We start from the raw sequence: 72,089 nt of genomic DNA on the forward strand, positions 1-72,089 counted from the left end.
ATAATTTGTTAATCAAAAAGGTAATTTATGATGGCAATTTTAAATAATAAAAAACTATGAGATACATATATAGTTGATCCATAATACTCAGTTTTCACTAGCCATTTTGGGAAAAGGGTGAGTTTTCTACTGTCTTCATCCAGCAAGAACTCATATTTACAAGAGCCAACAAAATTGCCTCTGAGCGGTCCAGATGTTATATTAAGGAGAAAAGTTGAAAATTTGGTAAGACTCAATAAGATATGGCATAGCAAATAAATAAATTCCCCTAGAGCACAATTGTAAAGGACATCTTCTCAGCTCATTCCCAAGCTACACAGATAATAAATCTGACAGCAGAGAATGTATTTGGTGTATCTCCTCTGCTTTGACTAAAATACGGTGTTCTTGTCTTCTTTCTCTATCACTCACCTTCAGTCACAACTAAAAAACTTATCTCAATTATTCTATTTTTTGTTCGTTCTCAGGATCCATTCCTTTTGCTCCTTTTTATTATAACTCATAATGCGAATAATCAAAGTATTTCCATGCACAATGTACAGTACCTCTCAGATCCATCATTTTATTTTTGTTCTCGTCAATGTCAGATCAATTTGAGCAATTTTCAATAAAATTTTGATTGAGGAAAAAATGACATCATGGTGAATGCCACAGCTACTGGTACGAAGTACTGTTTTTATTGCTGTATCAAATTTTTGCTTTTCTAAAATTTGATTGTATGGTATTTTCATTTCAAAAATACCTAATTCCACACATTGTTTTATTATTCTTTCCTAAATCTTACAAAAGATTACTATTTTGTTTTAATTAACTACTAAAATGCCAAATACATATCAATCAAGCAATGAATTCTTACTAAGTAATGTTTTCAAGAAACTACATTGCAGCCCTATTGTGTGTAAACGTCTGCACTGTCCATTAGAATACTAATAGTTCAGAGAAACAAGCACTGAGGAAATATGTCATATGTACTTAGTGACTGAATATGTGATGAACACTTAAATAAAACTTATTATGTAATAGTTTCATAGCCTAGAACAATGGGGAAAGTGTGTATGAAGTCAGGGAGAGTATTTTAATTAATGAGGATTAAGGATAATAAAGCTTCCACTGTAGTGAATTTTTTTATTTAATCCATCATCATTCTTTTTCATTACTGATCATTAAGTATTTATGGCAATTTCAGTGAAATAGTAACATTACAGTGTGTTCCCCCTGTGAATTCTGGCTCTTCCCCAAGGTAAAATGACCATGAAAAATAAATGGTTTTGTATCCATATTTAGGATATACTCCTAAGTGAAATAAAGAAGTCACACATGTGTAAATACCGAATAGTCTCTCTAGTGTCAAAAACTATAATAGTACATACGATCCTAATGAGATAATAGACAATGTGAAATAGGAAGAAAAGGGCTAAAGGTGTAGGGAAAGTGGGAAGGGTAGGGGAAAGGTAATAAGGGAAAAGAAAAAAATATGAGAAAATGAAAAAATGGAAAAAAGGTGTTTGTAAATGGGTAGGGGAGGAGGAGGTGAAGGGAGGGCAGAGACAAGGGGAAAAAATGAGAATCAAGACCTGTCATGTAAAAAGGTACAAGATCCCAATAATGAATGTAACTCTACTGTATATCTAAAATGTACCCATAAACTCAATTTAAAAATAAATAAAAATTAAAAATTAAATAAAAATGAGAACTAAAAATAAGCTTTTATTGTGTAAAATAGGAATATAGCTTAAGAAAATGTTTATGCTTCTAAATATTATATAGGAACTCAATCCCTAACTTTTGAGAATGTATAATCAATAATGTTTTGTAAATATATAGGTCCTTTTATTAAAAAAATAAAAATAAATGGTTTTGAGCAATTCAGGACATCAGAGCAACCACAATAGTGCAATTAAAAACACACTCATGGAAGAGGATTTCCAGAACTTCTACAGAAAAAGGCCAGAATGATGGGTTGCTGTTCCTGTGTAGCATATTTTATTTTTGTTTAGTAAAATAAAGAAAAGGGCTTTTCCATAAGAAAGAAAAAATTAATGGAAACAAAATCTTTCTAGAAAGGGAGGGAAGGAAGGTTGAAGGGAGGGGGGTGGGGATAAATAAGAAAGAAGATGGATTATGTAAAGGTACAAATTTCCAACAATGAATGCCATTATCTTAAATGTACCAATAAAATTAATTTTTAAAAATGGTAGGATGTGTTCAAAATGAGGAAGAATATTTTGAAGGGGAATCATGGCATTGTGGTTTATAGTAATAAAGTTTTAAAAATATTTATATTTATTCATCTTGAAGTTTAACTCTTCGTTTTCCATGTACTTTTTTTCCTACAGCATTCATTAACATTGGGAAAGAAAGCCTAGAAGATCCTTTATTTTAGTCAGTGATTTTCAACAAAAAGAATTTTTGCTCCAGAGAGGATACATGACAGTGTCAAAAAAAGTTTTCTTTTCTAATTTCATTGAGTTTATTGGTACATTTATGTATACAGTACAGTTACATTCATCATCAGGACCTTGCACCTTTACATTACATATCTTGGTTCTCATTTTTCCCCATTTCCTGCCCTCCCTTCACTCCATTCTACCTTCCTCTATTTACAAAAGACTTTGTTCCCAGTTTTTCCTTTTCTCATATTTTTCTTTCCCTTCTTTCTTTTCCCCCTACCCTTCCCACTTCTGCTACTCCTTTAGCCCATTTCTTCCTGTTTCACATTAGTAATTATACAATTGGAATCTTATTTACATTTTTAGTTTTTCACACCAGAGAAACTTTTAAGAGTATGGCCTCAATATGCATCCATTTATAGCTAGTTTCTCATTCTTTATGGCTGAGTAGTACTCCATTTTATTTAAAAAAATATGTCCTTTATCCAGTCTCCAGTTTATGGGCAATTGGGCTGTTTTCAAGTTTTATATTATGAACTGTGCCGCTGTAAACATGGGTACACATATATCACTGTGGTATGATTCTTTTAATTCTTTTGGAAAGATACCCAGCAGAGGGATGGCTGGATCAAATGGAACCTCTAATCCTAGTTTGTTTGTTTTTTTCTTTTTTTGAGGTATGTCCATATTGATTTCCACAGTGTTAGGTCAAATGGAACCTCTAAATCTAGTTCTTTGAGGTATCTCCATATTGATTTCCGCAATGGTTGCACCAGTCTGCAGTTCCACCAACAATGGAGAAGGGTTCCTTTCTCCCCCACCACCCCGCTAGCCTTTGTTATTGGTTAATTTCTTGGTGGCAGCCATTCTTTGTGGGGTAGGAGGTGGAATCTCAGTGTTGTTTTCATCTGCATCTCTCGAATGAACAGTGATGTGGAGCATTTTTTCATATATTTATTTGCTGCTTTTGCTTCTTTGTCTGAGAAATGTCTGTTTATTTCAGACATCCATTTTTTAATTGGGTCTTTATATTTGGTGGGTCTGATTTTTTTGAGTTCTTTATATGTTATAGATAATAGTCCTTTGTCTGAGGAATAACTGGTAAAATCTTTTTAATTAACTTTTTTTTGGGGGGGTACCAGGCATTGTACTTGGGTCCTTGTGTTTGTGAGGCAGGTGGCAGAGCCACTGAGCTAAATCCCTAGCCCAAGAACATTTTCATAACCGGAGAAATGTTCCTGGCAACCACTATGTAGGTGTTTCGGTTGCATGCAAACGTCCTATAATATGACAGAAAGCCACACACAATAAAGGCTCAGCTACTCCAATGTCGATAGTGCCACAACTGAAGAACACTAATTCAAGGAGAAAACTACTGCAAATATCAAAACCCTCTTTTCGGCAGTGTGAAGGCAAAGTGCAAGGACTTTAGACCCATGGCAGCAAAGCATCCTGCAGGTCCATACATCTTCATTTTTGAGTCCCAATTCTGGCTGCTATTAACTGTGAAATCAAAAAAATAGGTGGGCTTTTTTATCTTTGTCCAAAAGTAATTTCTTAATAATGTTGCCTGGGTAACAATCTTTTATTACTATTCGAGTAATGTATGTAAGACATTTAGACTTCATTAAGTACTCAGTAAAAGATCGTCAAAATTGACTCCTCTTTCCTCAATGCCAGTTGTTATTATTTACTATTATTACTCTCTCAAGCTGACAATTCCATGACTATTTGGTATCCTGGATTGAAACACCTCTCAAAGACCCTAACAGTTATTTTAAGTAAATATTCAGTAATAAAATCATAAGGGTAATTTCTATGGATCCATACTCATGAGCATCAGTTAGACTTTTGTCATAAATTTGATTCCCATGTGTATTTAATGAAGAAAACTTCTCTTGGCAAGTGTCTATCATGTTCAGGAAAATCAATTTTATGTTCTAATGTATTATGTTGACATTCTAAAATCCATATTAAATTGAATAGGTTAGGCTTTGGAGATTTTGGGTAATTTTGTATCTTATTCATCATAATAATATAGATTTGTGCCTGTAAAGGTAATGGAATCCAGAGAAAGAGGCAACCACTGAGAATTTTTCTATTGATATTTTGCAAACTCTGTTTACCACCTCATTCATCAGGACAGCTTAAATAATTATTCATTTTCTTCCCACAGATTGATCACTGTTTCCGTTCTGTTCCAAGACACCATTCCTTTGTCCAAAACCATATTCAATGCCATTAATTCCAAAAATTTTTACCATATAACTCTTCCAGAGAAAGAGGCAACCACTGAGAATTTTTCTATTGATATTTTGCAAACTCTGTTTACCACCACCTCATTCATCAGGACAGCTTAAATAATTATTCATTTTCTTCCCACAGATTGATCAGTTTCCGTTCTGTTCCAAGACACCATTCATTTGTCCAAAACCATATTCAATGCCATTAATTCCAAAAATGTTTACCATATAACTTCATAATCACATTAGTCTTTATTTTAAATAAAACTTTTATAGACCTGGGTGCCTGAGCAAATAAGGAAATATCCCATTTTCAATGATGTTTCCTGTTAAAGAAAACTATTTAAACAAAGAGTATATTTCTTTTATATTTTAATATCATCCAGAATTAAGATTGAGATATATTAAGCAAAAAGATATAAGAACAAACAGAAAAATACAACAGAAAAGAATTTGGCATGAAAATTGTATTCAAATTATTTAATATATGGTGGAGTATAGGGAGAGAAGAGACTAAGACAAATCAATATTTAAGACAGAGAAACCCAGAAATTTTTATCTCAAATTAGTGTATTGCAAATTATCAGGAATTTATGTCTTTCTTGAAAGCAAAAAGATATAAGAACAAACAGAAAAATACAACAGAAAAGAATTTGGCATGAAAATTGTATTCAAATTATTTAATATATGGTGGAGTATAGGGAGAGAAGAGACTAAGACAAATCAATATTTAAGACAGAGAAACCCAGAAATTTTTATCTCAAATTAGTGTATTGCAAATTATCAGGAATTTATGTCTTTCTTGATATTTCTGTTTAAAAATTATTAAGGGACAGAAACCCTAGCTCAAGATACTAGCCTTAAATGAGTCATCTGAAACATTTAAGTAAAGAATAACAGAAAATCTACACATGTATTTCCAAGGAACATAAAGACAGAGAAAGATCTTTTCTCAGAGTTTTCTTTGTGTCAAACGTAGTGTGTATTCCAATACTGGTATGACAGTATCACAGATTATAAGACTATTATGTTCCTATAAAATTGATTACAAAATGAAAACCAAAAAAGCAATATTAAAAAATCAATCTGCTGTTACACACATGCACAAGTGTTGTTATTCTTTTGAACTTAATTTGAACATCAAATTCATTTTTCATGGCAAAAATCACAGAAAGTAATATACTGTATTAACATAAAAGGAGACAATCAAAATTTATACTAGATCAGTAATTTACAATTTATAATCATTATCTAGACTTATAAGGAAATATTTAGCTAAATTCAATGTTAATAATCTATTAAGTTAGAGATAGAAAGTAATTTCCTCAATTTTAAAAAAATCTTCAATTTTAAAATTATAATAAGCATCAATCTTAGTTATGAAATATTAATCACTTTTCCCAAAGACAAAGAAAATTTGCTAAAGATGTGGTCGATATAACTGGGTGAGAAAAATACAAAGATTGGAAGGAAGGAAACAAAGCTTTATTATTATTCACAGATAATACCTGTGAACCACTAATAAATGTAAAATACTCTCAAGATAAGTTATGAGAACTAATAAGTTAACTCTTCAGGGTAAGTATACATTTTTATATCCAAAAAAGGAACAACAATAAATAGAGGCCATATCCTCAAGTGAAATAAACAGGACACACATGTGTAAATACTGAATAGTTTCTCTGGTGTGAAAAATTAAAAGTTTAAATAAGATCCAAATTGTATAAATAGAAACTTATTTTAAAGCATAAACTTATACAGGGATTAAAAAACAGAAAAAGAAACTAATAAAAGATGTGCAAGATTTCAGCACTTAAAATTTCAAAAATGGTTGAGAGAAATTTAAGAACATCCAGCTCAATCAAGCAATCCACTATGTGAATTGTTATTTATTATAATATGATTATTCACCCCCAATTATCTCATAAATAAAGCTTAAGATTTTGTAGACATTAAATACTTCATATAAATTGTAAGATAGAAATACAAGTGCCAAAAATAGTCATAGCTACTACAAGTAGAAATAGCTCTTGAAATGATGAGCAGACACTACCATATAATGAGTTTCCCTTAAAATTGTAGTAATTAAAGGCGACATTAGATTAAGGCAAGGGTATAAAAATATTGCCCAGTGGAACTGAACAGAAAGATCCCAGACAGCTCCACACATTTCATTTCATTGCATGACAGATACATTTGATTGCATGACAAAAACAGTAATAGTGTGCAGGGATGATGCTTTATCCAGTAAATGACGCTCAGTGAACCAAATAATCATATCAGAAATATGACTTGATCTTGTCTCATCATCCATAAAAATAACTTCTACATAGTTTCTATATCCAAAACATGAAAAGTGAGGTCGTCAAACCTGCAGAAATTTCACAGAAGAATATCTTTGATTACATTAGCAAATGTGGCATTTATGCATTTATTGTCCCCAGCTTTGAGGAGGATCTTCATCATCTCCTCTGTAATAATGCAACCAGACACAGTGGATTTTTTGTGTGTGTCAGCTTTGAGGAGGATCTTCATCATCTCCTCTGTAATAATGCAACCAGACACAGTGGATTTTTTTTTTTTTTCTTGTGAAAATAGCATGATTTTTATCTCGGCCAGTAGAGGATGCTGTAGGGACACTGAATCTTGCAGTTATTCCACCGGTTAACTTCCCAGCCATCGCCTATCTGTAACCTGAAGCAGTGTTTCAGATTTTTACTCCAAGCTGTACTTCAAAAAAATGTCAATTTCTTTCAGTCTCAACTATTTTCCTGCATATCAACTCCAGCAATCTACACCCTGGCAGACTAGTTCTTTCTTCCTAGCTCTGAAAGGGGATTTCAGTTGCCAAGATCAGTCCATCTTTTCCCCATGGTATGTTTCTTTCTTGTCCAAGGCAACTGAATGCACTGCTTTGATACCCAGTGGGCTGAAACAACACGTTTTCCCGGAAAGTCTCAACTTTTGGCTTGTGGAAGACCTTCCCATTCTTCCAAATTCATTTTTTCCTTTATTATTATCCCAAAACTCTGATGCACATTTAAAGTTGTCTTTACCCTTTCTTAAAATTAATTCCCTGACAAAGTTAATAAAGGTTTATACATGGATCAATGAACTCTATTCAAATCACTGCATGATATTTGATTTCTTAGTGGACCCTGAATAACACGGTAGGCAAGTATTTCTTTTAAAATTCTAAAAACAGAAACAAGAAATAGATTTACTTTAAAGTTTAAAACTTTTCTGATTAGCAAACATGCCTCTAGAAGAGTACATACAGAATAAAAATATCAAAACACACAAACCTAAAAATATTATCTTCAAAACAGTACTGTGATTTCCATTCCCCTAGCCTCATATATTAGTTTGACCTTCTGATTGAGACTTAGAAAGTTAAGCATCAAAGCCATTTCCTCTTGAATTCTTGTCCTGTTCCATCTGTCAGCAATAGGTTATCCTTAAGAATTTTATTTCACCCTTCCTCTATGTCACAGGTTTACTAGGACCTTCTCACTACAGAGGCGTCTGAGAAATACACTTAGAGGTAAATTTTAGCATACACTATATTTAAAATAGATAATCTATGGAATAAACATGTAGGAAGAAGAGTGGAATTTGGTAAGATTGGGCAGAATTTAAACTGCAAATCAATTCTGCTGGTAGTCTTATCCAACATCAGAGAGAATTCAGAAACAAATTTTCCAACCTAAGTTTTCTGCATTGGGCTGAAAGCATGAGGTTTTCATGGCCTTTTAAACCTTAGTCATTGGATGGATCATGGCTTTGGAAAAGGCGAATTTCTCCAGCTGTAAAAATCCTTGACAGAATAAACAGATGAATAGTCTCTACTGGAATAAACACTCCCAGCTGCTATGGCTACAATTCCGTCTCTGCAGTAGAATCTGGGGAGTGCATCTCCAGGCCCAACACTTCCCATGACGGGGTGCTTTCTGTTTCAGAAAAAGGTTCCAGTAGAAAAACTAAACAGAGGTTCCTTAAAACCTCCTCCCTAATCGGAACTTGCGGAGAATTCCTAGGCGAATCTGCTTAGTCCTGACACTATAGACAACCGGGTTAAGCACTGGGGGGAGAAGCAAGTAGATGTCAGCCATGAGGACATGGACTATGGGAGACAGATGTTTTCCAAAGCGATGGACCATCGACACCCCAATAACTGGCACAAAAAAAATGAGCACCACACAGATATGGGATACACATGTGTTGAGTGCTTTTAGCCGCTCTTCATGAGAGGCAATGCCAAGCACAGCATTCAGAATCAGAGCATAGGAAAGAAGTATGAAGATTGAATCCACACCTAGAGTGGCAATAACTACACACAGTCCATAAATGCTGTTGATCTTGGCATTTGAACAAGATAATTTCAGAACATCTTGGTGCAAGCAGAAGGCATGGGAGAGGGCATTGACGTGGCAGTAGTGGTAGCGCCTCAGGAGCAAGGGTGTGGGCAGTACCACTGCCATGCTTCGGAGTAAGCAGGCCAAGCCAATCTTCCCAATTATGCTGTTGGTGAGGATGGCAGAATAGTGCAGTGGACGACATATAGCAACAAAACGGTCAAAGGCCATGGCTAGCAGCACCGAGGACTCCAGAAATGTGAATGTGTGGAGGAAGAAGAGCTGAGCATAACAAGCACTTGCCTGGATTTCCCGAACATCAAACCACAGCACAGCGAGCATAGTGGGAATCGTGGACACGGACATGCCCAGGTCTGTAAGTGCCAAGATGGAAAGGAAGTAATACATGGGCTGATGGAGGGATGACTCTACCCAAATGACAGAGAGGATGGTAATATTACCAGTAACTGCTGCCACATATGCAAGACAGAGCGGGATGGAGAGCAAGAAATGAGCATACTCCAGCCCAGGAAAACCCTTTAAGATAAATGTGGGCTCCATAGTATCACTGCTATTCCAGATCACCATGGTGGTAACCCTTGGGGTACCTGGCAAATAGTGAAGAGTGTTCTTTGTGGTTCTTCCTTATTCTTCAAAGTTATCTCTTGTTGGTACAAGCAAGAGATATTTGCAACCAGTTCAAGGTACGTATTTCCCCTACCCTCACATAAGAAGAGAGGAAGAATCTCAGGAATCATATGTAAAAAATACTTTCTCAAATTAAACACCAAACCCGGGGAATAAATGTGTTTGTGACATAAATATGGTAATCTGTGATGGCAGAATTTTTGGATTTGCCTCAAGGACACTGGAAAAACAGTAAGGAATTTTTCAGTATACAATAAACATTATTATCTCTATTGTACATGTTGCAAATTAGATATCTATTCTTATTCATCCTGCTTAACTTCAAACTTAACTCTTTAACCAATTTCTACTATTTCTGTCCCCAGCCTACCCCTGGTAAGCACTGTTCTACAGTTTCTATGTAAACTTTTCCTTTTGTATCTCCTCACTGTTTCATCTGCCACCTTTCTTTGAAGTTTTCTCAGTCCCTTTCTTAGAGTTGCTTTATTTCCTTGTAATCTTTTTATAGATTATAGACAGTAAGTCACTGTGGTTCTTCATTTATTTTAATGCAACTTAGATACATTGAGTTTGAAAGAAAAATAACAGGAAGGGACTGAGAAGAACAAGCAGTGCTTTAAATAGTGAATGCATAAAAAGACTCAACTCACAGATCCATCTATTTCAAGTAATTACTGAAAAACTACTAAGGTTAAGATTATTTTCTTACAGCCTCTCCATCATTTAGCTGCATCCACAGAAACTATTATCCATTGACCATGTCATCTTAAAATTGCTGAAAAAGTATACATTGTCCATCTAATACTTTTACTCTATATATTAATACAAAGCATGTGAAAATGTACCAAATATGTATTTGTAAATTAAAAAGAAAACATACCTGAAATATATGCATACCTATCACTATGACAACTTAATGTACACTTTAACACATTTTCCAAAAAACTCACAGTTGCATTTTGTCTTTTATGACTCAATTTTTCTCCCCTTTAAAGTCACATTATTATTTCTTTCTCCCCACCTTCCTCCCTTCCTCTCTCTGCTTACTGCATATCTATCCCTCACCAGAGAAGAGCTGACTGATTAGATAGGCTGCACTTTTCATGTACTGTGAACCACTGGTCTTGAAACCCTTTAACCATGTCAGTAGTGAGGTTTAAATGCTTCCAAAAGTTCTGGAAATAGTTCACATTTCTCGGGGGGCAGAACATTAGAGATTGGAATCAAACTGTGGTGGATCCCCAGAGGTAAAACAACTCTAAACAGCCTTAACCCCAGCTATAGCAAGAGTGTATGGTCAAGAATCCTGGAAATAATAGAAGGGCATCCCTAGCCCATCTATGCTTCCCAGGTCTCTCTTTCAAGTGTAACAATTTTCTTTTCTCAAATGAGTATAAAATAGTAAATTCATGATGACTTCTCTAATATGGAGTAGCCCTGAAGCAACTCTTAATTAGAGGCCTGCTAGAGAACCATAATAATGAATCACAATAATAGGACTTTTCAGTATAAGATGATGTCTCACTAAATAGAATTTTTAGTTATGGTCTTTCTTATCGTTGTGTTGTTTTGTTTGGTACCAGGGATCGAACTCTGGACCTTGGGCTTATGAGGCAGGTGGCAGCACCACTGAGCTAAATCCCCAACCTGATCATGTTTTTAACAACAATATTTAAGAAACAAGAAGTTTCAAGGAGTTACACTAAACACTACTGAGACAGAGCTTATTTTAGAGCATTATATATCAACACATCACTTTTCTTTATATCTTGGCTATCCTGTTATTGTATTTATTTATATAATTTATCACTTGATTTCTAACATGATCTATATTGCTTACACATGTATAAAAAAGTATATAATATGGTCTTTTTCCCATTTCAAAAATATAGTAATACCTTGGTTAGAGAATGCTTCCGCTTGCAAATAATTCAGTTTTCAAATCAAAATGTTCAGCAACATTTTGCTTCTGTTCCCAAACTGCACTGGGTGACAATAAAAACCATGGGCATCTTCCCAACTCAAACATCTAGAATAGATATGACTTTATTACTATTCTATGCATAATTATGTTCACTCTTGTTCAAGTATCAACCTTACCTTTTTGCAATAAACTCGTTAGGTATGTTATTTTTCCTTGTTTGTTGCAGGATTTGTTTTATTAATATTTTGCTTAGGATTTTTACCTCAGTATTAATCAATGAAAGTGGCCTAAAATTTTCCTTATTTGCCATCTTTTTAAAATTTTTGCTATGTAAGATAGCACAAAGCTCAAAAATAACTAAGAAATTATTCCTATCCCCATTCCAGAAGACTTCACATATGTTTTACCTGTTTTTTTTAATTAAATTGCCACTCAAAGGTAGTTTTTAGTTACAAGTTTAATAGTTAATCATTACGGATAATTCAATCTTTTGTGTTCTGAAACCATTTGCAGAAATTAAAAGATATATTTTTCAATAACTACAGAATTATATAAATTTTTATTTATTACTTTAACTCTTCTTATATCACATTTATCTAAAATATGTACTTTGGATGTATACTTTGAATGTATTTTATTTTTCCATTACTAGTGTTACTTTTATGTGAATTCTCTTCTATATTTGCCAGTCCCCCAACAGACTGACTGTTCTGGTGATCTGTCGAATAATCCACTGTCAGTGGCTAGGTCCCCCGGAAGCAGATATGGAGGAAGAGTCTGACATGTGAAGGATTTATGAGGGAGGGGACACCTTTACAAGAAAGAAGGATGAAGCATGACTGGGCAAAGGGTAAAGAAGAACTGTTGCTCAGGGCCAAGATTTTGGGCGATGCCCTGGGGCATTCTGGCCCACCCTGAAAACTGATGCTACTTCTTCACTCTTTCATCTAATATGGGGAACCCTGGAAGGTGTGATCTTAGGAACATGTTTCTTTTGGGTTCTCTGGGAAACCCTGGAGAATCAAACAATATTTCCCTAGCCATGTTGTAACCTCTAACTAAATGGGTGCTCATCAAGTTTACTGTGTTCTCCCTTGTTAACGCTCAGTCATCTTCTCTCTCCTGGAGCCACTCTTGGAGACTCAATATTATTATTTGATGTAGAAAAATTTGAGCTTTTCAAAAATGATTCTGAGGTACTCATTCAAAAAATAATCCAAAAATCTCACCCAATGTCATGACCTAAGGTTCAAGTCTTTTCCCCCAAGTTCCTATAACATAAATAACATCAAACTTTACTCCATTTCTCTACCTCCACTGATCAGATCAGCTGAGGCAAATTAGCCTTAATCCATATCGATAGATAGATAGATAGATAGATAGATAGATAGATGTCACTTTCAATCTTAGTTTTACTTAAGAGACCATTCTATCACACGCTAAACTTAAGCAAGTTCTGGATCTCCATCAGTTATATGGCATTCTCTGGATGAAAAGACAAGTTGTGAATGCATGCCCTGTCAGAATAAGCAAACATTCTTGTGGGTCTGTATTGCCATGGGGACATTGTTGACTCTAGGTCTTCTCAATTCCATCATGCCCAGCTTCCATTACCCACTATGCTTTCTATCAGGATTTTTTCCTTCTGAGACCCAAGTCCAATCCTATGGTAGAAAAGCATTTGCATTACAGCAAGATAAATTAGACATTGAGTCACTCTTTCCCAGCGGAGTTCTATATCAAGACAAAAGCGCTAATTTTCTAGGTCTCTAAACTCCTCCTTCCAAAACTCCTTCCTCTCCCTGCTTGACTACATAGACACAGTAAAGGTCACACATTTCTATCTCTTCAGAATTGAGTTTCATGATTTTCAAGCCAAAGACTTTAAAAACTATGGGCATAATGAGAAGGGTAACAGTGTAGATTGGTGGTAGAAGGAAAGATGATTTTCTTAGAGTTTTTGCTTTTAAAATAAAATGTAAAATTTGTTTTCCATTCCTACAACTTTCTAGTTAAATCCACAGTTTCCCAAATCCCTACATTCTCAATGTGGGCTACCTCATAAGGACTCAGAGTATATGATCCTTAGACTAGCAGCACTGATGCCACCCAGGAGTTTATAAGAAATTTAGAATTTTAATCAATATTTCAGCAAATTTGTATGCATATTACATTTTGAGAAACGTTGCCCTAATTTATATAATCCCTTTACCCACAGCTGAATTACTAGTAAGTTACACATTGTTCTGCATTCTGGTTGGCTGTGGTGGGTCATAATAAAGTCCTTACTCTTTGATATACCTCAGCATTTGATATATCTAATAACTGAGAACAGGACAAAAAAGTAATATATCAGAATGAGGAGCTCTAGTAGAGATGGCCACAGGACTCAAGAATTAGCTGCAAGAAAAGAAAAGACTGGTAATACACCATTTTTATGTTACCATATATAACCACAATGAATGTAAATATTTTATGTCACAAACATGAGCTATATTTTCTATATTTCCAATGTCAGTAGGTTTGGTGGCTTATCTACTTATTAGTTATAATAAGACTTTGGTCAAGATATTGAACTTTTTTGTGACCTGATTTCCATATTTGTTAAGCAGTTGTAACCATTTCATTATTATAGGGCTAAATACCATAAAATGAATATAATAAAATGAATAGAATGAATATAAGCCAGTTTATTCAGTTGTTTAGGTTTGGTGGCTTATCTACTTATTAGTTATAATAAGACTTTGGTCAAGATATTGAACTTTTTGTGACCCGATTTCCATATTTGTTAAGCAGTTGTAACCATTTCATTATTATAGGGCTAAATACCACAAAATGAATATAATAAAATGAATAGAATGAATATAAGCCAGTTTATTCAGTTGTGGGAAGCACAATTCTTTAGCATTAATACTGTCCTTGCCATAGTAGTTACAAATTTATTCTACTCCCTCCACCCTTTTGTTGCACCTGTCGAAGGGAGGGAATGCTACATGCAGTGTTTGAAATCAGATATGCATCTTTCGTCTTATTTAGAATCAAAACAATTGGAGAAATATTTGACACAAGAGAGTTTTTATCATTCATAAAATATACCCTTAGTAATGGGAAAAAATTCAGGAAGAAATAAAAGATGTTAACTGGAAAGCAGGCATTCTTCCTAAGGAGGTGAGAGTAATACATTATGTGTGTGACTCAAAGTGGGTCAGGCAAGATATCGGGGATACAATTATAGAGGGGAAAAGAGGTCATATAAATAACACATCACAAAGAAAGTTTTAACATCAGTGCTTTCATCATAAAAGAGAATAAAAGCTAATATTTTCAACTTGAAAAATTACTGGTCTTGTGGATAAGTATCCATGTTTTTCAATATTCCTGTCCAACCCTCAAGGAACCTAGAGGCTACATCTTAGACCAGTCCTTATTGATTTCTTTAGAAACACCATTTTTCCCCAAAAATAAACATATTCTCCCTTTTCTGATGATGAGTAGATCTAGGTCCCTTGACTTTTATAGGATCACTGATGTTATGAAGTCTTGGTTAGGATTTGTAAGATTTCACTGAACTGTCCTGTAGCCCCTGTGATAAGGGTTTGTCAGTTTGATTGCACTGACTAGTTGGTTCTGGGATGGTCATGAGGCAGAGAGACAGGAATTGGTTCATTTTTCCCCCAAAATAAACATATTCCCCCTTTTCTGATGATGAGTAGATCTAGGTCCCTTGACTTTTATAGGATCACTGATGTTATGAAGTCTTGGTTCGGATTTGTAAGATTTCACTGAGGCTGTCCTGTAGCCCCTGTGATAAGGGTTTGTCAGTTTAATTGCACTGACTAGTTGGTTTTGGGATGGTCATGAGGCAGAGAGACACAGGAATTGGTAGCTAGAATTTCCATCTGTTAACTGTCAAACAAACCCTGGGCTCTGTTTTACTGAGGGAGATAGAAGGGGCTTTAGAACTCTGACCATGTCAGTTGTCAACAAGTCCCAGTAAACTGAGATAAGACAGGCTGGAGTTGGCCTTGGGGTTGGAACAGATGGTCCCCTCTCCAGAGGTCTTGGGCAATCTGATTATTTTGTTTTTGTTTTTGCTTTTGATTTTGGTACCAGGGATAGAACTCCGTTCCTTGCACTTATGAGGCAGGTGCCGGAACCATTTTTAATGTCCCTTTAAGACACAGCCTAGGTGGTGGCTGAAGCTTTATGCAAACTGTGGCCCAATGTCTCTTTGTGTTATATTCACAACATGATCCAGAACCTCCTGAGATGAACTGCTAGAAGTTTGTCCCTACTTCTGATTGTCCTAAAAGGCACATGTCAGTAGCTGGTTTTTAGCCCCCCGCCGTGTGTGTGTGTGTGTGTGTGTGTGTGTGTGTGTGTGTTTGTGCTATTTTATCTCCTAGTTTCTATTATTAAAGATCTCGAAGGAGGCTTGACCAGGTCTTATTGAGGGGTTTGTGGTCTTTCTTCTAATTTTTTGACCTTTTTTTTCTATCTGAGGTAAAATGCCTCATGTATAGGGCTTAGAAAGAAGGCTCTTTAGATTTAGGTATATCTGCAAGTTATCTTTTTGGGAAAAATAGCTGCTCAAGGGAGAAAATACTGGTTCACAAATAATTCATTCTATGATTCTGAAAAACATGGCCATATTTATATTCATGCAGGAAAGATAGCTGCAGTTATGTTCATTACCTGATACAAGGTTCACAAACAAAAACAAAATTTTGCCAAACACTTCTGTTTAAGACCAAAATTATCCATGAACAAAAGTGTTTGTGAGCCGAGGTACCAATGTAATTATCTGATGTCATTTTTAGCCCTCGTTTTTGTAGTGCTTTATGACTGTGTACTATATGCTGGACAGAAGTGTTATCAAAGAAGATTGGGTGCAGAGAATTTTAACCCTTATTCCCTGACCAATCATCAAAGTCAAGTCATATGAAAAGAGATAAAGTGGTCACATCTGTAATCACTTTGATCTAAGTGGGGATGTCTTTAGGAGTCTCTCTCTTATTTTTATTTTTTTAAATTTTATCATTAGTAGTACATGTTTGCAGTATACAATGTTTACATACTTTGGGTGGAGTCCATACATGAATACAACATGTCTTAATTGATTTTTATCATCCTTTCCCTCCCTGCCCTCTAGTCCTCTGTCTCTTGATCCTCTTCCCATTTGAGAAAGATCTATCTCTCTACTTCCTATTATCTGTTTTTTTTCTTGCTCTTTATAATTTCAGTTTCACATATAAGATAAACCATGTGACATTTAAGCTTCTGGGTCTGACTTATTTCACTTGACTCTCTAATTTTTTTTCTAATTTTTCTTTGCCCTTTTTATTTCTATATATTTATCCCCTGTCACAGGAATAGCTGGGAATTTTTTCCCATACTATGGGTTATTTTTCACTCATTTATTTCTTTTTTTGCATCATTCTAAGGTCCTAGCAAATGAAAAAAATAATTGACTCTACAATTGAGTACCACTGGTATTCAAGGTGCACTGTGGCCAGGTTGTTAGATGATTCTTGGACATCTCTTGCCATTCTTGCCTTGTTTTGATGGTAAATGGACAAATGCAAAGGACAAAGCTTGCAAAATTTATAGAAGTCAAGGTTGTAATACCAGCTGAAGTGACAAGAATCTAAAATTTATAGATGAGAGAGATGGCTCATAGCATTGAGAGCCTCCAAAGAGGTGTAGTATGCTGAGTTGTGTTCTAAAAAAAATATTCCCTAGTGAGTGTCATAGCTGGGAAATCTAATTCAAGTTCTTCCTGAGTATTTCTTTCTTTTGAAAAAGAAGAACCACCAAACCCAAGATCATGTCCCACTCCTGTGGGGAGACTAATGCTACTACCCTATCAATAGGTGGTTTAAAAGCCTGTTTTTTTCCTTCAATTTAGGAAAATTCTGAGCCAGGGATGTGGGGTTATGGGGGTAATATTAGCTCCTGAGATCACCGTAGGGTTCAATGTAGGCTTTTCTCTGCTAGCTGGAGAAAACTTTCCCCATAAACTTCTGCACACAAATGTTCACTGTTTAGTTCAAAGGGAATGAAACCAAATAAAAGTGAAATAAAGGGAAAATTCTTTGCAAGTAACAATTAAAATCTAGTTTACTTAATATGAAAAGTACTCTCACAGACTAATGAAATTTAAAAGTGGGTAAGTCATGTACATGTATTGGCCTCCAAAAAGAAATTCAAATGCTTTTGAACATTGTTTTTTAAAAATTAACACCTCTCTTTTCTTCCCATTTCTAAACGTGTAGGGAAGGTGGGATGGGTAGGGGAGGAGTAAAAAGGGAAAAGAAAAATGTGAGAGAATGAAAAGATGAAAATAAAGTGTTTGTAGATGGGGAGGGGAGGAGGGGGTGAAGGGAGGGCAGAGGTAAGGGGAAAAAATGAGAATCAAGACTTGTCATGTAGAGGTACAAGATCCCAACTTTGAATGTAACTGTACTGCATCCCTAAAATGTACCAATAAACTCAATTAAAGCTGAAAAAAATTAACACCTCTCAATTTATAAGGTGAAAATTACAGGTATAAGCAAGATGCAAAAATTAGTCTGTTAATTCATTTATAATATCACAAACATAATCACCTAGGAAAATAAAGTGTGACCTCTTCTCTGGAGGAATCTAGATGTATATATGATCCTAATGAGATAATTAACAATAGGAAGAAAATAGGAAAGAAATAGGAACAAAAGGGCTAAAAGTGTACAGAAAGTGGGAAGGGTAGGGGAAGATAATAAGGGAAAAGAAAAAATATGAATAAAAGGGAAATAAAGTGTTTGTAAATGGGGAGGGGAGAAGGGGGTGAAGGGAGGGCAGGGACAAGGGAAAAAAATGAGAACCAAGACCTATCATGTAAAGGTACAAGATCCCAATTATGAATGTAACTGTACTCTATCCCTAAAATGTACCAATAAACTCAATTTTTTTAAAAAAGAAAGAGAAACCAATTCTGTTAAAGAAAGTGGGGGAGGGCAATACATATGAATAAGAGCAATCGCTGAATTCTTCCTGAATGACTTTTACTTAGGGCCTCACCTGAGTAGATGACCTTTGGGGATGGCCTACTGAGTATAGTCCCCAGAGGCATAGCTTCTACTAAAAAGGCATCAGCATTGAAGGACTAGAATTTACACACGTGACTCAGAATTGGGTTTGGGGTGCTGGCCTCATCCTCAGTTCAGGTCTTCCTGGTCTTTAAGTGTAGACCCAGTGACTGTCGTTTTGGTAAGTGCTTGAAAACCCTAATTAATGTCCCCACTGTGGATTTCATCAACCAAGAGCACTAGAATAAGTAGTTTATCTTTGATAAAATATTCTGATTTTACTCTTTAATACTTTTTCCACTTCAGCATATACTGAAACATTCTAGTTCTGTCCTGACCCATTAAATGTCACTGTATTCTTTATGTAAAGAATGTGATAAACAATCTTATATTTAACTTCCATATAAATGCTGAACTTTATGCTAATCCCATTATTAAAGTACATTCTATATTTGCTATTGAAACAGTTTAGTTTTTAACATTTTTACAAATTAGAGAATTTAGTTGAGAAGGTTCACCTGAGCTAGCTAAACACAGAATATTAGAAAATTTTCAGTGGAATGTTTCAGTTTTCCTCTAGTTTCTCCAAAAGTGACACTCTCTACATCAAAATTAAAGTTTGTCTTTTTCTGAGACACATGAAATATTCTAACAAGGTACTTTTTTCTTTTCCTTTTTTTGTAATTTAAGAGACAAAGAGATCGATAATGAAGAGAAAATAGTATGCCACTTGAAAATTTTATTATCCTATTTTTATTGATTATTTTAGTAAACAAATAATCTTTCATTCTACTAAGATAGCTAATATAAACTATTATTAGTTAGATTTGGTAGAGGGAGATTTAATACATAGATTTTAAAAGCATACATTGATTAAAACTACTAATATGGGTTTTCGTGCCAAAATGCTATCAATATCTTGAAAAAGTGTGAAGTTTAGGGACCTTTTACTGTAAAATACCTGAGAGGAAACCAAAAGAAGAGCAGCATCATTATCTCCATATATATATGGGAGCTATTGTTAGGAGAGGAGGGAGCCAGCCACAGGGAAGCCGAGGGTTTGAAGCCTGGACTGGGTTTCACTGGCCAAGCCAGGTGGAAGAATAAATCTATGCAGCAAGAGCGCATTCCCAAACTTTACATTTACCTCACCAATTTTGACATTATATGCATTTTGAGTACTCTTACCCAAGAGAAAAGAACTTCTAATAATAAACAAAGCAAATAACAACTTTTGCACAGTCCTGTTGGAATACTGAATATCCTCAGTTTTCCATTAAACATTCCTCTTGCTCCTTTCAGATTAGCATCAGAACAACATCTTGGGAAATCGAGGATACTACCTCTAATAATTAACTCTCTATTAGTAAAACATGACACCATATAAGTAGATGTTACTTCTCCTTGAATTTTCTGTAGACTTATTGAAAATTTGAACAAACACTTATCAGGAAATAGATTGTTGTATTTACATATAAAAGCAAAAGTCTCCACTTTTTAAATTGGATAATAAGCATCTAATAATTTTCTTTTTTATATAGTTCTTATGTAAATTCTGTGTATGTTATCATCTGTACCTCTTAAAAGATTAGATTTTGATATGAATTTCTTTTATCTACTTTGCTTGCTTTCATTTGATTTTGAATTCTTTTCTCATTGATTTCTCTCCCTTCAGATTATATCCAAGAATTGGGTCTCTATTATTTGTTTTAACAAGACCAGGCTGGGGATGTAGCTCAGTGGTGCTGTACCTGCCTGGCAAACACAAGGTCCTAGTTCAATTCCCAGTACCAGAAAAAAACAAAAAAAAAAGTGTTCTTGACAAGACCATGATGGTAGCAACAGAATAGAATCAGCTGTTTGAGCCAATTAATTTGTACCAGGACAGGACCTCTTGTGAGCCTTTCATCTTGATTTCCTTGCATCCTGCCATGTCCAACTTCAACACCACCTCTGAAGCTGAAACACCTACTTTTTATTTGGTTGGGTTCCCAGGGATGGAGTCTGCCAACATTTGGGTCTCGATCCCCATATGTCTCATGTACATTGTTGCTCTTCTGGGGAACTGCACCATCCTCTTTTTCATAAAAACTGAGCCTTCTTTGCATGAGCCCATGTATTACTTCCTCTCCATGCTGGCTCTCTGTGACTTGGGACTATCCCTCTCTTCTCTGCCTACCATGCTTAGGATTTTCTTATTCAGTGCTTCAGAGATTTCTCCTAATGCTTGCTTTGCCCAAGAATTTTTCATTCATGAATTCTCAGCTATGGAATCATCTGTACTTCTTATCATGTCCTTTGATCGCTTTATTGCCATCTGCAACCCTCTCCGATATACTTCCATCCTTACCATTGCCAGAGTTGCTCAAATTGGGGTTGCTTTTTCTCTCAAGAATGTTTTGTTGATTTTACCTTTTCCTTTCACTCTGAAACATCTGAGATACTGTAAGAAGAATTTCCTGTCCCATTCCTACTGCCTCCATCAAGATATCATGAAGCTGGCCTGCTCTGACAACAAGGTCAATGTCATCTATGGCTTATTTGTGGCTCTCACAGGTATCCTAGACATAACCTTTATTTTCATGTCCTATGTGATGATACTGAAAGCAGTGCTGAGCATAGCATCACAGAAGGAAAGGCTCAAGGTCCTCAACACCTGTGTCTCCCACATCTGCGCTGTGCTTATTTTCTATGTGCCTGTGATCTCCCTTGCTATCATCCACCGGTTTGCCAAACACAGTTCTGTACTAATAAGGATCCTTATGGCTGATGTTTTCCTGCTGGTGCCTCCACTTATGAACCCCATTGTATACTGTGTGAAGAGTCAGCAGATAAGAAACCTGGTCTTAGAGAAACTGTGTCATAAGCAGAGTTGACCAGAATGCTTAATTATGCAAAATCTAATAAGCAAATGACAGCAGACAAACAAGAATAAATCACTAGTAATAACATTATCCATGAACTGCTTCACAAGTTAATCTCTTAAAATATTAATTAAAGAATCAGGTTTACATGCTTGTTGAGAAAGGATGTGGAGTAGGCCCCAACATAAATACAGAATATACCTTCTCTTCTAAAATGTGAATGTTACTCACCTTGTGAAAAGAATTTTCCTCACGCTTAGCGTGTTTATTTGAAAACTGATAGTATACATTTATGTGATACCTGGGTAATTATTAGACACTAAGAAGTGCTTCTTCATTTGACATTTTTCTTTGCCATGTAATTTTGCCCTGTATATGTTCCTGCCACTCAAAAACTGAAATTAATATGGACAATGGAATTCTTACACATGAAACCACTCAAAAATATGCCTGAAAAGCTTGCAAAAATAAAAGAAATATTTTCTTCATTTAGTTATTTCCTTTACTTCAACATTTGCTTCCAAGGTTGAAACATCATCTTCCAAGCAATCTTGTATAGATAGCTTCTTGTCTTCTAGGACTCTGGAAGTTATTCCTAAGGACAAAGTTTCTCTCATGACCAAACTCTACTTAGTCTCCTTTGAACTCTCCTCTCAAGGTGATTTCAACTTTCAGACTTCCATATTGATCTCTTAGTAGGACACCTGTTAAGTATTTTTAAAGATAACCCATAACTGTTTACATTTGATTACACTAGATATCTAAATGAGTTCCTCATCTCTCCCATCTCCCAGTTGATATCTGGTCATTTTGAACTACCCTCAGAACTACGATTGCTAGGTCAGGTGAGTCAAAATCCTTTTTACCTCAGAAATTCCACTTAGTAATTTTCTGCCCACCAGCTTTATCTCGCAAATCTGCACCTTGGCTAGAAATTTCTGCTCTCATTTATTTGTAGTTGAAGCTGGTTTCTCTTCCATACTACAAAACCCCACTGAAATACTCTTCTGTGCCTATAGTATGCGTCTCATGAAAAAAAGAAAAAAAAGTTTTCCTTAATGTCCTTTAGCAAGTGTCAGTAGTAATTGTTACTTTGTCAATCAAGGTGCCATGACTCAGGATTAGATCAGTCATTAGGTGCAGCAGACCTCTCAATCTGAAGCACATGTTTACCCTTCGAAGGCTTTGTCTTTGCTCCTCATTAATTGATAGGGGGTCCATGGGTAAGTCAGACTCCAGAGGCATTGTCTATAAAACAGTCCATTGAGTCATACTAAGCATCTCTCTGTTCTTTAGGTCTTGAGTGTACTCCAGTATTTATGCTAGAATCCCAGGCATGAAAAAGCTGACTTAGAAGCCCAGGCTTTTTTATTTGAAAAGTATACCTGCTGGGCTGGAAGTCTTTCTTCCTGGCTCTTTGTCGTGGGTGGGTTATTCCTGTTGTCATGGACTGAATGTTTCTCCTGGCTCCTTGCTTTGAGTGAGATTCATTCCCTGACTCTTGCTCTGGAATTTTCCTTTTTAATCTCTGAGTCTTTGTGAGGATGTTCTGTTTTTCTATGTAATGGTTGCTCCTCTGAGACTTCTAGGTGCACCAAACTTTTCTTTATTTTTTGCAGACCATGTGCTCCAGTAAACCTGTCCACTATCTTCTTCCTGGCACAATTGGGAATATAAACTAACAATGCAATGACCTCTTTGGGAATCTTGCTATTTCCTCCAACACACCTAGGAGAATCCCTTCTTATTGTTTTGGCCCCTCATTCCTTCTTCGACTACTTATCTTTACTGTTTTTCCTTTTGTTTCCTTAAACCTTTCCTATGCCACTCTTGAAATCTATCTTGCCCATCCCTTTTCTGCCTCTGACAGATTTTTCCTTTCTCACTTCATGCCCCTATTCCAGCTTACTAAAAGTCCTGGGATATGAGCACACTTTCACTCACTAGGAGCTTCCAAGAGACTCAGCTTCCCTCAAACCGAATACCTAAAGGTGAAAGAAAAGCAGGCAAAAGTAGACTAGATGTTTTGTCCAAACATATGTGCTTTGGAGGCTGCCAGACAGCCATATGATGTCTGCTCAGATACTCATCGAAAAGGTAGCTCCAGCCTCCATAAAATTACATATCAGGGGAAAAAAATAACCTTAAAATTCTTTTCATAAAATATTGGTTTTGGTAAACAAGAATTTAGTCATTATTCACTTTCTTCAGCTTGTCCTACTTTTATCAGAAACATGATACAGGTAAAAGTATAAAATGGAGTAAAGATGAGAGATAACTATTTTATACCAAGAAATGACTTTTGTATGACTGTGCTTTACTGTGTCAGGGCTAAAAACATTTAAATGCAAGCTATAAGACCTATGTTTCCTTCATATGTTTATGTATGTATATATTTATATTATGTGTATGTGAAGCTTTCGACCTCTGGATGGTATTATCAAATTAAATCTCTTAAAGAGATTTGGTTCAAAAAGGGTTTGAAATAAATAAGTGCCTATGAAAATTAAATATTCCAAAATTTTCCAAGAATATAAAAATTAACCCAAATATTTTAAATTAATATTTGGAGATAAGGTTAATTTCATAGTGTTGATTTAATAATAAAATTGGTAAGTCTTCAGAGCTATCACTGTTAAGTATAATATGAGAAATTAATTATTATTCTACTTGGTTTGCAACTTGCATGAGGTAATATTTTATTATAAAAAGTATTAATTCAGCCTAAGAACAAATATGTGAGTGGAGACACATTAAAAGTAAATTGTTTGACATAAATTACTTTATTGCTACAAGCAGAGCAATAAAACAAATACTTATTTACTTAACACTTTTAGAACTTTAATTTTAATTTGTGCTTACCTAATACATTTGCTAAAAAAAATAGTCAATAAGGAAATTACTTCAGATGAGAGGCAACTTTGGTGATAGCACCAAATTCTTATCTACAAGAATTTTCCACAATTTTGGTAAATTGAAACAAAGTTAGGCTACATTAAATTAAGTAATTGATGTTTATTAAGCACTGAGGTCATCACTAAGTACACTGCTAACTATGCATTACCAAGCATAAGATTAAGTTTACATACTTTTATTTTTATTTAATTTAGAAAAACTAAATAAATTTGGATCCATTAATAAACATGTTCTTTTTCGTATATTGAAATATTGTACCTCTAGAAAGTTTTAAAATAATGTATTGATAAATATACCATCCTGTTGTAGACTCCTGAATTATGTAATTCACAAATGTATATTTCCAATTCATATCTGTAAAAGATAATTTGCTGATGGTTAAAATTATAATCGGTGGGTATAAATAAAATGACTAAAAAAAGTAAAAGAACAACTCTGTATGAAAAGTATTCAAATAAAGTGGGCTGTGTTTTTGGTGAGGATAAAAAATGTGATTTTGTTCAAAGAAGAAAAATGTAATTTTTAATTTGAAGTAAATGACTGGATGGCTCAAAATGAAAAAGTGGAAATTTCATGTGCATGATAAAAAAATAAGTTTTAAAATGTGAATCTTAGTAAAGGAACTTTTGTGTTGTCAAGCTTACTAAATATTTTAGTGGACTTACTCATATTCTTTAAAATCAACTTTAGTATCAAAAACATACAGATGCAAAACTGAAAAGGTTTCTTGGTCATTGGCCTGCTCTTAATTGTGAAGTTTCTTTACCTTTTAAGTAGGTCTGTCCATGATACCAAGGTTTTGTAACTTAATACTTTCCTACATGTTTCATATTAAACTTTATTTTGCTGTTGATTATGTAAGAAAACCACTTCTCAGTTTCAAAAGAGCTAAGTTGTCTTATTTTAATGTTGTTCTCCCTAAACCAAATTCTGGATGATATCTTCCTGTTCATGAGTTGAAGTTGAAATTTCTTAGTGGACTCTTAACATCTCAAAGGATCTGTTCTTAGTTTTGCTTCCACATTATAAGGAGAAAAGTTAGAAAATACTTTGATTTATTTGACATGATAATCTGAATGGGAAGCGCTGTCAAACAAGTGAGGCCTAGCCTTGTGCAGATTACATTTCTTTTCATACAACATTGTTATTTAAGAAATTATACAAAGTTCATAGGAATTTATCAAGGTTCTTACTTGTTATTTATGATAGGCGTGAAACGATGGTATCAAACATAATTCAGTTATTATTTTTGACATGTGTCACAGGAACACAGCACATTTCCTTATCAAATAGACTCATTGGATCTTTAGAAGGTGACAGCTTCATCAAACATCCTACACAGACCGAGCAAAGCAATTTGTTTTCCATGCGGCAGGAATGAATGAACAGGATGATGTTGGGTCTTGTTTGGGGACACAGTTTGTTCTATAATGTTCTGTTCTCTGGATATAAGGAAACTCTCTTTTATCACAAATAAAATATAACATAAAATTTAGTAATTGCATTTTGTAAATAAAAATGAGACATTCATCTCTTCTCCCTGTCTAATCCCTCCAAAATTTGCAAAGGTGTTCAATATTCTTCAGTGCATAACAATATAGTTATTTGCTTATGTTTATTAAGAATTTCTTCATCTTGTAACAGGATATAATTAGAAATAATGCTATAATATACCATTATAAATTACCGGGGCTTTGGGTTTCATGTAATGTTTCATAATGATATACTTTGTGCCAGATTTAAGAGTCTAAAGCTGATGGAGCCAATGTTTGCAAGAGCCTTCTTGGCAGGAGCAGCATGATGCCTGGCTCATAGGCTTTCCAGATGTAGAGGCCAATAAAGAAGTGCTCTTCCTATCAGCTCCAGAAGACTCAGGATACCTTGGGGACCTGGAGAAAAGAGGAACTCACTCAAATCTGTAGGTATCGCAGATGAATTTTAGTGGTTAATCCTTGACCTGAACCCCTAGCTTTGAAAGACTACTGAAGCCAGGGATAGTGGCACACACCTGTAATCTCAGCACTCAGAAATTGAGGCAGGAGGATCACAAGTTTGAGCCCAGCCTGGGCCTACTCGTAACATAGCTAGACCCTGTCTCAATATTCAAAAGTGAAAAAAGGGGGCCTGGGAAGGAACTCATTGTGATAGCCCTGGATTCAATCCCCAGTATTTAAAAAAAATTTAAGATCGAAAATCAAATCTAAGATCCTTTGTGACAAATTCCACAAATCAAACTTCAAAAGGCCTAGGCAAATAATTACTATTCTTACTTCATTTACCTAAATAATTATGTTGAGTATAATGGGACCGGGCTTTATTTTTGTAAACTAGAATCATGAAAGGAAGTGACTATAGAGAGAAATTTAGTTTCAGTGAAACATTATGGTGTACCCTTGTGGGTTTTTACTTCTACTTTTCTCTCATACCTCATGACAGCTCTCCAAACTACTGTGACATTTCCATTTTTCTCTCACCTTTCTGACTTTGTATTACTGAAAATTAATGCAACCTGCAAGTGAGAGGTGGATAACTTGATGTGAATGTCAAAGAAATTGCCTTTCCTGCTTGCTGTGTGGATCACTAAGAAGGGCACTTAGTAAGAATTTCTGAAGAATCCATAATTTCAAAACTTATAACTTTAGCTTTAAGACTCGATCTACTAGAATATTATGGGTTTCAGATGGCTTTAAAAAAAGAGAGTGGGCCCTCTTTATATACTGGGACAATGAACACAGAACAAAGTGAGCAACATTCCAAACAAACATGGTAAGATTCCCCCATCAGTTAATTCAATTTTGTGAAATTAATTCTTGTCCCACTGGATCTTGCTCAGTAATCTCACGAGGCTGCCTGCCTCTTGACTAAAATTAATCCTAAAATTCAACTCAGCTCCATAGAATGATCTGCACATTGAACTAGGATCTATGTTTGAATTCTGAAGTACCCAGCACAGTCCTTTTCCATGGGTTTTGACAGGGTTTTTCATGGAAAACATAAAAGTCTGGCCTGTCGCTGATTACAAAGTTTTCAGGAATGGGCAAGTGTTAAATAAAAGATGCCCTTAGTTTTAAGATAGTTGAGAAAATATAAGGCAGTTGTATCTGTCTTCAAAAGGCTATGGTTAATTATTGCCATTACATTTACATGCAAATTTTTTGATGACACTTGATAGCATGGACACTGATGTAACAAGAAAATTTGTTTTTGTAATGTGCAAAATAAAGTAAGAAAGTCTGTGAGCTGAAGCTTTCTACCAAATATCTCAGAGCATAATCATAAAGCCTGCAGTGTAAGAGAGCATATATTATCTCTGATATTTGAAAAATGAAAAAGGTATTATATTTACAGTAAAAACAACATGAGGATATATCATAAACATCATGAGAACATACACAGTACACTGAAATATCAAAAATACACCTGAAATATTGAGTGAAAAGGTTCAATTAATATGGAATTAGGGACTAGGCTCATAATTTTACAAAATTCTACACTAAAGTGTGACTTGCTCCTCTACTAGAAATGCCATATTCAAAATAAACCTTCAAAGCTTGGTTAATTTGTAAAAAGGAAATTTTGCAATTTTTTAAAAGATACATAAAGGCATAGATATCGTAAAGTGTGAAACTGCTCTGAAGTTATTACATTGTAGTCTGAAATCATGAAGGGCCAAGTATAGTTCTGGCAGTCAGAGCAGAAGGCACTCAAGGGTCACTCTCCACAAACTGATAATTACTCCCATTTTCAGGGAGATGTATGACTCTCCTTGGTTCCAGTGCCATTTGGGGATTCACCTGAAGGAAACTGATTTTCCTCTAAATACATCCTTCTGAGTTAGAATCTGTAGAGGTTTCTGGCAAACTGGAAAGCATCAGAAAGGCAGGACTAGACTTTGTAGATAAATATAAATAGCTGCACATAAACAGCAGTGAGACCCTGGTGACTGTGTACTGCACCAGTTTTTTTTCTCTTAACTATTCGAGCTCCAACTCAGTAGTAATCTACAGTTGCCTCTGACCATGGCATAAGCTCCAGCAAACAATTCAGACAAGACTGGGTGCATTCAGGGTGACATGCCCCTAAACTCCAGCAAACAATTCAAATATTCTTTTAAAAATTTTCCTCTCCTAAAAACAATTCCTGGGAGTAGGGGGTGAAGGGAGGGCAGGGACAAGGGGAAACAATGAGAACCAAGATCTGTCATGTAAAGGTACAAGATCCCAACAATGAATGTAACTGTGCTTTATACCTAGAATGTACCTCAATTTTAAAAATAAATAAATAAAACAAAAACGATTCCTCCAAGTCATTAAGATGGACACAGGAATCCCAGAACTTTGAGACATTGTCTATAAATGCAGAGCAGCCTAGTATTTTGCCGACTCAAGGAAATCAACAATGTTTTAGGTCAAACACAGAAAGGAAATCAAAGACAGGTGCATGGACTGGACTCTTGGGTGGTGCATGTGCTCAGGCTACAGTTACTGCCTTACCTATCAGTGTGTTATTTCTGCATTGAGATCGCTGCTTTTGTACAGATGAGGGAGCAATTGTGACAAGTAGAAATTTCTGTGTCAATGGCGTGTGCTCACTCAGTATACTCCTGATTAAGGTTAAATCTCTGTTTCCGATGATCTCTCTTGATAAGCAAGAAAACAACTTTAGGATCCCAGAAAAACTATATGAGTTCATAGCGTTTAAGCTATAAATTTTGTGGAAATTCCATTTAATTATCTAATTTCAAAACAAGGACCATTGAACTGAGGGAATTGACTTTCATGCATTCAGTGTGTTTTTCAGTGTGTGTAAAATATTTGCTTGTGCAGGATACTATAAATCTCATGTGAAGGTGCCAATCAGTTGTGGCATTGTGAGAGCACTGCAACTTGACTTACTGCTATTCTTATCACTGAGTTAGATTTGACAAAAATTCGAGAATAACTTCTGTTTACTAGGTAGACACTAAAGAAACATATGACAACAAATACTGCACTGAAAGCAGCAGAAACATTAGGTGCTGCTCGAGTTTTTTTGTTGTTAAAAATGGAAATCAATATGGAGATACCTCAAAGAGCTGAGACTAGAGGTTCCATTTGACCCAGCTATCCCTCTGCTGGGTATCTTTCCAAAAGAATTAAAAGAATCATACCAGAGTGATATATGCACACCCATGTTTATAGCGGCACAGTTTGTAACAGCTAAAACATGGAAACAGCCTATCAGTTGGAGACTGGATAAAGAATATGTTTTTTAATAAAATGGAATACTACTCAGCCATAAAGAATGAGAAAGACTCATTCATAGGAAAGTGGATACTTATTGAGGATATACTCCTAAGTGAAATAAATAAGTCACACATGTGTAAATACCAAATAGTTTCTCAGGTGTGAATAAACTGTAATAGTACATAGGATCCTAATGATATAACTAAAATTGTGAAATAGGAAGAAAAGGGCTAAAAGTGTAGGGTAAGTGGGAAGGGTAGGGGAAAGGTAATAAGGGAAAAATATGAGAAAATGAAAAAATGGAAATAAAGTGTTTGCAAATGGGGAGGAGAGGAGGGTATGAAGGGAGGGCAGGGACAAGGGGAAAAAATGAGAACCAAGACCACCTGTCCTGTAAAGGTACAAGATCCCAATGATGAATGTAACTGTACTGTATAACTAAAATGTACCAATAAACTCAATAAAAGGAAAAAAATAAACAGAAAAAAATGTCAAATCTGTTCTAGATTTCTCTATATTAAAGGAAAATGACCCATACATGTGAACAAATAAATAACTATAAAACTATATGATCCTCTGTATTCTGTTTGCTAGTATCTTATTAAGGAATTTTGCATCTGTATTCATTAAGGAGAGTGGCCTGTAGTTCTGTTTGTTTGTTGCATCTTTTAGTTGGGAATCAAAGATTTCAGGAATGAATTTGGAAGTATTGCTTCCCTTACAATTTCATCGAAAAGTTTAGAGTAGTGGCAATTGTTTTTCTCTTGTAAAATTCTTGTCTTGTAAAATACAGCAGTGAATCCATCAGGACCTGAGCTTTTCTTTGTTGGTAAACTTTTAATTACATTTTCAATTTCACTGATTGTAATTGAAATATTTAAAATGTTTTTATCTTCTTCATTCAACATTGGTAAATCATAAGTATCCATAAATATCTAGAAATCTGTCCATTTTTTCTGTGTTTTCCATTTTATTAGAGTACAGGTTCTGAAAACAGGTATTGACTATCCTCAGGATTTCTGTTGGATCTGTTGTGACTTCACCTTTTTTATTCCTAATTGCATGGATCTGAGCCTTTTCTTTCCTTTTTTTTTGATGTTTAGCTAAGGGTTTGTAAATTTTATTTATTCTTTCAAGAAACCAACTCTTTGATTCATTTATTTTCTGTATCATTTTCTTAGTTTCCATTGCATTGATTTCTGCTCTAATCTTTATAATTGCCTCTCTTTTAGGAGCTTTGGGTTTTTCTTGCTCTTGTTTTTCTAGGAGCCTAAGATTCATTGTTAGGTTGTTTATTTGAGCTCACTCTATTTTCCTAGTGTGGGCATTCAATGCGATGAATTTTCCATGTAGAACTGCTTTCAAGGTGTCCCATAGATTCCTGTATGTTGTATTGGCATCTTCATTTATTTGTAAAAACTGTCTGATTTCTTCTTTAATATCCTCTGTGATTCATTGATTGTTCAGGAGAGTGTTGTTCAATTTCCATGTGTTTGTGAAGTTCCTACAGTTTCTTATGCTATTGATCTCCAGCTTGATTGCACTGTGATCTGATAATATACAGGGAATAACTTTGAATCTTTTGCATTTATTCAAACTTGTTCTATGAGCTAGTATGTGGTCTATCTTGGAGAATGACCCATGTAAAGCTGAAAAGAATGTATATTCTGATTTTGTGGGGTGAACTCTCTACAGATGTCTATTAAGTCCATATGTTCAAAAGCTTGGTTGAGTTCTAGTATTTTGTTGTGATTTTTTTTGCCTAGATGATCTGTATATTTGTGATAGTTGGGTATTTAGATCCACACTACAATTGTATTAGTGCTTGTTTGGTTTTTCATGTTACTTAATTTTTGTTTTATATAGTTGGAGGCATTAATATGTGGTGAATATATGTTTATGATTGTTGTCTCTTCCTCTTGAATTGTTCCCTTTACAAGGACATAGTGGCCTTCTTTGTCTCTCTTAAGCAGTTTTGGCTTGAAATTTATATGGTTTGCTAATAAGATCACTACCCCTGCTTTTTCTGGGCTTTTGTCCCATGGAGAATTGTTTTCCATCCTTTCTCTTTCAGTCTATGGCCTTCTTTTTGCACTAGGTGTGTTTCTTATATACAACATATTGTTGGATTTTGCTTCTTAATCCATTCTGCCAGTCTATTTCTCTTGATTGGTGAATTGAGGCAATTGACATTGATGGTTATAACTGATATGTACTGACTTACTATTGTCATGTTATTGTCCTTTTGTTGACTCTATTTTTCCCCTTCTCCTTTTAGTTTCTTGCCTTGTCTGTTTGATTTGATCTGTTGAACATCATGGTGTTGTGGCCTTCACTGTCTTTTTGTGGGATATTGTTTAGAATTCCTTGTAGTACTGGTGTGGTGTTCATGAAGTTTCTCAGGTGTTCTTTGTCATAGAAGTATCTTATTTCCCCATTGATTTTGAAAGAGAGTTTTGCAGGATACATCAATCTAGGTTAGAGATTGTTTTCTTTCAGGACTTGAAATGCCTCACTCCAGTCTCTCCTTGACCTGAGGGTTTGTGTTGAAAAGTCTGCGGTGATTCTGATGGGCTTTCCTTTGCATGTGATTTGTTTATTTTCTCTTACTGCTTGAAATATTTTGTTTTTCTATTGGATTTCTGGGATCTTGATTGTTATATGTCTAGGTGTAGATTTTTTTTATCATGGCTAAATGGAGTCCTGAATGCTTCATTTATCTGCATGTCAAATTCTTCCCCTGTTTGGGAACTTTTCTATCATTAATTCTGTGAACAGCTTTTTAAAGTCATTTGTATTTTCTCCTGCTACTTCATGGATTCCTATCAGTCTTACGTTATTCTTCTTTTCATCATCTAGGAGTTGTTGTATCGATTTCTCATAACCCCTTACTTATTTTAAGAGACCTCTCTTTTCATGGTCACTGACTGCAATCTTATCTTCTATATGTGAGAGTCTATCTTAACAATCCTTTATTCTTCTGTGAACACTTTCAATAGAGTTTTTAATCTCCTGGATATCTGTTTGAATCTGTTTTATGGATTCCATTTCTTTCCTATGTTGGGCATTCAGTGTTTCCATTTCTTTCTTATGCTGGGTCTTCATGGCTTCTATCATGGTCCTGAGCTCATCAATTTTTTTGTCAGTTTCTGCCCTAAAGTCTCAAATCATGACTTTCATTTTGCTCACCATCTCTATGGTTATCTAGGAAATTATTTCTGTTTTGAATTTTTCTAGAGCCTGATTGATCTGTTTTGTCACTTCCTGTGCTATGAGTTCAGGGTACCCTGGTGGCTCACTATCAGACTTTTCATTCTCATTTTCCCTAATTTTTGCCACTGGTGAACTGAAAGTCTGCTTTTGTGTCTTGCTTAAGTGTTTTTTCATTTTTACTTTTGTTGTTGGGTTGTCCCCAGTTTAATTTCTGGGTTATTACATAAATCTTCCTGATATAGTTGCACTTTAGCATTTGAGTTTCTAATGACTCATAAACATTCTCATTTTCTTAATATCAGAGAAGACAACTCTTTAAATCAATCATAATCCTTTGTTCCAATTGATTGTCAATCACCAACACAATAGGATCAAGGACAACTTACAAATTGACCACTTGTGGTAGTCATTAATCTGTCACCTTTAAACCATGTGAATTAAATTAAAATCAAGAGCAGCCCAAATTATGTTTACCATTTAGCATGGGGGCTTAGACAGAGTTAGGATGAGAAGAGTAGATAAGAAAAAGGATTGTAGAAAGTTTTGAGTGAAGCCAGAGGACATAGAATGACCATATAATCTTTAGGAAACTATTAAATTCAAAAGGGAAAGACAGGGTGCAAGAATAAGGACAATAATATAACCACTTAACAGTAATAGGGGCTCACTTTCCATGGAAACTATTGACCCTTGAGTGAGGTAAAATGACAGAAGAAAAGAACATAAAAAAAAATGATGAAGAAATCTGAGTTAGTACAGGATCAGGAACAGAAAGGGAGATGGTGGATAATATGTTGGAGCAAGAGACTGTGTTGGAGAAAGAGGACAGAAAAAAGAAAGAATTTGCAGAGTGTAATGAGGAAAATACAGAAAAAAATGAATTTGAAGGGCCTCTTTCAGACTAAATCTCTGCTGTCATAATATACAACATGCACAGCTCTGTGCAGAACTAAGTCCTTTGATCTCATCTAGCCATTGGCAGACTCCTGATATTCAGACTGATTTCAGGCTGCAAGGCCAAATTGAGTTCCCTGACATCCTACAGGGTTGAACTCCACACAGTTCTACTACCGGTTCCCTCTGCCCTTTCCTTAAAGATGTTCAAAATTGGGAGCTCAGTAAAATACCCTTTATGACACCTACGCCTCTGAATAGTAGATCCAAGGACTGGCACAATCAGGAGGTCTGAGGGGGGGAATGGGGAGTGTGTCAGGGCATGCATGGCTACCTTCCTTGCTGAAGCTGGTGGGGCCTCAGGCAGGGGAGGGCGTAGCTACCCAGTCCTGCTGGCAGGGCCCAAGCAGGCCAGAGGGAGAATCTCATCCTTGCTGGAGCAATGGCAGCGCAGGCAGGGTCCATTTTTCAATTGATGGCAAATTAGACTGTATAAGTTTTGGGAGGGGGGTATATATATTTTTCTTACTCTTGAGAACATTATAGAAATGAAATCTGAATCATCTGGTCTACTAAAATATTGAGAAACTAACAAATTATTTTTTTTAATTTGGTTAAAAATTTACTATCTCATTAGCAATTTAAGGTGTTCACATTTCTCTATATCCTTTCCAACAATTACTATTATTTTTCTTTTTATTTCAACCTTTCTATGTATGTGAAGTGATATATCATTTTGATTTGGCAGGTCGTTCCTTGATGGACTAATGATGGTGAGGGTATTTTCATGTCCACTGTAAAGTGGTAACCATAGTTTGTATATTCCTGATCAAATCCAGATACATTTCCAGACAATTTCTCTCATTCTGAAGGTTGCTATTTTGCTTTTTTGATAATGTCTTTTGAATCAAAGAAGTTTGTATATTTTTATATTTTGTTATATTTGATGTCATACCTAAATATCCACTGCCTAACTCAATGCCAAAAAGACTTAACATTCTTTGTTTCCTCTATCTGAATTATCATTTTAGCTGTTACACTTATGATATATTTTGAGCTAAGTTTTGTGTAAAGTATTGTCTAATGTCATTCTTTGGAATGTGGATATTTAGTTTGTTCCAGCTAACTTTCTGAAACAATACATTCCTGAAAGTTAATATTCTTCAGTAACTAGAAATGAAATTGTGGTAAGTGGACATCCTCACTGGTTCATATACTTATTCATGCAATTATCAAGTTTATATTGTCACTTTCCCAAAAAATTATGCTATAGCAAATAGAAATTGGGAAATTTGCTGAATTCAGGAAAAGCAATCAGAATATTTCCATCTCTCTGTTTGTGATTACTTATGGACATGAATATATTTTCATTTATCTCTGTATTACCTATGTAAGTCCTGGTATTGCTTATATCTATGCTTTATGAAATATTTTGCTTTAACCCTAAGAATAATTGTAGGAGAATAACTGCAATGTGAAAATTTATGCCAGCTCAATGACTGAAGCATACTTATTTGAGACAATTTTTTTATATCACTACAGGATACCTCTTCTGAGACTGAGATCCTGTTGGCCTCTTAAGCCTGCAATGTCAGTCTTCAATACCATACCTCTAATGTAGAAATCTCTACCTTTTTCCTGATTGGGATCCCTAGAGTGGAGCATGCCCACATGGAGGTCTCCACCCCCATTTGCCTCACGTACTTTGTCGCCATCCAGGGGAAGTGTATCATCCTCTTTCTCATGAAAACAGAGAGCTCCCTGCATGTGCCTATGTAATATTTCCTTTCCATGCTGGTGTTTTCTAACCTGGGACTATCCATCTCTTCCCTTCCAGTCATGTTGAGAATCTTTTAGTTCACTGTCACAGAAATTTCCTCAGATGCTTTCTTTGTCCAGGAGTTTTTCATTCATGGATTCTCAGCCATGGAGTCATCGGTACTTTTCAACAGGTCTATTAAATATTTTATAAGGATCCATAGCCCTTTGAGATATACTAAGAAAAGACTTTATCTTATTCTTACTGCCTGCACCAAAGTGTCATGAAGCTGGCCTGCTCTGACAGTGGAGTCAAGATCACCTATGGATTTTTAATGGCTCTGTTGTCTTTATTTTATTTGGTGTGCATTTCTGTATCTTATATGCCAATCCCCAAAATTGTTCTGGGCTACACCTTCTCAAGGGTCTCCTCAAGGTCCTCAACAGTTGCATCTCTCACATCTGTGCTGTGCTCATCTTCCAAGTACTTATTGTCACCTTGGCTGCCCTTCACCATTTTGCCAAAAGTAAACCTCTAGTTATTAGGGTCACAGTCATTGATATCTTCTATTTCCTCTAGTGAATCCCATTGTGTACTCAGCGGAGAATCAGCACATTAGAAATCCCATCCTAGAAAATCATGTGAGAAACAGCTTTGATAAGAAATTAAGTCCAGATAACAACACAAGTAAAGGACATACATAGGTACTGAAGAGTATCAATGAAATAATAGAGACTAAACATAAAGATACAGTACATACACTCAGTGGTCCCAACAAATGCCTACATTTGTCACTGTTACAGCATGAGAAACAGTATTAATATTTTGTTGTCTATATCATTAATCTGTGTAGGCAACTTAGTATTTTAGCCTCATGTTTGTCAATACCCAATAAAGTACTTAGAAGACACTAATTGTGTATTATATGTTTGTTACAAGTTATACAACTCCAGAAATTTTCAAAGATATGAACAAATTGTATTATAGAAAAGTCAGATAATCAATAGGGCTCTGGCTAATTAGAGTTCACATGTTCTAGTAATTAATGGCCTCGGGAAAAATAAACAAGAACAAATAATACTCAGAAAAATAAATGTAGCAATTTCATATATTTTGAGAGGATTCAGTGAGCTTCTTACCAGAAGTTTTCTGAGTTAATTTAGATTTAATTCTAATAAGCTCAAATACCTTTAATCCATATTCAGGAAATAAAAAGCCTGCATTGGTGGAATAACCTCTCACTGTAAGTGATAAAAGATCATATATTATCTTCAATAAATGAGTAACTCATAGGTAAAATATAATAGATTCTATACATATATACATTACAATTTCATAAACCTAGAGAGCTATCACATACTTATGCCCTAAAAAGAAGTTGCTAGCACCACTAATTTTCATGCTCTTTGCCTCAATATCTTATTTCTCAGTATGATAAGTGAAGCTAACCCTAATGATGTGTTACATGGTCTCATGTAGAATATACAAGAAACCAGTTGTTTTTTTTTTGCATCTCAAATTTGAAAGCAGACAGAACTTTCACTATCTGCTCCATTTAGAAATCTAGGGAAGAAATAGAGTCATAGCTTTCTTAATTTCCTGGGCAGATCTGATCACTGTATCCAAAGGCATATAAATAAGATAAGTGTGGTAAGAAAATTGATCATATGCCAGACCCTCTACCATGTCCCCAATCACCCACTGTGACTGCAGTAAGCATGGAAAGTTGAAGAAATGTCACTGGAAAGAAATGAAGAAACCAAAAATAAATAAATACAAAAAATAAAAATAAAAAATATAGTGATCTTCTACTATAATTATTAAAGAAACAAAATATTAGTGAGAAATATCAAAATATTACAAAAAATAATTATGAAAAGATATATAAGAAATCAACTTATATACTTATAGAATTTCATTGGTAGTTTTTTGAAAAGCATGTATCACTGTACCACAGCAGCAATTAGGAGCCAATGTACCTGGCTGTAATTATGACCCATAATGGAAAAATGAAGTCATTGTAGACAGACAGGCACCGAGGAATATGTCATCTTAACTAATGTGTCCTATTTCAGTGCCATACAAATTACATCTTTCAATTTAAGAAGGGGATTACAATAACCCAGGGAGCTTTAATAGGATAATAAAATTAACATCAATGTCAATTTAACAGAGTATGAAACTATATTTGACCAATTCACAAGCTGAGAGCAGAGCTGTTTCTGAAGTTTGACTACTGTGAATAAAATTCATATAGACATTTTTAGGAATTTCTTTGCCTGAAATATGTCCTAATTTTTCTAGAACTTATCTTTTGTGTTATAGGGAAGGCATTTATTTACCTAGGGAAGAAAATATCAAACTATTATCACCAAAAAAGTTGTTTTGATTTTCATACCTAATATAACAGTTCTAGTACTTCAAATCTTCATCAAACTTTGGAATTGCTAATCCTTTTAATGTCAGTCATTCTACAGTATTTCACTGTGATATTAATTTGTAACTCCTGAATGTGAATTGAACAATACCAGTCAAGTGCACACCCCATTCTTATCCTATTTTTACTTATTGATTTTTAGTAGCTCTTTAAATATACTTTGTCAGTGATATATAAGGAGAATACTCTCAATAGATGGGTGAAAATTTCATAAAAGTTCTTTCTGTTCATTAATTCTGATTGTTGAATTCTTTTATCTTTAGGGCTAATCTTGTTGTGTCCATGGTTATCCCAATTTCATGAAGATGATATTTCAACTTCTCTTTTACACAAAAAGGATTGTCCTACTCAAAGTATTTTATGTCAAATCTCAAGACCTGATTCTTTCTCTTTTTTTGTATAAGTTGCTCCTTTTCTTGAAAAGGCTGTTAATATAATTGGTACAATTGCCACAAATAAAAGGAATCTATCTATCTGTCTATCTATCTATATATCTCTCTGTGTGTTTTGTTACATTAATCTACTTGTCTTTTCTTGTCAATTCCACAAATCTTAATAAGTATTATATTAGTTCATAAAGTCTAAGGTTGTAATTCAATTTTTCTTTTTTTTCTATTCTAGGTCTTTTGTATTCTCATATAAAATTCACAATGAACTTGTCAATTTTCATAATAAACCTACTAGAAATTGATTGGAACTATGATGAATCAGGATATTATTTTGAGAAGAATTTACTTTTTAATATTGAGCTTTTCAATCAATGGATAAGGTATATCTATCTAAGGCTTTTTGAAAAATTTGCCAATGTTTTAAAGATAAGAGTCCACAAATGTTCAAAATGTTTTAATACAATTTATTTTTATGCTTTTATGCTTCTGAAATAATAATGGCATTTAAAATTTTAATTTCAAATTTTCCAGGATGCTAGATTTGAGTTTTATATGATGGTATATCCAGCCAATCTTTCTCAATTTATTTTTCATATTTTATTATTTTAACCTTACAGATTTATAGAGAACAGTGCATGGGACTTAAGAACCAAATTCCAAGTCTGAAATTGTGGTATATGCCAGTAACCTACACTTTGGAAGGATAAGGAGCACAATTTTGAGCCCAGCATGGACCATTTAGTGACCTGGCAACACCCCACCTCAAAATAAAATGTAATAAAATAAAAAGGCCTGGGGATATAGGTGAATGTAAAGGTCTGGATTCAATCCCTAGTGCTAAAAAAAAAGCCTTGTGACAGCTAGAGGTGAAAAGGGGAGGAAGAGGGTGGTAAGAATGAAGGATGCTAGGAGAATTGTTACCCAAATAGTTAGATAGGTCATTTATTAATAATGTTTATAGATTTTACTCAAACCCATCATTTACAAATAGAGATATTTTTACTTTGTGTTTTAACTTTTTTACTTTTCATATTTTTCTCTGTTATGCAATCTTGGGTATCTACTATAATTATTTTTTTTCAGCTTTAATTGAGTTTATTGGTACATTTTAGGGATACAGTACAGTTACATTCATTGTTGGGATTTTGTACCTCTACATGACAAGTCTTGATCCTCATTTTTTTCCCTTACCTCTGCCCTTCCTTCAGCCCCTCCTCCCCTCCCCATCTACAAACACTTTATTTTCATCTTTTCATTCTCTCACATTTTTTTCTTTTCCCTTTTTACTCTTCCCCTACCCATCCCACCTTCCCTACACCTTTAGCTCCTTTGTTCCCATTTCTAAATGTCAGTAATCTTATTAGAATCTTATGCATTGTTGCAGATTATTAAACAATCATCAAGGAGAACACCTTTGAATTTTTCTGAACTTAAGAAGACAATGTTCAATTTTAAATTAAAATAAAATTAGCTGCAGTAGATAAATAACATAAAATTAGCTATAATTATACTGTTAGTTTCACTTCTGATTTCCTTAGAGGTTTTGTGATTAAAAATTTTAACTATTGGGCTGAGGAATTAGCTCAGTGGTTCTGCCATCTGCTTTGTAAGCACAAGGTCCTGAGTTCAATCCCTGGTACCAAAAATCAAAAAACAAATACAAATTTTAACTTGATATGATCATGTGGTTTTATTGATATTTATGCCAGTGGGACAAGCTATGTTAATAATTATTGGAAATTAACCACATACTCTTGGGAAATTCCTGAGATAAAGTCCTCTCTCTCTCGCTCTCTCTCTCTCTCACACACACACACACACACACACATTTCACTATCCTTTTAATGAAAAACACCTGGAAAAAGCTCAGAAGGAAAGAGAATGAAAGGAGAAAATTCTTGGCAGCATAATTAAGGAGGAAAGGGGCTCATTTTCAAAATGAATGCAAAAGTAGGGTATTTGCAGTTTTCTCATCTTATTCAATTCAATATTAACTTACATTAAAAGATTATATATTAATGAAAATTAATATCTAGTTTTTCTTCTAAACAGACTTTCCTCAGGATCCCTAGAGTCGCATTATTTTCTTTTTGGCCAAGGTACACCAATGTTCCATATTACCCCCTACAAATAACTAGTAATAAGTTTATTTTTTAACCTTCATATAATTTTGAGTTTATTTAATTTACAGATAACATAATATTTTTGATATGCAATTTGATGTTTTGAAGTATATGTACATTTTGCAAGGGTTAAATTAATGAATAACAAATGTATTGCTTCACATAGTTATTTTTGTGGTGAGAACACTTTGTATTTGCTCTCTGAATTTTAAAAGTATAAAATATATTATTATTGTTATTAAGTTTAGTTAGCATCTTGACAATTGTACACAACTGTATATCCACCATGAAAAATAAGTTGTAGAATGTTTCCATCACTCACAATTTCCCCTCTGCTACTCTTTCCACCTCTATTGTCTCCCTAATATATCTTCTTTTTGATTTCCATTACCATAAAATACTGGTTGACTATTTATAGACTTAAAATAAACTGAAATATATAGTATCTGTTTTTGTCATTTTTTTGGCTTCTCTTGATCAACACACTATTTTTTGATTTGTGTGTATAGTTATATTTTTGTTTCTTTTTGTTACCAAAATTGCCCATTCTAATAATCAGTTTAGAATGCTGAAAATAATACAGAAATCCAACCATCCATTAAAATAGTGATTCCCCAAATATCAACTACCCTGATGACAATATATATAGTGATACCTCAGTTCAAAATTTAATTCTTTCCACCATTCAAGTCTCAAATCAAATTAAATGAGAACCAAATCTAACTCAATGGCTGGGTTCAATGTTGAACTTATAGGAAAATTTGATTCTGTTCTCATGTAATTCTTTGTATCCAGAATCATGGAAGGAATTAAGTTTGTGAGCCAAGGTACCACAGTATAAAGAATATGACAAACTTGTTTTCCTGTATTTATTTCTACCATACAACCCTTATGTAATCTTGGATAGACCACTTGATCTCGAGAAGCACTTTTCTCATAAATAAAATGCAAATAATATTATGTACCATTATTTAAATGATTATAAGATTCAAAAGCATTATCTCCCACTGAAACTCATTAAGTAAAACTATTTAAATTTCCAATAAATAGTAGCTATGTGGAATATGTGAAATAGAAGGGCTCAGATTTTTTGGCTTGTGAGCTCTTAAGCATAAGTGTTGATTAATGTGACAATTGTCTTAAAAAAGGGAGACTTGGGAAAAAAGAATTAAATCTATCTCTCACATTTTAGTTTTAAGCATTATTTACTTAGTTTTATCCAGAGGACCTGGAAAGTTAGTTCAGAATTTAAGAGAAAAGTCTAAACTGAAAATGTATATCCTAGGGTGTTTTTCCTTACAATACATCTTTGAATGCACAAATTTGACGTAAAGCTTGTGTTTTTACACTCTTCCCTGAGTAGAACAGTAGTTCCTAAGCCAACGATCCAACAGAAGTATTGTATCTTCCACACGAATTTATCCTCTCTTTCCAACACCTGGTTGTTAACATTCCTATATTTACAGTCCAAATGCTTATTTCATTTCCTTGGTCACAACTATCTCCGTGGATTTACTGAATCCGCAACTGTTTACTATTATTCTCAGAACAGGTCCAGCTTGGCTGCAAACCCCAAGAGGAGTCAATAATCATAGAGCAAGTGATTAGAAAAGACAGGAAATCCTAATATATCAGAAGGAGCCCTTGGTGGAAGATAAATTCAACAATATACTGGACTTTCATAATAGAATTTTTCAACTTCTTCCAAAAGTGTCCAACAAAATATACACTTTGGTAAGTATCCGGGTAAAAACTATCTCTCTGACTTTCACGTTATTTCTAGTTTTGGCAGTTAGCCACCTAGAATTTCATTCAAAGCAGGAAGAGGCATCCAAAAGTTAGAGATCAAAGCATAATATTCTTTTCAGAGACTAAGTAAATCCATGTACCTTTTGGAAGTTCATCTGTCAATAGCTTTCCAATTCTCCTAAATTATGATTCTGACCACTTCATATTATTTTTCTAGTCTGCTCACTGAACAACAGGTCAAATTTCCAGGCCAGGGAAAAATAAAACAGAATCTGTCAGTAATCTCCACAGTTACTTTTCTTTCAATTACGTAAATGATGTGAAAATAACAGGAATTTAGAAAAAAAAGTTTAAATATCAATAATTTCACATAGCCAGGGTTAAAAACCTAAAATAGTTTGACTTTAAAACCCTGCATTACAAGAATTAGGAATGGACTTATATAACCTTTGCCCACATACAATGTCAATCTAGAAATTATGTGTTCCACCTGACATCTTATTAGTATCTGAAAGCAAGAAATAATAGAGAACTCCAGGTTAATTGCCGTAAGTTTACTAACATGGAGGAAATGAAATAAAATGCATATCTAAACACAAATTTTAAATCAAGTTTTTCTATAAGACAAGATGAGCAGAAATAATTTCTGTCATTTATGATATTGAGAAGCTATAAATTTCAATATTTATATTTACCTACAATTATCAATATTATTTATGTATACTTATAGTTATCAATATTTTACCAAATTTCCGGAAGTTCATAGTTTAATAACACAAGTATCCATGTTTCATTGCAGTTCTTGGAGTCATGTCTATTATCAACACATCGCAGGGTGAAATCACCACCTTCCTCTTGGTTGGGTTGCCAGGGCTGGAATATGCACACATCTGGATCTCCATCCCCATCTTCAGCATGTATTTCATTGCCATTCTGGGAAACTGCACCATCCTTTTTATCATTAAGACAGAGCCCTCCTTACATGAGCCTATGTACTATTTCCTTTCTATGCTGGCTTTGTCTGACTTGGGCTTGTCTATCTCTTCTTTGCCCACCATGTGGAGAATCTTCTTGTTTAATGATGTTGAAATTTCTGCCAATGCTTGCTTTGCCCAGGAATTCTTCATCCATGGATTCTCAGCACTGGAGTCATCAGTCCTCCTGATCATGTCCTTTGACCGCTTCCTAGCCATCCACAACCCTCTGAGATACAGCTCCATCTTTACATCAGTCAGAGTTGCCCAACTAGGAATGGTATTCTCCTTTAAGAGCCTCCTCCTGGTTCTTCCCTTTCCCTTCACTTTGAGAAGTTTAAAATATTGCAATAAAAGACAATTGTCTCATTCTTACTGTCTCCACCAAGATGTCATGAAGTTGTCCTGCTCTGAAAACAGAATTGATGTCATCTATGGCTTTTTTGGGGCAGTCTGTCTTATGGTAGATTTTATGCTCATTGCTGGGTCTTACATCTTGATCCTCAAGACTGTGCTGGGAATTGCATCTCGAAAGGAGCAGTTCAAGGCCCTCAATACTTGTGTTTCACACATTTGTGCAGTGATCATCTTCTATCTGCCTGTCTTCAACCTGGCCATTGTCCATCGCTTTGTCCGGCATGTCTCCCCCCTCATTAATGTTCTCATGGCAAATGTTTTCCTACTCGTGCCTCCACTGATGAACCCAATTGTTTATTGTGTGAAAACTAGGCAGATCAGAGTGATAGTTGTAGCAAAACTGTGCCAGAAGCAGATGTACCATTGATGTGTGATAAGAAACGAGAGATCTTTGGTAAATAATTTAAAGTAAAGCTTAGAAAACCTGACAGAAACAGATGATGTCTGAGCCAAAACTATAGTGTAAGTTTATATAAAAACTTTATTACAGCAAAAGACACACTGTCATTAATTCCCATCAAAATATTTCCCCTCACTCAAAAATACATTTAACCTCATCCTTCCCGTCAATCTCTGAAGCAGCTCTGGAAGTCCTTTTTTGTGAATGTCTGTAGTTGTGCTGTCATGGCTGTCTCAGTGTCTTGAACTGATTCAAAACATTTACCTTTCATGGTCATTCAACTTTGGGGAAGAGCCAGAAGGTGCACAGTACCAGACAGTAGCTGCACAGTGCCAGACTGATGTATTTTCAAGCCTGACTTTCTATTGCATGTTCCTTGGCAGTAGCATTCATCATACGTTTATCATACCTTATAAAGACAATCACAAAAGAGGGCTTACAAAACTGCTTCAAAAAGTGTCAAAAAATAGGATAAGAGTGTTCAAATCAGGGTGGTTAATGTCAGTAAGGCTGTAATAAACTTTTACAATTTAAACATTCACTTGTTTTTAATATCACCTTGTACACAGATATTACTATTAACATCAAGCTTATTTTATTCACTCTGGATACTGACAAATTCATAACACTGGAAGCAAGCAGTACGTTGCTTGAGATCCCTTACTCAATTAACAGGAATGAAAATAAAGACTTCATGAATCATCTCTGGCAAAAGTAAGAAAGATGAAAATATGGTAATGCATGTAATTCTGACAGAAGTACATTCTTCATTCCCTATATTCAACCTATTATACTAAATTCCTTTGATGTTACGCCTAAAGTACATCTTAATTCTGTTTCTTTTTCCATGTTAACCATCTTATTATGTCACCAAGATCTCTGTAGCAAAATATTACACAAACTTTCTAAGCTTGCAATTTTCTACTCTTGTTGCCTTGTCATTAATCTTCTAGTGAGGTAAGAGTCATCTTTTTACAAGACAAATTGTATGTTCAACTGCATCTTTGAAATATGTCTACTTTATAGAGAACCTAATTAAATTATACATAGAATGAACCACCTTTGCCTCTTCAGTATTATAAAAAATCATCTACCACAGCCACAATAATCTCAAAATATTTTTAGTTCAAAAAGTTCTTTGTTTCATTTCAGAGCCCATCTGTTAAAATGCCACTGACTCCAGTTTCATCCAACTAATTTCCATTTTGTTTTCCAAAATGTTTTATTTTAGTCTTAGATTACCTAAGATCCAACTCATGTAATTATTCTTTTTATTTATTTTATTGCCAACATTTCTTTTTACTTATTATTTGGAATTAGAACTATATTTTGTGTTTCTTTACTTCCTGAATGAAATGTGCTACTGATTGACATAATCAATAGATTTTATTTCTACAAACCTAGTGTCTAGGACATTTCTGAGACAGGAGAATTTCAATAATAATTGATAATGAATGAATGTATAAATAAAGACATATTTAGAGAAAAGAAATTGTTTGTTAAGTTCAGTAATATTCCGCAGAGGTAGGATAAGCTTTTTTTAAAGCTATATATTCCAAATTTTGGGTGTATCACAGAGGCATAAAGATTTTGAAATAGGGAAATAGCATTTGGTATTAAAGAGAATTATATCATGTGTTTTTATGGATAACAAAAAAAAAGTCCAATTTCTCCACCTAAGATGATGTCAAAATCTTGCATACCTTTAAATAATTTTACCTTTTCTTATGCCTCATTGAATTATGTCTTTTCCAAAAATGACATGGACTCAAGTCTCCTACATGTCTCTCCTCATGTAAGTTAGTAGACAACTCAGCCCCCAAACTGGATAGTACCGCTACATAAATGAAAACATTTTAATGCACATGAACATCTTTTTAAAGCTTCTGACATATACAAGATATGCTTGCAGGTACTTTAAGCCATATTTCTTATCTAATCCTCACAGTGGCTTAGCATTTCACGAAGCATTCCTCCCTACTTGTTTCCATTGAACCAATTAAAACTCTAAAAGGTTAATTTAATGAACTTCACACAGACAAATGTGAAAAGCTGGGATTCAGACCATAACATTGATTCCCAGGTTTTTTTCTCTCAGCTGTATTTTACGTTTCAGAGTCAACCTTGTATGTTTTCCACAAAATTAACCCACTACAAAAACCCTAACATCAGATACAGGCAAGAAGAATTGCTGGTCTTGAAGAGCATAATCATAACCTTTTACTTTTTTCATCCTTCTGGTCTTCTGTCCACCCAGTGGTGTTGGGATTCTAGCACAATAAGCACTAGAATAAGTGATTTATTAATTGGAGGAAATAGGGGCCCACATTTTCTCAGTGTAAGGGTAGGCAGCACCAAGTGAAGAGTTCAATAATGCCCACTTACATTTTAGTTAATTTAATGCCTTTTCTGGCTAATTCCTGCAGGAATTGTACAAATGTGTATAACATTCTCGGAAGAGTACATACGTTTTCTGACAACTTTAATGCAATGAAATGAAAACAGGATTAAGAAATAAGAGGGATTCTCAACTGAAGACAATCTTGCCCCCTGGAGACATTTGACCATGTCTGGAGAAACTTTTGGTTTTGCTGCCTGGAGAGGGAGAGTGGGGACTTGGTGCCAACATCCTTGTTTGGAGCTCAGGATAATTTCATCACTTTGCAAAAAATGATCCAGTCTAATCCATAGTACTCTAGTAAAGAACCCCTAGTCTAAATATAATTATCAAGCAATGCATAATTAAGCCCTGTGCTTACCTAGATTATCTTGACTAAATTACACAGCACCTAGAAGTGATCTATCACCAGGAAACTTTCTCAGGAAAGCACCCAATGGAAACCTGCAAAAGCAAGAGAATCCACTTAAGAAATGAAAGGACTTAGGAGGATGCATATAAACTGTACAGTGAACAATAGCTTAAACTTGTTTTTTTTAAGTTTTGTTGTTCTAGTTTTGTTGTATATTTTATTTTTATTTTCCGTGGGTGCTGGTCATTTGCGAGGAGCTTATGGTGAAACATTGCAAAGGATGGAACACTATAAAATTAAAAAGTAGACCAAAATGAGAATCATTTCTTGGATGTAGAATATGTATGATTTAGGTAGGGGGATGATTTTCATCAGTCATGTTCTGCTTCTTGGCAGCAGTACTATTAGGGTTTTATTTTAAGTTTTAAAAAATTGCAACAAGCACACTTTATTTACATGCATTTCCTTTGCAGGCAAAGCTGGTCATCTTTCAAGCAAATCAAACAGGATCCAAAGATCTTCTTTCATATATCAGAACAATGGAATACTTATGAAAAATTGTTTATTAAGTGTGATTCTTGGATTTTTATATCAACACAACTGTGAGCATATAGTAACATGACTTACTTAAGTTCTACTGGATAAAAATATGCACTTGAGCCAATCCTTCAATGATTTGTGCACTACAGTTTAAGATGCACTGTGTTAAAGCACTTCATTTTTGCCTAGAGTAAAAGCACTTGTGTGTGCTTCTATAGTAATCTAAATAGGGAGGCTGAAAACATTACAGGCTACCAGGGAAAAATGCTGTACTTTTTTTTTCTACTTTCCCCTTATCTAATTAAATCATGAGATTATTAAATCAGATAAATTTTATATTACACATACTGTCTAGACACAAAGGCTACTTTTGTTCACTGTTCCATGCTTTGCTCATATTTTGTTGCAAAAAAGCAGAGCATCTTCTGCCTACACATTCAGTGCAGCATCTGTCTACACAGTCCAGCATTGCTGAGTCTAGTGATTAGTAAGTGGGACTGATCATGAGACGACAGATAAAGCATGAGAATATGTTCCAGATTTAAAACCAAGAGGCTTAGTGTGTGTGTGTGTGTGTGTGTGTGTGTGTGTGTGTGTGTGAATTCCTGCAAATCAGTGTGGAAAAGTCACAACCCAGTAGAAAATGGACAAGAGACTTAGGCAGATGCTTCCAAAAGAAGAAATCTACATGGTCAATAAATATAGAAGCAAGGGAGAATAGTAGTTTCAAGTTAGAAGAAAATTAGTATGCAATATTGATGGTCTGATCATTCTTAAAACTTAGGACTTTATGTAACAACTAGCTTTCCTGCCTCTGGAGGAACTGGAAAACCATAGTGAAGGGGAGAAAGGAACAAATTCCAAGGGTTGATGAGTTGAGTTTGACTATGACCTGTGAACACCGATGACACGGTTTCCCCAGTCTGAGCTGTTTTGTGGGTTAAATCCCCTATCTGTCAATCATTAAAAGGTTTTCCATGAGGTAGGGTATTAGTTTTCCAACAGTTATTTCCTGTAAGTATTCCCATATGTCTTTCTTGGTTTCAAAAGACAGTACTTCCAAGAAGATGAAATCTAGTCTAAAAAATTCTTCCCTGCTTCAAATCCCATCCTATTATTGATTCATGGTAGAAGGTCACGTTTATTTATTTTTTTGAATCACCATAAAGGCAAGATAGATTTCTGCTCAGATTATCTGACAAAATTTACATTTTTTTTTCTTTTTGCCAGTACACAGGCCTCTGCACTAACTACATCCTTAGTCTCTTTTAGTTAGCCATGCTTTATTTTGAGACAGTTTGCTTATTCAATAAGCTGCCTAGGCTGAGCTTGAGCTTGTGATCCTCCTGCCTCAGGCTCCTAGAGTGCTGGGATTGGAGGTGTGTTTCTGTTTGGATCCTAAGGAAAGGACAAAATGTAACAACATCACCAAAAGTGAGCCAGAAAATACCTACGGCATGGAGAACAAGCACTGGAGAGCTATCAAGGAGAGCCCAAGTATACCTATCGAGAGGAGTGTGCATCTAGAAGTTTTAGAAATGCTCAGTCTGGGCAATATGAGTTCATCTACTACAGATATCACATGCTACTTCTTCATTTCTGGGGGAAAGTAGACACTTGCAATTGGACAAGTCATTGTCCTAAGATGTTGTTTTCTTATATGTAGAACAGATGAAATAATAATGTAAGAAGATAAATGAGAAAATCTGTGGTAGTCAGTTTGCAATATGCCACTTTACTATCTAGAAGCTGCAATATTATATAAAATGATTAAAATTACAAGTGTTTATCCTTATGCATTTGAATCAAATATCAATAGCAACTCACTGTATAAACAAGGCAGCTTCAGATGGGCGTGGTGGTGCATACACATAACCCCAGGACCCAGAGCCTGAAGCAGGAGCACTGCAGAGAGTTCCAGGCCCATCTGAATGACCTAAGCAAGAGCACCTCTCAAAAAAAAATGAAAACAAAAACAATACATCTTTGAAGATATTGATGAGACAAATGCCAGGACATGAATGGCCACAGTCTATGTGAGATTATTTTAACAATAGATATAGCAGTAAAAAAAGCAAGTCATGTGACTCAGATACAGAGTTTGATCCGAGTAAAAAAAGTCAAAAGATAGTAGATTTCACAGTGTTTGTCATCTTGATCTCTACATTAATTTCCCAAACTTTATTCTTAGTTAGATACAGGTACCAACAGGATTTAGATCACTGGAAAGTACTCTGAACACTCATCCATTTAGGCTTTATGAAGGGAAAAATCCAGCAAAATCAGGCAAAAAGACATAGAAACTATAAAACATATTTTCATAAGCCAAGTTACTCCCATGCTCTCAATATTCTTCAAAAATACCAAGAAACAACCTTTGCAAGTATTATAAAATGATAGGATTTGTGTGAAGAATTAAATGGACAGGCAATAATTCCTAAGTCATTAAGAAGATGAAAAATAGAGCCTCTAAAGAAAACAACTTCCTGAACAGACAGCCCCCCAAAATACAATCAAATGTATGTTGATATATTCAGTGGGTCTACATTTTTTGCTCTCTTTTTTATTCCTATAATTTTATTTTTATTTATTGCTAAATTTTAGGTATAAAATACAGTTAAAATCATCACTGGGATCTTGAACCTTTGTATGACAGATCTTGGTTCTCATTTTTCACCATATCTCTGCCCTCCCTTCAACCCCTCCATTCTTCCTTATTTACAAAGACTTTGTTTCCAGTTATTTCTTTTTATCTTAATTTTTCTTTTACCTTCTTACCTTTCCTCTACCCCTCCCACTTCCCCTACACCTTTAGGCCTTTCTTCCTATTACACAATATCAATTATAAATTTTGATCCTTATTTACACTTTTAGTTTATCACACCAGAGGAACTATTCAGTATTTACACGTGTGTGTCCTATTAATTTCACTTAAGAGTATGTCCTCAGTGTGCATTCACTTAGTTATAAATGTCTCTAGTTTATCCTTCTTTATGGCTGAGTAGAAAACCACATCTTTATCCAGTATCCAGTTGATGGACAATTGGGCTCTTTCTAAGTTTTAGCTACTACAAACTGTGCCATTATAAACATGAGTGTGCATATGTCTCTGTGGTATGTTTCTTTTAATTCTTTTGGAAAGATACCCAGCAGAGGGATGGCTGGGTCAAATGGAACCTCTAATCCCAGCTCTTTGAGGTATCTCCATATTGATTTCCACAGTGGTTGCACCAGTCTGCACTCCCACCAACAATGGAGAAGGGTTCCTTTCTCCCCACAACCACGCCAACATTTGTTATTGGTTGATTTCTTGATAGCAGCCATTCTTTGTGGGGTGAGGTGGAATCTCAATGTTGTTTTCATTTGCATCTCTCGAATGACCAGTGTTGCTGAACATTTTTTCATATATTTATCTGATGCTTTTACTTTTTTGTCTAAAATGGAATACTACTCAGCCATAAAGAATGAAAAATTAAAGTCATTCATAGGAAAATGGATACATATTGCGGTCATACTCTTAAGTGAAAAAAAAATAAGTCACACATGTGTAAATACTGAATAGTTTCTCTGGTGTGAAAAACTAAAACTGTAAATAAGATCCAAATTGTATAACTGATAATATGAAATAGGAAGAAAAGGGCTGAAGGTGTAGGAGAAGTGGGAAATGTAGGGGAGAGGAAATAAGGGAAAAGAAAAAAAATTGAGACAATGAAAAAATGAAAATAAAGTTTTGTAAATAGGAAAGGGAAGGAGGGGGTGAAGACAGGGTAAGGGTATGGGGAAAAAATGAGAACCAAGACCTGTCATGTAAAGGTACAAGATCCCAATGGTGGATGTAACTGTACTGTATACCTAAACTGTACCAATAAACTCAATGAGAAAAAAAAATAAAGAGTCTGATTTATTTGAGTTCTTTATATATTCCAGATAGTGACCTTTGTCTGAGGAACATCTGGTAAATATTTTTTCCATATTGTAGGTGTCTCTTAGCTCTGTTGGTGGTTTCTCTTGCACTACAAAAGCTTTTGAGGTCCCAGTTTTTTATTCTTTGTGCTACTTCCTATGCTCCTGAGATTTATTCATAAAATCTTCTCCTATGCCAATGTCTTTGAGAGTTTTACCTGATTTACTTTTCAGTAAGTTTACTGTTTCTGTTTTCATGTTTAGATCTTTAGCCCACTTGGATTTTAGTTTAGTGCATGTTGAAATATAGGGGTCTAATTTTAATCTTTGGCAGTTTGAAATTCAGTTTTTCCAACACTATTTATTGAAGAGACTATCTTTCCTTCAGTGAGGATGATTGGCTCTTTTGTCAAAGATGAGGTAGCTGAGTACATTTGAAGTTGGTTCTGCATCGCTAATCTATTCCAGTGATCCTCAGATCTGTTTCTTTGCTATTACCATGCTGTTTTTATCACAGTAGGTTTGTAGTATAGTTTCAAGTTAGGGATTTTGATACCCCTGTTGTGTCTTTTTTGCCTAGAATGGCTTTTGCTATTCTATGTCTCTTCTGGTTCCAAATGAATTTTTTTATTTGTTTTCTCTAGTTATGTGAATTATGTTGTTGGGATTTCAGTTGGCATTGCAATGAATCTGTACAGCAGTTTTGGAAGTATGGCCATTTTTACTATATTGATTCTTCCTACCCAGGAGCAAGGGATGTCTTTCCATTTTCTTATATCCTCTTTGATCTCTTTTTTCAGACTGCTGTATTGTTAATGTAGAGGTCTTTTGCATTCTTTGTTAGATTTATTCCTAGATATTTCATTTTTATGTTATTGTGAAGCAATTGTTTCGTTAATTTCTCTCTCATTGTGTCTGTTATCTGTGTAAAAGAAGGTCATTGCTTTTTGAGTGTTTACCTTGTATCCGGCTACTCTACTAAATCTGTCAATTAAGTCTATAAGTCTTTCAGTGAAGTTTTTTTGGTCTTCTGTGTAGTCTCAAATCGAATAATGACAGTTTAACTTCTTCTTTTCCCATCTTTATTCCTTTTATTTCATTTCATGTGTAATTATTGTGACTAATATTTGCAGAGCTATATTGAACAGGAGTGATGATATTGGACATCCTTGTCTTGTTCTTGATTTTAGCTTGAAGGTTTTCAGTTTTTGAACATTGAGTATGATGCTATTGGCTTTTCATTGATAGCCTTGTCAAGTTGAGATAAAGACCATCTATTCCAAATTTCTGCAGGGTTTTTAATCAGGAATGGGTACTGAATTTTGTCAAATGCTTTTTCTGCATCTATTGAGATAATCATGTGGTTTCCTCCCTTGTATGAGTTTTGGGTTTGTCTTGCTCTTCTTTTTTGAGGAGTTTAATATTCACCATTAGGATGTTTATTTGAGCTCACTGTGTTTTCCTACTGTGGGATTTCAATATTATTTTTTCCCTCATAGAACTGCTTTCATTGTGTCCCATAGATTCCTGTATTAGCATTATCATTAAATTGTAAAAACTGTCTAATTTCTTCTTTAATGTCCTCCGTGACCCATTTGTCATTCAAGAGAGTGTTATTCAATTTCCATGTGTTTGTGAGGTTCTTGCAGTTTCTTTTGCTATTGATCTCCAGTTTAATTGCACAATGGTCTTATAATACACAGGGGATAACATCAGTTCCTTCCCATTTACTTAAGCATGTTCTATGAGCTAGCATGTGTTCTAATTTGGAGAATGATCTATTTGCATCTGAAAAGAATGTATATTCTGATTTTGATTTTGTGGGGTAGAACACTCTGTAAACATCCATTAAGTCCATTTGTTAAAACATTCATTCAATTCTATTATATTGTTGTTGTTGTGTTTTTTCTAGATGATCTGTTTATTTGTGAATGGGATATTGAGGTCCCCCACTACAATTGTATTAGTGTTTATTTGGTTTTTCATGTCCCTTAATATTTGTTTTGTATACTTGGGGACATTAGTATTTGGTGCATATATATTTATGATTGTCATCTCTTCCTCTCGGATTGTTCCCTTTACAAGGATGTAGTGGCCTTCTTGTCTCTCTTAATTAGTTTGGTTTGTAATGTACTTTGTCTGTAAAAAAGATAGCTACCCCTGCTTTTTTTGGATTCCTATCACATGGAGAACTGTTTTCCATCCTTTCACTTTCAGTCTACAAGTTTCTTTTTGAACTAGGTGCATTTATTGTATACAACATGTTCTTGGATTTTGCTTCTTAATCCACTCTGCCAATCTATTTCCTTTGATTGGTGAATTGAGGACATTAATATTGATATGAATTGACTTATTGTTGTTATGTTATTTTCCTATTGTTGGCTCTTTTTAATTTTCCCCCTCTCCCTTTAATTTCTTGTCTTGCTGTATGGATTTGTTCTTTTGGGCCTCATGGAGTTGTGACTTTCATTGTCTTTTTCTAGAATATTGTTTAGAATTTTTGGAGTGCTAGTTTGGTATTCATGAAGTTTCTCACGTTCTTTTCTTCGTGGAAATATCTTATTTCCTCATCAATTTTGAAAGAGAGTTTTGCAGGATACATCAGTCTAGGTTGGAGATTATTTTCTTTTAGGGTTTAAAATACCTCACTCTAGGCTCTCTTTGACTTAAGGGTTTGTGGCGAAAAGTCTGCTGTGATTCTGATGGGCTTTTCTTTGCATATGATTTGTTTCTTTTCTCTAGGTGATTGTAGTATTTTGCTCTTCTGTTGGATTTCTGGGATCTTGGTTATTATATGTAAATGAGTAGGTTTTCTTTTATCATGGCCAGTTAGAGTTCTATATGCCTCACTTTTCTGTATGTGAGATTCTTTTGTTGTTTTTGGAAAGTTTTCTGACATTAATTCTGCTAACAGGTTTTTGTGTGTGTGTCATTTGTCCTTTCTCCTGCTGTTTCATGGACTCCTATAAATATTATATTATTCTTCTTTGTGTCATCTAGGAGCTGTTGGATTTATTTCTGATGGTCCTTTTGTGTTTTTAAGAGATCTCTCTTTTCATGGTCACTGACCCGTGTTCTGTCTTCTATATCAGATAATGTCTCTTCAGATAGACCCAATCTGTTGTGCATACTTTCAATAGAGATTTAATCTCCTAGATATCTTTTTAATTCTGTTTCATGGATTTCATTTCTTTCCTATGTTGGGCATTCTTGGTTTCCATTTTTTTCCTATGCTGGGTATTCATGGCTTCTAGCATGGTCCTGAATTCATCTGTATCTTTTATCTGCTTCTGTTCTAGTGTCTCTAATCATGTCATTCATTTTGCTCACCATCACCATAGTTATATGGAAAACTATTTCTGTTTTGAATTTTTCTAGAGCCTCATTCATCTGTATTGTTACTTCTGGTGCTATCAGTTCAGGGTATCCGGGTGGTTGGTTATCAGACTTTTCCACCTCATTTTCCCCAAAATTTGCCTTTGGTGACATGGAAGTCTGTGTTTGTGTCTTGCTTAAGTGTCTTCTCATTTCTGTTTTTGTTGTGTTGGAACTGTCCTTTGTTTATTTCCTGGGTTAATATTTGATCTTCCTGGTATAGCTGGTCTTTAGGTTTTGAGTTTCTAATGGCTTTAAGGCAATCTCATTTTCATTATACCAAGAAGGATAATTGATCAGCTCTATCTCAACACCTTAGCCCAAGTGATACAGTCTGCAACACAATAGCATCAAGAACAGCTTAGAAAATGACAATTAGTGGTAGTTGTTACTCTATCACCTTTAACCATGTGAATTAAATCAAAGTCGAGGACCAGCCCAAAATGTGTTACTAGTGAATGAACTCTTAATTAGAACACCTTTACCCTTCAGGATAGGGACTTAGAAGAAGTTGGAGAGAGAGGGACAGATACATAGAAGGACCGGGAAATGTTAGAATTGAGGCCAGAGTACACAGAAAGATCATGCAAACTCTAGGAAACTATTGAAGACAAGAGGAGAGACAGAATAAAAGAACAAAGACAAGAACAGAATGATCTAATGACAATAGGGAAGCTAGAAAGTGAATACTTTCCTATGATGTCATGAGCTCTAAGCACCTTCTTGGTGACATCAACAATGCCTGGCTCACAGCAGAAATTGCAGTCATGGGAGCAAACGGTACTGTGGAGATCATCTTCAAAGGGCATGAGGATGTGGAAGCTGCCCAGGAAGAGTGTGTTGAGAAGTTTGCCAACCCTTTTCCTACGACAGTGAGAGGGTTTGTGGATGACATCATACAACCTTTTTCCACTCATGCCCAAATCTGCTGTGACTTGGATGTCTTGGCCAGCAAGAAGGTACAGCATCCCTGGAGGAAACATGAGAATATTCTGTTGTAAAAAAACCAAAGAGGAGAAAAAATCCAAGATCTGAACCAAGGGCCCATCCCTGTCTTTGCAATCATGAAAACCTGGGAATCTAAATTCCAGTAATAACTTGGAATAGCTAATACATTTATTAAATTCTAGGAGGATCTCTTTTGTGCTGTATTATAAAATTATGTGCTTTATTATTCACTTTCCTTGAAACTAATGACAATTGAGAGAAGGAAAAGGGGAGAAGAAAAGAAAAAAAAAGGAGAAATCCAAATTAGGGGAGGAATTTGAACCAAAATGGAGATGATGAACAATGTGGAAGAGTGAGAGTGAGGAGAAGAAAAGAAAGCAAGGCAGAAAAAGGAAAAAATTGAAAGGAGTAGAAAAAAATAAAAAATAAGAGCAAAAGAAAAAAATAATTTTAAAATTAAAAAATAACAATGAAACGCCTCCTTCAGAATATGTCTCTACCATCACAATAGACCATATGTGCAGTGGTGTGCAGCTCTACCTCAGTCTCTTCAAGCCAGAAGCAGACCCCTGAGATTCAGTTGATTTCTGGCTGCAAGGCCCACGTTGAGCTCTCTGACCTCCCGCAGCATTGAGCTCTGCAAGGTTCTGCTGCAGGTTCCAGCTGCCCTTCCCCTGAAGATAGTCTAGGTTCTGCTGGGAGGTGGTGACCCCTCCAACTTACTGACCACAGTTGTCTGGTGTGCCTTTATTGGAGATTCTCTTCACTTTTCCAATGGGCTTCCGTTTTCAAGGAGCCTCAGAGAGGCCCTCTTTCTCTTGCTCACTTCTGCTCTATCTTCTGGAGCTCAGGACAATGGCCTTTATGACTCCAGGTGCCTTTGTGTTGTGGATCCAGCTACCAGTGCAGCCAGGAGGCCAGAGGCACAGGTTGGGGGGTCTGAGGTGGTGTTACAGGAGCCTGGGCAGCTCCACTGGCACTGCTCCGAGGCCCAGGGGTGAGGGTGGGGTAGCAGCCCATCTCCAGGTGGCTCTGCCTCTCACAAATGTGCTTGCACTGCTCAGATGCCCAAGGGGTGGGGGTGAGGTTTTGTTGTTGTTGTTGTTGTTGGTGTTGTTGTTGTTGTTTTTCCTAATCAAAGTGAGATGAGAGCGTAGAATTGGAATTGGTTTTATGAGAATGGGACATGAGTACTTTCATTTGACCAAAGGATTTCCTGAAATAAATTGATACTTCAACACAATGCAACAAGCTACTAAATGAGGACGCAAACCCTGTTTTTGTTATATTATGTTTATTTTGTTTTTCACAGTTTAAAGTGACAGCAGAATCATAGACATTTGATCATAAGAAGTATCTTCTAGTCCTCTTCATATTTGTGGCACACATCGTATCAGAGAAAACATCTTCTGCCCTAAAGTCATTTAGAAAATCCCCAACTGCACTCATCATGGGGTTACCAGCCTTTCAGGGCATCATTGCTCCTCTTATTGACACTCAGACTGAAGTTCTTAGGATCCTCCTTATTGACATTTCTGGATTGTAGGCACTCTGGATAGCTATCCCTTTCTCTTCTGTGTATCTATTTTCTTATTTTCTTTCCTGGGTAACTTTACCATCTTTTTCTTTTCTTTTCTTTTCTTTTTCTTTCTTTCTTTTTTGTACTGGGGATCAAACTCAGGATCTTGCAAGTACAAGGCAGGCAGCAGCACCACTGAGCTAAATCCCCAGCCCACCATCTTTTTCTTTATCAAGACAGAGCAAAGCCTCCATGAGCCCATGTACTACTTCCTCTCCCTGCTCCCTATCTCTGACCTAGGACTATCCCTCTCCTTACCTACCACTTTGGGGCTCTTCCTGTTTGACGTTGATGAAATCCATGCAGCTGATTGTTTTTCCCAGAAGTTTTTCATTCACCTGTTCACCCTCACTGAAGCCTCTGTGCTGTCTGTAATGGCATTTGACCAGTAGGTGGCCATCTAGAGCCCTCTGAGATACAGCACAATCTGAATTAGCTCCAGAGTTGTCAAAATCAAAGTCTTTCTGATTTCCAAGAACGTCCTTTTGGTCCCTCCACTCCCTTTTGTCTTGCATCAGCTGAGATACTGCCAACAAAACCTGCTTTCCCATTCACATTGTCTCCACAAGAGGTCATGGATCTGACAACACGTCAATGTGGTTTATGTCTCTGTGCTGTTCTTTCTACCATGCTGGATTCGGTGTTCATTGCCTTCTCCTACATGATGATCTTAAAGACAGTCCTAGGGATTACAACCCTCTGAGAACAACTCAAGGCACACAACACCTGCATCTTTCAGATCTGCTCTGTGCTCATCTTCTACATGCCCATGCTGGGTGTGGCCATGCTCCACTGCTCTGCCAGGGATGTGTCTCCTATGATCCACATCCTCATGGCTAAACATCTTCCTGCTGGTGCCACCCCTGATGAATCCCATTGTGTACTGTGTGAAAACCTGTCAAATCCAAGAAAAGCTTGAAACTTTGTTCAAAAAGAAGTCAACTGAAGGAATAAGAAAGGGAATAAGTGTGTGTGAGCTGACAAAGTAGACTTTGAATGTTTAGCTGGGAGAAAACATGACACAGTAGAGCAGTTTTGGGTTTTAGAGTTAGACAGAGTTCAGAGAGCAAAAGCCTTCTGATATTCTGTGCCCTAAGGATTCTTCGAACCTCTGTGATTGTGAGACTTTCAGATTGTATACCTGAATATTTGAGTTGTAAAGAAAACAGGATTGTTTTGTTTCCTGCTTTTTAGAATATGTTCCAATAAAATAATATGAGGAAAACACATGTATAAATACCTATTTTAAAACATTCTTTTTTACTTTCTGTGCAAATAGACTCTGTTAAGAAAACGGATAAATTATTTCCTGAGGTTTGTGATGATGTTGTTTGATTTGTTTTGTTCCAGAACTCCCTGAACATATTTACTTATTTTAAAATCTGTATATTAACAACATATTTGGGTGTTAGGTAAAAAAAAAAAAATTTTTTTTTTTTTTTTTTTTGTACCAGGGATCGAACTTGAGTCCTTGTGCTTGCGAGGCAGGCCACTGAACTGCTGAGCCAAATCCCCGGCCACAGGTCAAATTATTAATACTACTGCTTTGGATTCATATAAGTCAATCACATTATTACTAAGGACATTATTTTTCAAGAATTCAAAATGACTATATTTACATTATTTATTTTAGTGGTTTTAGTAAAAAAATATGTCTTCTCACTTGTACACAGTCTATTGCTTTTCAACTTTTTCTCCATTTATATTTTACTCCCAATTTTTACAGTCTGATGATTATAACCATCTATTTAAGGAGCATACATTTTTCATGACTTAAAGGAAAATTAGTGAAGATGTCAGAATTAGCCTCAGTCTTTTAACAGGTAAAATCACATTTGCTTTGTGAAGCTTTCTTTAATCATCTGTAGCATAGATACTGTTTCTGCTGAATGTCAATGTTTCTGTCTTTATTATTCCATAGCCTGCATATTTCCTTGTAAACCTATCATTCTGGGCATAACTTGGATTAATGTTACTTGGATTAAGTTATCCTCCACATAACTTATTTTCTAGGATAATGTATATAATTTCTCTATGAATTCCACAAGGGCAGTAACTTCCTGTCTCATTTCTTGCTTAATGCCAGCTGCTAGCACAGGAAGTAGCCCAGCATTTACACACAAATAACTTTTAAATAAATACCTGGTAAACACTAAGTAAATGCTGGTTTTCATATAGAGCCCCATAAGTCACACACAAAAAGTTGTATGCAAATATTGTTATGCTAAATCATCCATTTTAATACTCCATACATTAAATCAATTTATTTTCCCAATATTTTGTATTTCATATTTCACATAAATAGTTCTAGCTTTCTGTTACACAATTAAGAATACTCATAACATCAGAGAAACTAATTTGATTATGTCTCAATATTTTGGTGTACTGCTTATTCTGTGTCCAGCATATACTTTAATATCAATATATCTCTAAAGAAAAAAACAACTTAATTATATAACACTATGAATAACTATAATATATAACAATCATTCTATGGTTATGTGAATATGGAGAGAAATAGGAGACAAAAATCTAGAAGGCTTCTAGCCAGAGATAATATTAAATGCATTTGTCGAGGGACTGGGTAAACTATGAGCATTTGGGGTGCAATGGGGAGAATAAAAAACCAAACAGTTGTCCAATTCTTCACTACTCTATTGCATATACTTATGATTTATCCTTTAAAGGTAATGAAACTTTGATTGCTTCTACTTTTTGCCACCTGGCTTTAAGCTTATATATATATTTTGCTACTAATGTCTTTTTCTTTTCTTTTATTGAGTTTATTGGTACAATTTAGGGATACAGGACAATTACATTCATTATTGGGATCTTGACCTTTACATGACAGGTCTTGGGTCTCATTTGCTTCCCCTTGTCCTTGCCCTCCCTTCAGCCCTTCCTCCCCTCCCCATTTACAAACACTTTATTTCCATTTTTTTCGTTTTCTTATATTTTTTCTTTTCCCTTATTACTTTACCCCTACCCTTCCCATTTTCCCTACACCTTTAGCCCTTTTCTTCCTATTTCACATGGTCAATTATCTCATTAGGATCTTATTACTATTATAGCTTTTTATACCAGATAAACTATTGGGTATTTCTACATGTGACTTATTTATTTCACTTAGGAGTATATCCTCAATATGTATCCATTTTTCTATGAATGAATCTAATTTCTCATTCTTTATGGCTGAGTAGTATTCCATATTATAGAAAAACCATACATCTTCTTTATCAAATTTCCAACCGATGGGCAAATGGGCTGTTTCCAAGTTTTAGCTATTACAAACTGTGCCACTATAAACATGGGTGCACATATATCACTGTGATATGATTCTTTTAATTCTTTTGGAAAGATACCTCGCAGACCTATGGCTGGGTCAAATGGAACCTCTAGTCCCAGCTCTTTGAGGTATCTCCATACAATATCTTTTATAAGGGGAATTCCATTTCTGCCAAGACAGTCCAATCCCCTAAACACTTAATTCTTATCTTCCAGCCTCTTCAGAGTCCTTGCCTCACTGTACAGATTTTCCCATTTTTTTATTTTTTTCTAATAACTGCTGTCCTTCAATGTACTAGCACTTTTTTAAAAAGAGAAGCACAATTTAGTGTTGCATACTTTTGCTGCTCCAATTGTCTCAGTTCTCACTTACCTTTTTCAATATTTTAATTACATTTAAATACACTTATCTATGTATAGATATATATATGTGAATTTCACATGATGCATATTACAGGAGTGTTGTTGTTGTTTTGCTTATTTTTTGGCTTTTCTTTTCCTCTTCTGTCTACTTTCCAGGCATGATTAAATCACTCTAGATCTCCAGGCAACAGATGGAGAGGCAGAGAGACAGAGAGAAGGGAAAGATGGAGATAACGGAAGTTCAGGAAAGAGTCCCTAGCTGTATCTGAGGCAGGTGGACATTTAACAATCCAGGAGCCAAACTTTTTTTTTTCTTTTGGTACTGGGGATCCAACTTGGGAGCTTGGGCTTCCAAGGCAGGGGACAGAACCACTGACCTAAATTTCCGGCCTACCCAGTTTCTTGACAAATGCATTTTACATCGTCTCTGACCAGGAGCCTTCTAGATCTTTGTCTCCTATTTCTCTCCATATTCATACAACCATAGAATGATGCATTAGATCATGAAATTCTTCATATGTGCTCTCTGAGAATAGGATATGTGTCAGGAGCAAAGGCGAAATCAGTACTGAGTAACAGGAGACTAAGACTTAGGGGTAATACAGACTCTGCCATCCTCAATGAGAGCCTTTGAGCCAAAGACTGTGCAATGGAGGAAGCCCACCTGTTAAAAAGGGGACTATGTTGTTAATCCAATCATACAAAGAGGATTCGTATGGCTTTGGCTGAAAATCCAAGGAAGACCCTGAAGAACTCTTCAGCTGACCTCACTTTTGGTAGCTGAGAAATAAGTTTTTTCTTCAAGTAGAATCTGAGCAGTGAATCTTCATGTCTGCCACACCAAAGGAGGCGATCAACTAAGTAGTATCACAGAGGCTCCACTCTAGAATCTAATTAACATCTCAGAAAAAAGAAATATGTATTCGAGTGATAAATTTTTTAATTTTTAAATTAAATATAAGATTTATTGCAAAAATTTGTAATTTTGTTACTCTAAATGTGCACAAAAGCAAATTAGAATGAACAAATTTTTACCTGGATAGAATCATGATTTATATTTTCACTATAATCATTCCAAATACCTTTTTGAAAAATAATTTATCAATCTTTCAAGAACATTGTTCTTTTTATCTTATTGAGTTTATTGGTACAGTCCAGGTATACAGTACAGCTACATTTATCATTGGGATCTTGTACCTTTACATGACAGATCTTGGTTCTCATTTTTTTCCCTTACCCCTGCCCTCCCTTCACCCCCTCCTCCCTTCCCTATTTACAAACACTTTATTTCAATTTTTCTCCTTTTTTCATATTTTTCTTTTCCCTTATTTCCTTTCCCCTACACTTCCCACTTCCCCTACACCTTCAGCCCTTTTATTCCTATTTCATATTATCAGTTATACAATTTGGATCTTATTTACACTTTTAGTTTTTCACACCAGTGAAACTATTCAGTATTGACATGTGTGTCTTCTTTATTTCACTTAAGATTATGTCCTCAATATGCATCCACTTTCCTATGAATGACTCTCGTTTCTCATTCTTTATGGCTTAGTAGTATTCCATTTTATAGAAAAACCATATCTTCTTTATCCTGTCTCCAACTAATGAGAAATTGGGTTGTTTCCAAGCTTTCGCTATTACAAACTATGCTGCTTTAAACAATAGTGAGCATATATCACTGTGGTATGAATATTTTAATTCTTTTGGAAAGATACCCATCAGAGGCATAGCTGGGTCAAATGAAACCTCTAATCCTAACTCTTTGAGGTAACACCATATTGATTTCCACGGTGGCTGCACCAGTCTGCATTCCCACCAACAATGGAGAAGGGTTCCTTTCTCCACACAACCCCTCCAAAATTTGTTATTGGTTGATTTCTTTTTTTTTAATCAGCTGATTTCTTGATAGCAGCCATTCTTTCTGGGGTGAGATGGAATCTTAGTGTTGTTTACATCTGCATCTCTCAAATGACCATTGATGTGGAACATTTTTTTCATATATTTATTTTCTGTTTTTAGTTTTTTGTCTGAGAAATGTCTATTGATTTCAAATGCCCATTTTTGAATCAGATCTTTTATTTGTGGGGCATGATTTTTTTGAGTTCTTTATATATTTTAGATGATAGTCCTTTGAGGAGCAGCTGGTAAAAATTTTTTCCCACAACATTTTTCTTTTATTAACCACACTTCTATGCTCTAAAAAATCAACTTTTGTGTCACTGCTTCATCAAATATATATATATATACATATATATATATATATATATATATATATATATGTATGCATGTGTGTGTGTGTGTGTGTGTGTGTATCTCTCTCTCTGTATATATGAATGTATGTGTGTGTGTGTGTGTGTGTGTGTGTGTGTATCTTTAACTCTGAACTTTTTAATTGACCTCAAAATAGAATTCAATGTAAGGTTAAGTTTTTAACAGAATAAAATTATTTAGAATAAATACTTAGAAGCTCTGAGTGAAGAATTGCAATAACATAATTAAACACAATATAATAACTGAATTTCTACCTGGAGGACCTGAATAATGATTTGACATTAACATAGTCTTCTCCTAGTTGACTTAATACAGTGGCCATCTTGACTCTTCCCACAATGACTAAAAAACTTACGACAAAAAGAAATAAATCAAATTTAATGAATGTTCATTAATCTATATTTTAAAACATTAATTTATAGCATAATATATACATATATATATATATACATATATGTGTGTGTGTGTCTACCTTCTGTATGATAAGTACTTAAATATACTACGTAATTTAAAAATCAGAAAATTTTGAAATGGATGCTATTTTTGATCTGGTTGTCATGTAATAAATTATACTAATTTGACAACCATAGTAAGGCACATGTTGATAATTCATTTTGGCCAAGTAATAAGCTTGTGATCAAATTTTATGAGACACATAAACAATGAAAAATACCATCCATTGAAATAAGTGATTGACACTGAATACTTGGTGTTAATTTCCTGCAAAAATTTTGATTCCCTTAATCAAATAATATTCTATGGATTTACTACTGCTGGAAGCCCATTAGCTTCATTTATTTACCAGGCTTTGGCCAAGAAATAACATGTTTTTGTTTGTTTTTTGTTTGTTTGTTTGTTTAAGTATCTGGCAAGGCCATCATGGTCAAATACATGTCCCAGAACCAACTGAACTTGGAAGACATTAAATGTTTCTGGGAGTTTGTACACCAGTATGTTTCATTTTGTTGGTGAGAACCTTGCCAGTTTTAGTAATACAGTACTACACTGAAAATGGACAAGGAAAATGAGCTGGGATGTCACTGATCCCCTTTAAGATTTAAAAAAATGTATTGAAGAGAGAATTATAATCTAACATGCCCTGCAGTAGGTAAAGACACAGCAGAATGTTGGTGCATGCAGTGGAAGCCTAGCAACCCATCCTGGCTGGTTTTAATAAAATTGTCTATAATGCTTTCTAAAATTGAAAAGGCTGGTACACATTCCAAACTGGTTGGGAAGCCCAGACAATGAGTATAAATTAGCCTTAGTCTTGGAAAACTAGTCATACTCACTGCACTATGTTAATAACAGTGTTTACTAAATAGCCACAAAGTATCAGCTCCTCTCTTTAGGTGTGTGTTCCAATCATATCAATTGATCCCGGAATTTCTCTATATATAGATATTGGTAGTTAAAAGGAAGTGAAACATTTGAAGGTATTTAATTGGCATCCTGCGTATAAATTTGTGAATTATGATTTAAACCACATGTTTACTAGGAAGAAAACAAGAAATGGCCAACTGTAATAATAAAAAAATAAAAAAGCTATAGTTTAAGACCAAAGGGGAAGGACAGCTTCCTTCTCTCTAATTCCAAACCAGATGATAATGGCTGATAACAAAAAAAATCTGTATAAATAAAAAGGAGGAAATAATAATAAATAAATCTGTGTAAATAAAAAGAAAGATGTTCCCTACTTTGACCATAACAAACAAATCTCAGAAAGATTATGTAAACTACATAATTACATGGTTAGAAAGAGTCTGAGCCAAGGTTGGAATTAGCCTTATCTTCTATTTGAATCTAAATAATCAAATCTCCTTCTCCTCCCTTTACTTCCCTCCCACTTCCTTCTTTTTCTGGCTCTTGCACTCCGTGGTCTTTCATATGCAGGTTTAGAATATGAAACTCATAGTTAAAAAACACCCTATCACCTTGAGATTTCCACACCTAACATTTGCTTTTATTATTATTTTTTATGCTCATCCATTGGGTTTCTTGTAGCCTCTGTTCTCAGCTAAGAGACATAAGGAACTCTCCAGGGAATTCTCATTCTCAGCAGAAGCCCTATGGAGACACTCCTAGACAATTCAAAAGAACCTTGTATTTTAAGTAGGGAATGTTCTTGCAACACAGCTACCCTCCAGTTTGAGTTCTCAGTTGAAGTATGCTATGTGAGCCCCTTCCTCGTCAGCCGTTGGGGCTCAGGTATGTATGGCAAGCAGAATCTATAGCAAATAGTCAGGAATTCAGAGATGTCTGGGCACACGGAATCAGAGTATACACTAAGTTTTCAGCCCTACATACTTGGTCGATCCGTACATTAGTCAGTCAAGACAGTTTTGAGTGGCAGGTGGACTTAGGAGAAGAGATCTACAGTGGTACTCTAAGCTTTGTCAGGGTGTGTTATTGTGTAAAAGTCATGTTCATCCATTTCATTCCTATCATTTCTCACCCATAAAATTGGAATTGTAATCTCTACCTTTCTTACCTTAAACTGGTATCACAATTTGAATACTAAAGATTTGCTAGCATGTTGAAACACTCAAGAACTATTCTAATATCAAGTTATGGTCATCTTTGGGAGAAATTGTACAGATCATTTGAAAATAGACATTAAAACCAGTAAGCACCTTTGCATGTAATTATGTGGAAAATAAAAGTCACAGAGAATCAGAATGTCAACAGGATCATAGCTTAGTCCATATTTTAGTCTCTGTCATACACCCTAGGGTGATATACCTTTTTTCTAATAAGTCAGAGACAATCAGAGGATTTTAGGGCATATCATACAGTCTAGTGGAAGAATTACCTGACTTCTCTGATCTACTGATCTGGAGCTGTATAACACTGAGAAGGAAATGTGGACCAGTTGCACTGAAAATTACTCAGTTAATTTCCCATTGCATTTCATCTCTTCATGCATTTATTTATACGTGTATTCAGCAAATTTTATTAGGTTTAGATCCATGCCAGGGTTCTGAGCTTTAGTGATGCAACTGATTAATCTCTCTGGTGCTGTCCATACCTTGCTTTAATACTTTTGTTTCCCTCATAATTTTCACATTTATCTCTTCATATAACACCCAAGAAATATATTTGGAAAGTGAGATAGTAGCTGTAAGAGAACACTGGATGAAAATTTTCACTCAACAGACATAATGACCCTTGCTCATCTGAAAATATAGGGCTGACATAGATAACTGCTTAATTTTTTTTTCTATTTGTCAGTCAGTGAAATGGCTCAGAGTAAGATGGTTGGAAACCCTAAGTTCTGGCTGAAAATTCACAGATACTTAAACTTCTGTTTGCAAGTTCTCTTAATGTATAGGAATTTTCCTATGTTTATTGCTTTCCTTTGAAAATTCTATGGCCATTCTTTCTCAGTTAATGTTCCCAGCCTCAGAACAAGCTTATCCATGGCTTTAACCTCCATGGATGCTCTACAAATCTATGATATTCACTTTCTTGTTCTCTGCTCATCTCCTTTCCAAGTATCCAGTTCTTACCCTCATTCTTCAACTTCCTTTGCTATTCCTTTTGCTATTTGTATCTTTTTCTTGGTTTTCTTTTGGAACCCAGAACCAAGAAGAAGAGTTATATGTTCAAATCAGTCATTATATTATTATTTTCATTCTAATTATGAGTATTTTCATTCTAAGTATGAATACTTCATACAGACTCCCTCTTGCTTTATCCTTAACCTTTCAATGACTAATTTAATGAGAACATGGAAATCTTTTGAAAGAATATCCTCAATTCCTATCTTTTTTCTCTTTTAATAACCAAGATAGTGTCCTCCATCTGTAGATTTTCTTAGAGTAAAATTATACTAATATAGACCTTTTACTTATTCCTTCTCACGAACCTGTAATTTAAGTCCACAAGTTTTTTTCAGTATACTAGAGCATTCTCTAAAAAAATCACCAATAACTTCACCACTATAAATACAATATCTTTTTAAAAGCATTACTTTGCTTCATCATTTTCATAGTCAACAATGGTAATTTGATTTTATTGACATAAATTCCTTGTCACTTTCTTTTTCTTATTCACCACTTTCTGTCTCTTTTTTAATTGTAATAATTTGCTTTATCTTCATGTAAACTATTTCCAGTGTTGTGATCTAACCTCATGTTCTCTTTTGTATGCTGCCTTTCTTAATTTTCTCAATGTTCATGGCAGATGTCCTTTAACTCAAGCTCTCACTCAAACCAAAGATCCATACATAAAGTCATAATAATATGCTCTAGTCAACCTGTTCTTCCTATTGCTATCCATCTTCATTGATTTAATGTTATTCATAAAATAGAAATAGCTGTCCACAGACTTGTCATTGATAAGTAACTCACTGAGATTTTAAATATATTTTTAATTGGATAACTGTTGAGACAGAAAATTGGCTATGTAATACAAATAAAAATATGATGTAAAAACAATAATGTAGACTCTATCATCAAGGCTAAAATTTCATCCTCACCCCTTATTAGCTCTGTAACCATGCCCAGGTGACCTTTCCTCTCTATACCACAATTTCCTCACCTATGCTATGTTCCTAGGAATAGAGCCGATCTAATAGCATTGGTATGAGTTGAATGACATAGTACATATTAGACATTTAGAAAAATAACAGGTGGATAAATACATTTAACAAATATTAACTTTTTTTATCCATGTGATAAATAACATAGTAATCACACCACACTTGTACACTTAGAACACAATAGAGCATTTTGCCCCTGAAAGTTTTGAAGGCAGAGCAAAGCACAACCCAGTTCAGATGTTAAAGGAACCCATACCTGGATCTCATAGCAATCTAAGTCGCAGAGGCATAGCTCATGCTGAATTGCCTTCCATCTTAGTTTCCTGATTCCAGGTTGTAGATTAGGGGCTTTTCCCAGTTGTTTATTATTGCTCTTATTCCTGTGCCTCAGATTTGACCCATGCCTCTTCAACATTCTCATCCTTACATGACAGTCTTGTTTATCTTCTCTGATATTGTAGAACCACTTCTCTCCTGGTGTTTTCTAGGACTAAGCTCGAAAGCCCACTTTCCTCAATCATGTTTTCTAGAGGCTGTTTCTTCTGGTACTCAGTTCCAGGCTTCTGATTTGTACACCACCATTTGCCTCCTCACTTACCAAGAGCTGTTGTGTAGATTGAAATGTGGGAGTCTTGTTGCAATCTCTAAGTTCAAGGGGCTCAGCTAAATATTTTCTGTGATCTCGCCTGTGCCATAGGCACCATGGAATGAAAGAAAGTACATAGGCAAATTATAAATGTATTTGAAGGCACTGCCTATACTCCTGATTCTAGCAGGCAATAATGCAAAGCAATGTGTAGTATCAATTCCTTACATACGTAATATATGCTCTGAGTGCTTTAGTTATTAAATTGGTTACTTTTTTGGGGTGGGAAATATGTGAAAAAATGGCCATGTAGTGATCTCAATAATCCTCTGAGAAGTCAACACAGGTAGACATAACACCCTAAGGCTAAATCTCCCAGCATTTTCAGGTTATAATTCACTACGAAAGACCTCTCCAAGACCCTCCTGCAGAGCTAATGGATCAGGTCCCTCTACTTTCTCCCCTGTTATCTGCAGATCTGAAGCTCACTAGTCTCAGCTAAGTTTAGAGAATTCAGCCCCATCACTCTTCTGGAATCTCATTCTATATCACAGGTTGGTGAGACCAAGACTGCAAAGCCATGGCCATCCCTTATAACAGCAGTCTCCAAAAAGCTACATTCTTTCTGACTGGGTTTCAAGGTCTAGAAAATCTCTATGGCTGGATCTCTATTCCTTTCTGCTCCATCTACTCGACAGTTATTTTTGGGAACCTTACCATCCTGCATGTCATCCGCACTGATGCCAACCTCCATGAGCCCATGTACTATTTCTTGGCCATGCTCGCCCTCACAGACCTGGGCCTTTGCCTTTCCACACTGCCCACTGTGTTGGGCATCTTCTGGTTCAATGCCAGAGAGATTGGCATTCCTGCTTGCTTCACTCAGCTCTTCTTCATCCATTCCTTGTCTCTGGTAGAGTCTTCAGTTCTGCTATCCATGTCCATCGACCGCTATGTGGCCATTTGCAACCCGCTGCGTTACTCCACCATCCTGACACCTGCGCGCATCATAAAGATGGGACTAAGCTCCGTGCTCAGAAGTGTCCTCCTCATCCTCCCCTTGCCATTCCTCCTTAAGCGCTTCCAGTACTGCCGCTCCCACATGCTGGCCCATGCCTACTGTCTGCACCTAGAGATCATGAAGCTGGCCTGCTCTAGCATCATTGTCAATCACGTCTATGGGCTCTTTGTTGTGGCCTGCACCGTGGGGGTGGACTCCCTGCTCATCTTCCTCTCCTATGCCCTTATCCTGCGCACCGTGCTGAGTATTGCCTCCCGCCAGGAGCGTCTCAGGGCCCTCAACACCTGTGTCTCCCACATCTGGGCTGTGCTGCTCTTCTATATCCCCATGATTGGCTTGTCCCTTGTGCACCGCTTTGGTGAGCATCTGCCACATACTGTGCACCTCCTGATGTCTTACGTGTACCTGCTGGTACCACCGCTGATGAACCCCATTGTCTACAGCATCAAGACCAAGCAAATCCGCCAAAGGATTGCCAAGAAATTTAAATTTATAAAGTCACTTAGTTGTTTTCAGCAGGATTAGGTTGGCAAAAAAGGAGGAAGGTTAAGACATGAAACACACTCCCTTTTAAAATTTTTCTTCCAGTGGTAGCTATGCTGTGGAAAAATATCATGCTCCCGTTTATGAACATAAAGTAATCAGCAAATGAAGAGAGAGTGTGAAAGAAATTATAATACCTTCCTTTCTCAAAGACAGGTTGTGGAGATTAAATAAGACAATCATATAAATCCCTACCACAGTGCCTGAGGAATATGCAATTCTCAACACAAAGTGAAGATTATTATTTGAGAAAATCTTAACAAGTACACATTTCGTCTTTCTCTAGTCAGTAATTTAGCTGATGATTGCTCTTTTCCTATTTTATGTTTTAGTTTATATTGTGCCTTTATTATAATTGTAAGTTTTATTTGTGTGTAACACTCTTTGCATATATTCATACCCGCATCCCAGGTATTACCTTCTCATGAGGCTGCTTGCTAATTACAAAATCTGAGAAAATTAAGAACAGAAGAGAAGCAAATGTCCTGAGGCTTTGAAGAAATATATCAAACTGAAACAATATGAACAATATTCATTCATAATCTACAAAAAAGATAACTTAGACTGAGGGTTATTACTCACCAATTCAGTAGATAATCAAGGGACTTGGTTTCTTCCTTACACACACACACACACACACACACACACACACATGTCATGGGTGGAAAAGTAGAAAAATATGCCTATTTTGTTTACTTTGCAAGATGCTTTGTTCCTCTCTGCATTTTGTCCCATAAGACAACTGATGCACACACACACAGTACTGTTGTTCTTCCTTGTTTTTTTAATATTCCTATGCATCTATGTTTGTGTTACAAACTTGTTTGTGTCAGTTTGTATGTCCCATTTGGTTAGTGCGGAGGATTAGCTAATGATATACCAGGAATGGTCAGTTGAACTGAATCAGCATGGTCTGGGTGTGAAAGACCCACCCGAGTACTGTTTCCCATGTCATAAAAAGAGAACTGAAGGGGAAGATCATTGGCTGTTGGTGTTCTTGGAGAAGCTTGCCATAGGTCATTTTCCTGATGTAAATGCCGCTGCTCTCATTGGAGGAGATTGGGTACTCACCATCACTGGGAATGGCAGCTGGTCTCATCAGGGAACACTGATCTTGACCATGAACGTCATTTCCTGGCTCCGGTGCAGATCCCCCAGCCTGGTGTCACAAATCCTTCATCCTGCAGGTTCAGGCTTTCTAGTCTTCACCACTGACCTTTGGGCCTTCCTGGTGTAGATTCTGGATACAGACAAACATAAGATTTCGCCATGGGCTCTCGGCCACTAGCTGAACTGGTAGAGGACATTGCCTTGGACTTTAAATCTTCAGCTGGACTTATGTGGGAGACATTGCTGTGGGATCGCTGTGGGACCCAAGCCCTTGGCTAGATTCTTCAGGTCTCTAGTGTGTGGCTAGATCTCTCGCACTCCTCTTCATTTGACTTTTTGGGTAAATATTATAAAATAATCATATAAATTATATGTCCTGTATTGAATCTATTCCTTCCAAACCCTGACTACAACAGCTAATTTGTGTAAATTCATTTCTGTCCATTATCACGTATGTGTAGATACATAAAGGAGTGAAATCTATCACTTTATATACTCATGTAGGTAAATGTGTCCTCTAGGACTTTCGCTGGAATCATGAGAAGGAGCAAGTTTTGGTTCAGTAATTTCTCTCTTTTCTATTTACCTTGGCCTAACTCCAGACACCAGAACAAAGCCATTGTAAGAGAAACACTAAGATGTAAAATTTTAATGTGAAGAAGAAACAAATAGAACTAGAAAAGCTACAAGAATGTTGACTACAGCAAAGCATCAGATATCGGACTTTCCCGGTAAGGAAGGCAACAATAAAGACAAGTATAAAATTATTTTTGCATAATTTTACATAGGCACATATGGGTACCTACAAATGTACCCACATATTTATACACTGACTCACATAATTCAAATATGTAAACATGAAATACACATTCTAATGGAATTCTACCCTTCGTTAGCACTCTGGCTGACTTCTGCTTTAATCTTCATGCGATTATTCCAGATACTCTCTTCACTCATCTCTTCTTTATCCACATTTCCCTCTTCTTAGCGTCTTCAGTTCTTCTCATTACGTCCTTCTACCACCCTTTAAGATACTCTTCACTCTTCATTGTTTCCAGAGACTCACAGGCAGAACTGTGTGTGACCATGAGCCTGACACTGATCCCATCCCTCCCTGTTCTTCGAAGATAATTCCTTTACTGCAGGCAGAGCTCTCTGACCTATCCCTCTATCTACACAAAGAACACATGAATGTGGTCTGCTCTGGTATAGCTGTCAACTCCATACACAGCCCCGTAGCACTTTCTGCATGTTGAGGAATGGACAGAACCCTCACCCTCAC

General features: G+C 35.5%; 4 protein-coding genes and 2 pseudogenes across 4 annotated transcripts; 5 read left to right on the plus strand and 1 right to left on the minus strand.

Moving 5' to 3' along the window:
- Window positions 1-8,628: 8,628 nt before the first annotated feature.
- On the minus strand, window positions 8,629-9,576 carry LOC104857870 (olfactory receptor 51L1). The gene has a single exon (XM_010617941.1). It carries the CDS (start codon window positions 9,574-9,576, stop codon window positions 8,629-8,631), a length of 948 nt encoding a protein of 315 aa, XP_010616243.1.
- A 10,982-nt stretch (window positions 9,577-20,558) lies between these two features.
- LOC104857869 (olfactory receptor 51A4) lies at window positions 20,559-21,503 on the plus strand. Its single transcript, XM_010617940.1, has one exon. It carries the CDS (start codon window positions 20,559-20,561, stop codon window positions 21,501-21,503), a length of 945 nt encoding a protein of 314 aa, XP_010616242.1.
- Window positions 21,504-22,710: 1,207 nt separating this feature from the next.
- On the plus strand, window positions 22,711-36,202 carry LOC117286256 (annotated as a pseudogene).
- A 6,798-nt stretch (window positions 36,203-43,000) lies between these two features.
- Window positions 43,001-43,954, plus strand: LOC104857915 (olfactory receptor 51A4). Its single transcript, XM_010617982.2, has one exon. The coding sequence runs from the start codon at window positions 43,007-43,009 to the stop codon at window positions 43,952-43,954; it is 948 nt and encodes a 315-aa protein (XP_010616284.1). The 5' UTR covers window positions 43,001-43,006.
- An 11,305-nt stretch (window positions 43,955-55,259) lies between these two features.
- LOC117286257 lies at window positions 55,260-58,071 on the plus strand (annotated as a pseudogene).
- Window positions 58,072-68,713: 10,642 nt separating this feature from the next.
- On the plus strand, window positions 68,714-69,679 carry LOC104857914 (olfactory receptor 51G1). Its single transcript, XM_019206620.1, has one exon. It carries the CDS (start codon window positions 68,714-68,716, stop codon window positions 69,677-69,679), a length of 966 nt encoding a protein of 321 aa, XP_019062165.1.
- The last annotated feature ends 2,410 nt before the right edge of the window (window positions 69,680-72,089 follow it).

This window comes from Fukomys damarensis, unplaced genomic scaffold, assembly GCF_012274545.1.
Source record: "Fukomys damarensis isolate Sample0158 unplaced genomic scaffold, DMR_v1.0_HiC HiC_scaffold_16, whole genome shotgun sequence".
Taxonomy (NCBI): domain Eukaryota; kingdom Metazoa; phylum Chordata; class Mammalia; order Rodentia; family Bathyergidae; genus Fukomys; species Fukomys damarensis.

Bases quoted from the DNA above. Each gene is read 5' to 3' on its own strand.
- LOC104857870 (XM_010617941.1), bottom strand. From the start codon at position 9,576: ATGGTGATCTGGAATAGCAGTGATACTATGGAGCCCACATTTATCTTA.
- LOC104857869 (XM_010617940.1), top strand. From the start codon at position 20,559: ATGTCCAACTTCAACACCACCTCTGAAGCTGAAACACCTACTTTTTAT.
- LOC104857915 (XM_010617982.2), top strand. From the start codon at position 43,007: ATGTCTATTATCAACACATCGCAGGGTGAAATCACCACCTTCCTCTTG.
- LOC104857914 (XM_019206620.1), top strand. From the start codon at position 68,714: ATGGCCATCCCTTATAACAGCAGTCTCCAAAAAGCTACATTCTTTCTG.